The following is a 72,089-nucleotide window of genomic DNA, read 5'->3' on the forward strand; positions in this document are numbered from 1 at the left end:
TGCCACCATGATAAATTCTTGTCGATCAGAAACATGGGTTGAATTCTTTAACATTTCTTTTTTTCAGCTCGCCAAGTAGTGGTGAGAAGTCCACCAGGTGCCCCAGATGGCCTCTGTGCTGCTGAGAAAGGCTGCTCTTATCACAGTAGAGTATTTGTTAGTGCAGTTTGGCATGGTGCCACTGGTGACAGCTTAAAATGAACAGAACCAAGCAAGAAACCACTATTTCAAAAAGGTGCATCGGTGAGGATATATTTGATATACAAACTAGGGAATGACAGGCCATTTCCATGGGCTGTGGTTCTGAGCAAGTACTTTACTTGCATTCAAGTAGCTTGTTTTCTAGCTAAAGGCCATTCCATGCCAAAGGCATGACACTGTAAGTGTAAACCCACTAATGATACTTTTATGGCGAACATTCTACAGAGGACAATCTCTTAGTTACAGTTTTACTACAAAGGAAACGTTTCTATGAGAGAGCTAAATGTTGAAATATTAGATATATGCTGATTTCCATTGGGTTGTCCCCGGACAGATTTACTATTAACAACTGAGACCTAAGTACTTCAACAAGACGGAAGCAGAGCAAAGACGAACGTTCAAATGTCACAAAGATTCCATCTTAATCAGCACCTGATGAAATTAGCTAATTGCCATTTACACTTTTGGAGTGTATCAGTCTTTTTACACAGCTTAATGTCTAAGGACATCACCATGGCATAAACAATCAGGGTAATTACAGGAAAAGATATTTTGCAACCAACAACACAGTTGATTGGGTTATTTGCACAACGCAAAAAAAGCCATAAATTACAGGGCATGCTGTACCAGGACCAAATACTGCCCTTGGTTAGGCAACATACAACCATAATTGACATTAGGAAAATTCATGCACGTGTAAACTAGGGAAGCATTAAGCCCCATTTTAGCTGACTAATGCAATAGCCCCAGGCACTGGATAACAACTGATTGACAGAGCCAGCTCCCACCAAGCATTCTCCTGCTGGAGCCTTTATGAAGTGCTTTTGGTATCTCTCCAGCTGAGCCACCTCAGGTGTCTGACAGATGTGCTCTCCCCTCCCTTCCAGCATGCCAATGGCTCTGAACCAAGGAAACCCCAAGGTGATGTTCACTCAGCTTGGGATAAGCAGGAGCAGGGGATGATATTTCATTTCTTCCCATCATCTTTCTCCTCCATCACAAGCCTGGGATGCTTCTGGAGGGCAGATAAGATGAGTTAACACCAGGGCTGGGTGACAGGTTGGGCCAGGTGGTTCAGTGATTGCATCCCAGCAGGCAGAGATCACTTTGGATTCATCAGCAGCAGTTTCAACACTAGCTCAAGGTGCGGGGAAAAGAATCCATTTTTCTTCTTTTGGAGTGAAACAACACTTGGTGAGCATAGTGAGGCACCATAAGTTTGGGCTCGGAGCTAGCAGTCCTTTTCCAGGCACCTCGTGGTCATAGATGTTATGGAGCATCTGCAGTCCATACTTCCTAATCAGGCAGATCACCAGCCATGCATTCACAATTTCCAAAGAGACCTCAACAAAGTGGGCTCAAAGCATCTACTGAAGTCTTCAGGAGAGAAGACAACCAGTGGTGTTCATCAGGGCTTCATCTCAAGCACTGCTTGGGGAAGCAATAGAGGATGAGCTGGCAGCCAAGCCCTCCCTCCTAAGATATGTACACACAGAGGGCTGTGGTGGGTGTGAGTGCTGCATGTTTGCATGGTCACACTCATTTTGTTGGGGTCAGCCTGGGATGCAAAACACAGTGCTGTGGGGTTGAGCAGAAGCACGCTGGCTACCTTGGGTACCTATGAGGTTTGACTGATGAACCCTACTGACTTTAAAGGTTGTAATGTGTTTTCACACAGGAAGGAAGCATATTCATACAGAAGAAAATATAAAGGTAGGGAGTGGTTTATGAAAATCACTTGAGGGAGCACCTGTATTTTACAACAACAGTATTTGCTTTGCAGGAAAGAATGTCTTCTCTGGAGACACCAATTAGGAAAAAAGAGGAAAAAGATCAAAGCAGGTTAAAGCTGAAAGTAGATTAATTTCACTTTGGCTCATTTTGATCCCGAAGAAGTATTAAATAGTTTTGTAGGATGCCTTGTTCCTCGCTAGAGCGTGAACACTTAGTGCTTCCACATCAAATTTAGCATTATTGCAAAACTATAAGAAGATTACAGGGGAAACTGGACAGCAAAATTCCTTCAGAGTGCGCAAAGCATCTCAGACTGCAGGTAAAGATGAACATTATGGTCCTGGCAACTCTCCCAGGTGCAAATCCTGAAAGTGTTAAAACTTTTTCCCTGGACCAGATAGAATCATAGAATCACTCAGGTTGGAAAAGACATTAAAGATCATTGAGTCCAACCATGACTGAACCATATTACACTAACAACTCTGCAGAATCACGTCCGTGAGCAGAGGACATTGCTCAGAAATGGGCAGAGGATGGCCTCTGCAAGGTAGATTTCACAAATACTTGCTATAGGACAGGCATTACTTAGTCCTAGAGCTCTGAATGACAGCTGGGATAAGTGATGCTCTGTGAGATACGAGAAACAGTTGTCATTGGTTTTTAAATACTGACTTATATTTGATGAACACAAAGTTTTGCCTAAAATATACTGCTACAAGTGAACACCTCTCAAGATGGGCTGGGAAAAGAAGCTTTTCAACTTGAAGGGTGTGAGAAACCCTACTCTAGAGAGAGAAAGTATCTGAACTAGTTGTGCAGGTGCTCCTTGTACACACCTGGTGATGCTTTAAAAGGGAATGATTGAAAACAGCTGAAAAGTGACTGAAAGAGAAGAGAAATGCCACTATGGGCAGCCAGTCTGTGGCTTAAGGAGGTGTACTGGAAAGTGTTTTGTACTCTTCTGAGGATTATCTTATGGTAAGTAAGGTTGGTTTTGGAGATACGTGGTCTGGGATTGTGGATGTGTAATGGGTTGATGAGGAGGTGTTTGATGATTTTCTGGTTTTGGTTTTTTTTTTTTTTTTTTTTTTAATGAATTGTTATTTGAATTTATTTTACTAGAGCAAAAGGCTTCTGTTTAGAGTATGTTGTTGAACTGGAGGAGACTGAATGGGAGGTGGGAGTATTATATGTCCAGATATGTTAGTGGCATTCTGAAAAATGTATTTGGTGAGGATCCTGTTATTGATTTAAATTGCATGAATGTCAGACTTCTTCCTCCTTCTCTGGTCTTCAGTTAATTCCTGTGAAGGTGTGATACGCTGCACATCCATGTCTACAATCCTGTCTCATAACTGTGTGTTGGATGTGATAGGTAAAGTTCTGTCCCTTGGACAGGGTGGAGAAAAAATAAGTAGGATAGTAGATATCTATGTGTTCTTGTTGCTTATTGCTCCTATAATGTCTGTATGGATGGATGAGATTTTTGTGCTTTTGAACACAAAGGAGAAAGGTCATCTCTTTTAGAAAGCTTTTGTTGGGGCAATAAGGAGACTTAAAATGTGGCTGACAATTACCGGTTACCATCACCACGCTACACGGACACCTTATGCAAAGAATGTTGTGGTAACTGAGGTGCTGAGAGTTTTATATAGGAACGGATAGGAAAACCTCTGGCATGTGAAAGCACAAGGGGATGCAAGCTGCATGCAGTGCTTGATTGGTTGTAGAACTGTAGAATGCCTTGGGTTGGAAAGGATTTAAAAACCATCCAGTTCCAAACACTGCTATGGACAAGGCAGCCACTCACCAGCTCAGGCTGCGTAGAGCCCATCCAACCTGGCCTTGAATGCCTCCAGGGATGGGGCTCCCACGCCTTCTCTGGGCAGCATGTGCCAGGTGTCTCAGTTCTGAATTATTGCAATTGACTACCTGAGTGTTACCTCTTGTAACAGTTAGAAATATTAATTTTTAATAAGTTCAGATGTTCAGCTTCTGAATTGACCCTCTAGATCCTGACTACTTGTACTTGATATACTCTCCTCTTGTCAAGGACCTACAATATTTGATTGGGAAAAGTATTTGTGTTTAGTTAGATCTAACAGATTTTAATTCAGTCTCCTATTACGTGACACAAGTGCATTCGTGTTTCTGCAATCAGGGGAACTGCTGCAGACCACTGTTTTACTTACATAGTAAGATATGAAGTCTTCTTGCAATAATAACCTATTTATATCAGAAGCTGTTCTGAGTGTGTTGTTATATCTGGAAGTCAAATGTACAAGGGAAGCCCCAGCACATTATGTCTTTATTGGGATGACATGAGTCGTGAGGAGGTAACCTTTGGTTTGCTTGTAGCAAGCAGCAGTCTTAGAGGATGCTGCCAGAATGATGCAACACCCTTAATCTGATGGAGATAAAGTAATTTAATAAAGTGCACTATCTATATTGAAAACAATTTTGTTTTAACTGTGCCAGTAGACTTATGTAAGCATGATGGGAGCAGTGGGGGCTGAGGAAAGAGAACTGGGGTAAGGGCAGTGGTAGATAAAATTCCCAGGTTACAGGCTCTTGATCACAGTCCAATTGTATCCTTGTCCAAGTACAGACAGAAGTGTGTGCATGTTCAATCTTTGTGCCTCTTACCACCAAATATCAGAGACGGAGACAGTTTATTAACTGAAGTGGATCCAAGTATTACTATTGGCTGAACTTTGCCCAGTACAGTGGGCTGAAAACACATGGTAAACCTCACTTGATCATTGCTGCTGAGATAACCTGATGATAGCACCTGGGACAGTCCATGCAAAAAACTGCCCTAATGAATCCTCTCTGCTTTGTCAAGACTGATGCCACGTGAACTCTGTAAACAGGCAGAGTTATAAAATTACAGTAATGAGAGATTTTATTTTATGAACAAATCATTGCCAAGCTTTTAGTGCATCACAAGAGAATCCAAGGATTCCTGGTGTAACAGTACTGGGCCACAAGGTACAAATATTCATGACATTGGGAAGGGTTTTGTTACTGATAAGCTCAGTCTGTTTGATTTCTTTCATTTTTCCCACGTTAACTAAATTAGCATATAGGATGATAAAATATTCTTAGTGGTCTTTTCCCACTTCAATGATTCTGTGAAATTTTCAAGGCAGTTCTTAATGTATTGGGACTGTTAGAAGGCACAAAATGATTATCAGGTTGGTGAAATTGGGACTAACATTACAGTTGGTGCTGGAAGTAAAAGTGGTCCTACAGCCTGAACCAGAGGCCGTCAGCCTCAGTTCATCTGCACAATTAATCTAAACAGGGCATAAAGTATGTACTTAGACACTGGTTCATGGTCATCTGTGCTATCTGGCTCTGTGCTTCCCAGCCTCACCTACAGCTTGAAAAGCAGTAACCCTGTCGACAATGTCAGGACAAAGCTGAGGGGGTTTTATGGACCAGGACTGTTGAACAGGCAGAATTTGAGGCATCCACATTCTGAAGATGAGTTGAAATGTGGTCATGCTGTACCACTTTCTTTCACAGCCAGGTAGTGAGTGGAGTGGAATCTGCACTTTATTATAGTGCATTCATACAAATTTAGCCAAAGATTGTGCAAGTTTAGAAACAAATTAAAGATGCTTGCTGTATAAATCTGCAATGCTAGGCCACAATGTAATGAACAGATGGAAAAAAGCCATTGAGGTTTCTCAGTTTCTGCTTTGCCAACTGCCCATAAAATGGTGTGTGCTAAGCACTGCTGATGAAGTTGTGCTTTCTGCTGTCTGCCTGATGAAACTGATATGAACAAATAGCACTGCTGATGACTAGGAGCTATCTAGAGGTTTGGTGAGTGATCAAAAAGGCAGAGGTTGGCCTGGACAAACAAGGGGTGAACCAGGAACCATATGATGGGATCTGGGAGAGAATTAAGGTCATTGGGTACATTAGAGAAGGATAGAACATTGTTGAAGTTATAAAACAACCTACTGCAGCCAGCTTTCTTCTTAAGTATTATTAAGGTGTCAGAAGGCAGGTATCTGATACGTTTACCAAGAGGCTCAAGTACCTTAAGTCAAGGGGCACAAAAGCATAGGTGCAATTTGTTTAGAATATCAGCGCTTCAGAGTATCTAATCTGCAGCAAGATTTTGCAAACACACAATGTCTAATGCTTACAGTAAAGTAAGCATAATCTGTGTGTACTGTACTTAAACTTTTTGTTCCCACTTTGGTTACTCATTACTCCTTTTTTTAGATATGATTCTCACGTGCATCAATCTGTATGTAACTACAAAGGGATGCCTTATATTTAGGCATGGACTTGGTATTTTTTTCTTTTAACTGAAAATAAGTTGGGCCTTCTGGCATAGCAGTTGGTTTCTACACAGACTGAGCTTTTAAGGAAATGTTTCCAGCATTGTACATTTGTACACTGTCTGCTTTTTCTTCGTTTGCTTCGTTTTCTTTCAAGTGTTTCTATTCAGGTGTTGTATTTCTCACCTACATCTTATCACATGTGCATATATGCATATTTACGTACACGTATGTGTTAGTCCTGGTACTCTGTGGATGTATTGCAAGGATGTCTCCTACACGAATTATAGTATTTCTATTTGAGCTACTAGGAAAGCACAGACAATCTTTAAAAGCATATGGAAAGTTATCTGTGATCAGATTTGTTTTATGGCAGATTCTTGCCTGCATAATGTGTCCTCATTGACTGCAGGAATATGGTATTTAATGCCAGATGACTGCTGACCTTTCACTTCGAAGTGCAGGACAAAGGTACAGAGCAGGTTCATTAAGTTTTGACAGAAATTACTCCCCACACGCATTTCTCCTTCCAATAAACATATAAATTGAATTAAAATACAAAGATGTAGAAAGAGAATAAAAGGGAAAGAACAGCTGGAATTTTCAAAGACTGAGTCTAAGTGTAAGGAAGCTCAAGAATAATGAGGGGAGTCTAGACATAGAGCAGTTTCCCTTGCTATCATCTCCATAGGTTGCTCCGAAAATAATACCTCCTATCTATTTGCATGCAAGGAACAACAGATATAAAGAGCAAAATTATACTACTTGATAGAGTAAATCTTTGCTATAAAACACTACTTGTCAGCATAATCACACCATTAATTATACATCTTCACTAGTGATGAACAAGAGTCTGTGTGCTGCTCTTATAACAATCCGTAACAGTGGAAGCAATCCACTTTCACAGCTGCTATGACTGCATTGTTACTAGGACAGTGTTGCCTATACAGTCCACCTTCTATAGACTTGAACAGAAGGAAGTCAGAAGGTGCCAAATCCTTGCCATATGGTGGGCATGGTAGGACAGTCCAGCCAAGATTGGCAATGTGCTCCACTGTCTTCAAACTGGTGTGTGGCCTAGAGCTACCATGTTGCAAGCCAACCTTCTTCTCTGGCCTGACCCTGGAAGTTGAAGCCTTCAGCTTAGTCAGAATCAGGATGTAGCAGTCACAGTGGTTGGGTTCCCAGAAATCCAGAAGGATCACCACATTCTTATCTCAAGAGAGTGTGTGTCACTATACCTAGTGAGGGCTACATTTTGAACATTTCTTCTGATGGGGAATTCACACATTCCCAGCACTCCTAGCGTGGACTGCTGTTTTGACTCTGGTTTCTAGTGGTGATCACATCTTGTTACCAGAATGATGTGAACCAGGAAACTGTCACCTTCAGCCTTGTGCTGGTTCCATCAGTCCTGACAAACTTGCATATTGTATTTTTTTCTGCTCGTGTCAGCATTTATGGGATCAGCAGATGAGTGGATGTAGATGCTCTTCATTTCCTGGTGTGATAGCTGTCTGGAACATGGCTTTTCTTTCATGTTGCTGTTGCTGAAATGTAACACCTCGCTGCTTTGCTGTGCTTGCATCCAGTGCATTGTCTCCATAAATGTTCAGCAAGTGTTGAAGAAAGTCAATGGGTGCAACTTTTTCCACACAGAAGAATCCAATGAGACACTCTTTCTTCATATGTACTTCCATGACAGGCTCCAATTTGTAAGACTGCCCCTCTGCCATCTGTCACATGGCAACAGCATGTAATGAGATACTGGCAGTAAGGTTCAACTTCTATTGCCACACCAGCAACATACACCTCTGATGTTGGGTGCCAGCATAATAAAATAAGAGGCATTACTTTTGGAACAGACCTCATAAAAGTTCTTATGTAAACACTTCACAGTACCTAGCAGAAAGGAATATCAGACTATATATGCTAACAAAATCTGTTACATGACCTCCCTCTACAACCATAAAAACAACAACAATCTGTTTGCACTGTTCTTGTTCAAATAAGTGAAAAACCTAATAATAAGAGTATACTTCCTCACTATATATTTGGAGATAGAGAGGGGAAAAAACTTCAACATCTGAATTTTCTCCGTTCCTTATTGAGTAGAACCGCTGGCTCAATGCAGCAACTCGGAACATTGTTGAATTTTTATGTATATATTTTTTGCAGGAGAAACATACACTGATGTATGTGTGTGTGTATATATATATATTTCAATCTCTGAAGGTTTTTTTTTTTTTTCCTTTTAATTCATTCATAATGAAAACTCCTACTTGAATGACAAAAAACTTCCCAGGTCCACTCTGTGAGAATGCTGTGTTCTTCAAAGAAAGTAATGGTTGACTGTCCCACTTCAATCTAAGAAAACAGACACCTAGATAATATCCTTGAACATCTGCAATAGTAAGATAATATTATAGGAGAATCTCACCTGACAGGTGCTTTCAAAAAAAATCCTCACATTAAGGCTGAATTAGAAAAATATTTTTATTTACAAGCGTAAATAACGTAGTGCAAGGAGAGTGGATTTAACCCTCAGTAATGCATAGATTGATGCAGTTTATACTCTGTGATCTAAACACATTTGCAGAAGTGAATGTACATCTGCACTAGAAGTCAGACCTCTCCTACAGCCACTTACCCCACAGCTCTAAATCAGACAGAAGACACTTGCACCATGTTCTTATTATCCATATTTTCCATCTAGTGTTTAATCAAAATGTCATTTAAAGAGGTATCTTTTAAGAGGTACTGTAGAATCTGAAATAAATCCTTTTGAGTGTTACCTATGTAAACTCAAGAAAATGAATTGTTCACTCATTTCATGTCACCTGGCACACTTGAATATTCTCTTATTTATCCATTAAGGACTCTACTTTCTCCAATCAATATCTCTTAGGTGGAGGAAATATTAACTGTTGTGTTCCTAGGAAATTGCTGACACTCATGAAACTTTGACATTTCAAGGGTTAGCCAGTAGTACTACTACATTATGATTGCATTGCAAATCCCCCCAGTGTTTATTTTTCAAAAGAGAATGTTTTCTGCACCAAAGAATTGGGATGGAATATAAGGTGTCAAAAAAAAAAACCCACAAGAAACTGTTACGAGTACCAAATTCCTGGTTGGCATGGCACGGAACTTGAAAAGCAGTAGTGGCTGAGTTTCACTTATTTATCATTTCCATGCTTCCAACTCAGAAAACTTCAGTAATTATACCAGTAAAGTGACCTTTACTGCATTTGAGCTTATCTAGTAAGTCATTAGATATGCGAGCAAAATATTTGCTTCAGCAAAACCAAGGGGGAGTTTTTGCATCAGTTAGGTATTGACTTTGTCGTCTTCTAGTCCTTCAATAAAATACACAAAGATCATTTGTTGGGTATAGTAAGATAAGCTGTATTCCCTGTTTGGAGTGTTAAAGTTATTATAGGGGTGGTTTTCTACTAGAATAATTAGATCTGTGGATTTCCCTGTAATTTTGGATGTTGGGCTGTATTATTAATGTTACTAATAAGGTTGGTTGCCAGTACTTAGGTTGGTGGTTGTTCATATCCCGTATTCCTGTAGAGCCTTAAGAAGAATACACCTCAGCTGGTAACAAGAGGATTCAGAGGGTTTAACTCCTGCTGCGCTAAATCATTTGATAAAGTAGATTCATCTTGTTGCACTGGTCTTGTAGCATCCTCATTGCTGTTCCCTGAGGAAGGCTCAGCCAATGACAGTTGCGATCTTGTTCCAGGAGAATTACTGGCTTCAGGAAAAAAAGCAAAAGAAATGATTAAAAAGAAACTCCATTCCATGTAAGAAAATGTCAAATTAAAAACTCAATCTTTAAATATTAAGTGGCTATAAAATTGCAATATAAATATGATACTACACAAAGGTTAGGAAATATAAAATAATAAAAAAAAGAGTATCTGTAACTTTAACTATGCCGTTTGTACACATGCATTGCGACTCCCAAGTTGGATCAATTAAAGCTAGTAAGAAAGGACATGCAGATTACCGAGTTACTTCCATAATCAGCACATTATTTACAGTGATGTCCTAAATGCTGTCTAGTAATTAGAAAGTTCAAATAATCTTATATTATATTATCTCAGCATTAAATATATTTTAAAAACACTATTTTCTTTCGGTGTAGATTGGCAGCTGGGAAGATATTTATATTGCAGAAATGTTTTTCTTTTCTAAAGTAAATGCTTTTAGTGGAAGAAAACTCTAGTTCTGGACAGGAAGAATCTGCAATTGCTAATTCAGTGTATTTACTGATTCTGTTACTGGTCTGAAGAGGAACTGACTAGTCTCAAGTTATTCCTCTGTACTAGTTCTCTGAACTGCACTTTTACTCCCATGCTCTGACTGGATGCAGCTGTACAGAACATGGGATGCAGTCTCACACACTGGAGAAACAATGTATGAACTCTCACAGTCATATAATTAGTGACTGCATAATCTCCTGCAGTTAGTGTTTTTATTAAGAATCAAAGGTTTTATCAAGGGAAATTCTCAAGAAACTAACAGGTTTGAACCAGTTATCTGTGTCTGACTTCATGTGATTCTTTCAACAATCAAACAATGACTTGCATATCAAAGAACTTGCTGTGCGTAGGCCGTTCTACCATATCTAGAATTCCCACTGTTATTTTTAAAGTTCTTACTGAAACAAAAAGGTCACTCCTATTATTTATTCAGTTTTATTATGAAAAATACTTACCAGATAGAGCCTGAAAATAGTGTACTGAAAATGCAACCAGAATTGATAGAAGAAAGGTTCCCATGAAATATATCTGTGACAGGAAGATTAAAAATGTTAGACCAATGGAAAGCAAAGATAGTGCTCCAAATGAACTGGTGCATGCACCAAAGGAACAATACATACCAAAGTAGATTGTAAAATATTGTTCCACAAAACTCTTGTGTAGAAATAAAGCAATGCTAATGAGCATGGGCTAATAGATTCTTGGTTACTATGGTTCCAGCACCTACAAACAAAAGATTTTTAAAAAATTAGTCCTACTTTGTAATTTTGTGGCATCTGTAATCTGAGAATCTCCAGTGTGCTTGCAGTAGCCTATAACAACAATCAGATATGATTAGCAGTATCTCACATATGGTAAAGTAAAAATTCAAAGAAATCCCAGATTAACCTCATCATGCACAGAATACCTTACCCTAGGAGTATATCTATATTTTCTGATTTGTCAACAACTGGTCCAGGGCATCCAGGCTGCCCTTGCTGAGGACTACAGTACAATGTCATATCTGTGTGTCATACCCAGGATATTTTGTAACTCATGTGAGTCACCAGCAGTTGGACTTGTTTCAAGATTAGGTCTACAAAATTGGGCTGTCTGTGCAGGAAATTGGTGCTTAAAACTCCTTCAGAGACAACGGAGTACTATGTAGTGCTATCAGAGTTCAGAGTGCTTTACTGATTAACTGCGAGGGATCTGGTGTGAACTGAGTTGTGCTCTTGGTTTCATGAGTTAGGACTTTACCAGCTAGGAGAGTTTTAACTTCTAAATCATGGATACTTTGAGTTTGAATTGATTTTATTTACTTTTTTTTTTTTTTTTTTTTTTTTTTTTAACCAAGCTGAGGCTGTGTATGTCTATGTGCACATGCCATTCTGGACAAAAGTGTAGAATGATGGGAAATTACAGCAGTGCTGTCCACTCTGGTGTCTTTCTCCCTGCAAAGCAGATGCCTTCAGCTCAAGTGAAGGTTAAAATTCAGGTTCAGGTTTACAATCCTAGGAAGACCTACTTAGCTGACTGCTACTTTAATTTAATGGAAGCAATTTAAGGTACAAGTTCAGGCTAACTGCGACGAAGGATCGTTTTGGTGGACTGTTGACAAATTAACAAGTGAACCCTTAGTGTTGGTATCATCTCTTTTTTTTTTTTTTTTCCTTTTTGTTGCAGCACTCAATGACAAAGCAAAAAAAAAACCAAACACCAAAAACAAAAACAAAACAAACAAAAAAAAAAAAAAAAGAAAAACCAACCACTTGTACTTTCTTTGCAGCCTCATATTTAATCATTAGCTCCTCTTCCCTTAAATATATGGAAAGGCAGTTCCCCATATCCACCAAATAATGTGTAAGCTTTCAATTTGCACCATGTATTTCCAACACTGGGAAAAGAAACCTAAGATCTGTACTGGAAGTACTGGAAACAGAGTTCTGTAGGTGATTCCTGCATATATAGTACTCGCACAGCAGTTTAGGCAGTGGATCTGCAATGTTCTCCTATCTACCACTGTGCTACCCCAGTGCCAGGATGATCTGTGGCACAGTAGGAGCAGGAATACATTGGAATGTCTTTGCATAAACAGCAGAAAGAACTACTGTTTTTCCAGTTACATGCTTTTAAATTCTATATTCTATATATATTATATATATTATATATATTACAAAAAAAAAAAAGTTTTTGGACAGATGCAAATTGTCAATGACTAAGTTAGGAACTTAAAAACATAGAATTGTAAAAGTCTATCTGGATCATTAAATTTAGTCACTGCTAATTCAGGGAACCACATACAATCAGGTCTCACATAACAAGCACAAACTGAAGTGTATTTAGCAGTTAAAGCATTTAAAACATATTGACCTGCCTTAAATCATACAGGTGAATGAAGTTAATAATTACAAGAATTGCTGTTCTCCAAAGTAAATGCTACTTGTGGTAAAGCAGAAGGTTAAAAAAAAGCCCACAAAAAAACCCCCTCACCTGTAATAAAGTTCCTGAAGAAGTGAAGTATTACCAGAATGCAATGCCTGATCAATTTCCAAGTAATCCAGAATGTAGGAAGGTATGGAGTTGCCCTCTTCTATGAGAAGGGCCAAATTAAAGAAACCCTAGTAGTAAAAAAAAGTATATATGCATTTTAACCATTAATATTCCATATATGTATTTGGAGACTAGTATAAGTATCAAGTATCTGAACAATTATATTAGTGTAACATAATATTCACTGAATAATTACAAGAGACTTACATTCTAACTGAATACCCAGTTAAATACAGAAAATGCAAAAGAATTAGCAGTCATTTGCTGCGACAGCTTTCTCAGAAACTACTTGGTTTTCCAAGATCTGACCTTTCTTGTCTTTATTTGCTCTGAACACAGCCACCATATCAAACCATAATGTCTCATCTACTAGAGGAACACAGACTAAAAGTGGGAATAGATTCTTGTTATGTTACCATTTAATTCTGCTCTATGTAATTCTATAAGTCAATAAAAATCAGAACAGTGAAACAGAGAGGAGAAATTTGCTCCAAGCAATTTAAATCCTTAATGTTACACTTGGCCTACTTGGACTTGCTGTAGCCATCAATATGACCCCTTAGAGCCTTGAATATGAACGCATGGGAGATGTACTGGAGGACTCCCTATCAATCTGGCTTTCATACTTCAAAATAACTGTTCATGTTTACCTTCTTCCCTTTACTAGCTTATCAGTATTTTTTTGTCCTAATATCCTGAAACAGAGATCCCAAGTATGCCACCTCTAATAAATTAGCATACAATATATTATCTGTAGACACAGACATTGTCAGAGATATAGGGAGAATACTGGATATAGGACATGCCCGAACACCATGGAGGCAGAATGAAGAGTTGAAATATTGCATGTTTCTACTAATGTAACATCATATATTTCTTCATTATGAAACATTTTCAGATGGATCTTCTGTTGATGGAGAGAACAACATTTACTTTTGCATATTCTTGGTACTGTGAATGGAAATGGACCATTCTTCCTATTTTCAAAACAGCAAACAATTGAAATGGAAGAAAATTCAGGCAACTCTATTAACTCTTCTGCTTGCAGTGCAAAAAATGCCAAAGGTCAAAAACGAATCAAGTGTATCGAGGTATGGTAGTAGTGAATTAGGCTTTTCATCTTCAGCGACCTAACTCTAAGCATGTCCTTCTATTCTAGGTCTGCCTTCTATTATGAAATAGTAACTACTGATCTACAATAACCAGTCCCAGATGAACCATCAGATTGCTCTAAACTCTAGTGTTTCACTAACATGTTACAACAGCAGACCTACCTGTGAATCTCCCTCTAATGCAGCCTGTGCGTACATCCGCACCGACCGATCAAGGTCTTTAGACTGGTTCTGGTAACCATAGTAGTAGAAGTCTCCCATCTTCAAATAAACTGTGGAAGAAACCAGTACCACGTTATTTAAAGCACTTGTAGAGACAGAATAAAGTAACCAGCAATGTGATGGAGAATTTAATAATCTTCCTACTTTGAGTGTATAAAAAAATAGGGGTATTCTTCCTCAGCTGTCTCTGTGACTATTTTATATCTGACTGACAACTAAAAATATTTATCTCAACAGCAGTGGCAGAAAGAGAATATGCACTGGCTGGCAAAGATTCAGAGTAGTAGCGCAAAAACACTGTAGTGAATCACAGAGAGGAGATTCCCCTTGACTGTAACAGGCATGTCGTGCCAGCCCTGTCATGAGAACTCTCCAGGAATAAGCAGTGGCCTTGTGGTCACACTGCTGATGATAACGTAGCTCACAGAATCTCTACTGCCAGGATTGACTCTCCTACAAGGAGGGCTTGATCCTCCACTAATGCAGAAAGGAGCCTAAGATTAATGTCCCTTTATGCTATTCATGTGAAGAGAGGAAAAAGTAATAAAATCCTTAATTTGCTGAAGTCAACAAGTCATCTTTCCTTCAATGCAATGACAGTCTCACCTCATGAGTCTGAACTGCAGAAGCTCTTCTAATGTAAGATTTAAGCAGTGCATCTGGAGGAATGTCAAAACCGCACCCTGCTAAGCTATCAATAAACTCCTCACAAAGGCTAACAGCTTTTGCACTGTTTTGCAGCTTTAAGCACTATCAATGCAGTATTTAGTTCTAGTGCTTGAATTATTTTTAAACTGCATTCTTTCACATTCTTTTTATAGAAACTTTCTCATGAAAAAAAAAAAAGATGAGCACATTGAAATACTGAACTATCAAGGGTAACAAAATGATTTAGACATTAAAATCGCAGATGTATTAACACTTAAGACCAGAGGAATCTAACTGAAATGTGAATAAACCTTTTCTTTCAGAAAGGCATATATTTTGTTTTACAGAGAGAATCTTTCAGTTCCCCCATGGTAATCTGTGCCTACAATGATAAACTCTGTACCCTGACAGAAAAACTCACGATAAATTAGTTTAGCCTTCATTTGTTTCTCATGACTCAATTATGATGTGGAAGTATATTTGCTTTTGGATTTTCTCTCTGATAAACTAAACAGAGTGAGCTCTTAAAGTCTGCTGCTATTTTTTCCTTCAACGTTGAATCAATTGCTCAGGCTCCTAAATGTCTGGATGTCTGGTGCTTTCTAAGCATAGGTTTTTTTGTTTTTCTTTTAATTGTTCCTCAGAATTTTATCATAGAAAAGGGAAATTCTTAAAGTGTGCTGAAACACAACACGTAGCACACTTCTAATATTCCTGTTAAGACACTGAAAAGAAAGTCTAAGTATGGATTACTCTTTCCTTAACTTGCTCACTCGCACAGAAGTTGCAACAAACGTAACTTTTGAAAATTATATATATATTTATATAAAAATTCAGAAAGAATTCCTTATACATACCAAATGAGGGTGCATTGATTTGAGACACAGAGAAATTGTAGTATCTCCAAACACAATCAATTGCTAGGTATTTCCTTGCTAGATCCTTGAAAGAAAATGAATTCATCCATTTATATCACACACAAGACATTAGGATCACCTTTCTACTAAAAGGTGTTCCTTTTAGAGTAATGAGTTATGAATACATGTACTTACTGGTCTTTCTTCACAGATGTGTGCTAAATTTGACTGTGACACTTCAATCCCAGTTTCAGCTGCTAGAACATAATGCAGCAAAGCTTCATGCCTAAAGTTAAATAGAATAAATTTGTGAAAGTATTAACAAAAGTCACAAGCATTTTACTTACATTTAAAATTATTACATAAATCGATAAAATCACCTAGGAGTAAAACCTGTGTGCAAGGTTTAAAAGCAAAAGGCTGACGAGCCCATGCAACAGCTACATCTACTGGCAGTGCTTGGTGTAACAAGAATTGCTGGATCTCAAGAATTTTCAGTATTTCCTCTCTTCTACTGAGCTAGATTAGCTCCAGTGTGCATTTATTGCATTTATTCTTTTACAGTGCAATGCTGATGATATAGCTATATTGATATTAAGCCCAATAATTTATTTAAATGTTTAGGATATAACATTCTTAAAAGACTCTTACCCTGTGCTCTTAAAAAATATCCATTATTAATCTGTTTTTACCTGTCAAGCATTCATGTGGATACATCTTTGAAACACTTTACCTGTTCATTCATATGATTCTGTTCTATCTTTATAGACTATTGGTATTTTGGAATAGGAATTGTCTTTAACACTAGGATGTGTGAGTAACGGACGATGTTGGTCCCTCTATGGGCTGTAGGCATTTCATTTATTGTAAAGCAAGCAATAGAAGATAATTCTGCATTTGCAATATGGCATTTCAGTATAGTGATACAGTGTTACAGAATTGAGGACAGTCCCTGCTTCTCTTTACATCACTGGGTGTTTTGCCACTGATTTTGGTACTGCTGTTATTTCTTTTATTTGAGTTGGTGGCCTAATGTTAATTATTTTATTCTGCTATTAAGTAAATAAAAAATAGAACATGAACTTGAAGAGAACAGAACAAACATACCACGAAAGTTCCAGATAAGCATTGAGTGCTTTTCTAATGACATGACCTAAGTAACCATTCTTCTCTGCAACATGCTTTGCCCAGCTGTAGAAAAGAACAAACAAAATATTAACAGCTGTGCTCCAGTAATCCCAACCCACTTTGACATGAAGAACACAAAAGGATACAGGATCACCTTCTGAATTCCTTCATAATATGAACTATAAGATTTCACAGTAATTGCTGCAACAGTCATGCAGGTGTTGACTGAATGGGTCCTGGAGTGTATCCAGAAAAAGGCAACAAAACTGATGAGGGGTCTGGAGCACAAGTCTTATGAGGAGCAGCTGAGGGAACTGGGATTGTTTAGAACTGGGATTGTTTAGTCTGGAGACTGAGGAGGCTGAGGGGAGACCTTATAGCTCTCTACAACTACCTGAAAGGAGGGTGTGGTGAGGTGATAGTCAGCCTCCTCTCCTGCCTAACTGGCAGTGGGGGGGGAATGGTCTCAATTTGTGCTACTGGAGGTTCAAGTTGAATATTAGGAAAAATTTCTCCATTTCTCCTCCAAAAGTGGCCAGATGCCTGAATGGGCTGCCCAGGAGGTAGCTGAGTCACTATTCCTGGAAGTGTTCTAGAAAAGTTTAGATGTTGTACTAAGGGATATAGTTTTGTGGGGAAATATTGGTGATAAGTAGACTGTTGGACTAGATAATCTTGGAGGTCTTTTCCAAACTTGGTGAATCCATGATTCTATGAATAAGAACATATTTGCCAGTTTGCTTCCATAGGCATATCAGAGACATTCCGTGGTTTTTCTTAGCTTTCTTTTTTTGAAAAAGGAAACACCAAATGCCCAAACTTAGTGATAAGTGCTATAATTTCTCATCAGCCTCTTTGTACAATAAGTCTTACATCTCTTAACATGCTAATATGCACTGCTGTGTTACACGGTACCTGCATTTTCTTTTCCTGCCCTTGGATCAACTCAGAGAGCTAATGTACTTGGGTGCATCTGAAAGTCCATCAGAAGTACTCAGCATCTCTCAGAATCTACTGGTAATTTAAATAATGCTCATATTAACGGGGATCAAACTTTACTACAGATTTGTTTCTCAGAGAGGTAAACACCATGAAATAAAAGACATTTTGACTGTGGACTTAAAAATCACCAATAATCAGAATAACAAAAATAAATTCCCCTTTAGCAAATGATTTCATTCCTTACATTACAGCTTTTTCTGGATCTCTGGGGAATTCTTTCATATTTCCTGTGATGTAGTACAGAGAACATCGTAAAGTCCCTTCTATATGTCCTCCTTGAGCAGCTTTATAGAAATATTGTGCAGCTACTGTCTGTGAAGAAACAAAACACAGTTAAACAACTCTACATTGTTAATGCTTACTGAGTTTTGGTTCCTAGGTCTCATTTCATTAAATCAATTTAAAACTTACAGCTACTTTTACTGCATTTAGGTGAAATTAATTACTTTCTTTAACTTTTTGGAAGTTTAGGCTGGAAAAGATTTTTAAAAACTAAAATTCTGAATGAAAAATTCAAGATCAGAGTAACAGAACTTAAATGTGAATAAACCTTCTTTCCCAAAAGCCTGGAGAACAACACAATGCTCAGTATGTCTTGCTGTGTACAGCCACCATACTCAAGTCTCTGAAAGTGATTTGTAAAAGATAACTCAGGCTGTGTGGTGGGGCCAGAGCCCCAAAAGCAGGAAGGATGCTTTGCTTCAAGTGCTTTGTTTCTAAATTAAAGGAACACAAACACACACAGCTGGGATACTTGAATAACAGTCTAAGAAAAAGCATCAAAAAACAAGCGAGTGAACATAGCAGTCTCAAGAATAAAGCCCCAATCTTTAAATTGGGCACTAATGTAAACAATACCACCATGAAATACTGACTCACTTGATTTCTACTGGGTACTCCAGGGTAAATCCCATCTAAATAAAGGACACCAAGATTGTAGGATGCATCTGGATTTCCCAATTCTTCAGCAATTAACCAGTGCTTGGCTGCTTTTCTGTAGTCTCTTCTAAAATTGTGGTAATACCATCCCAGTCCATTCACTGCTTGGGGCAAGCCCTCAGGGAAGAAGAAGAGCAGTTTCAGGTCACACATTTAACTCTGCTTTGGGTCATGCTGCACTCCCAACCTGCTGCCTAATTTTAGGTGCTCTCATGGGCTTTCCTGTCTGGGCACGTGGGACACACATTCAATCAAAATTCCAATTGAAACTCAGGGATAGAAAAGTTTACTTTTTTTTGTCTTTTTACTTTTTTTTCTTTTTTTCCCTAGAGCTTTTCTTCCTCATGGCCTTGTGTTGACAGCAAGGAACAATAGTCAGTCCCCTCAGTATCTGTCAGGGTGTTCATTAAGAAATGATTCCACTCTGAAATCCAGCTCCTCTTTCTTCTTATTCTACAGAGTCTCAGTCGTGTCTGCGTTCAGATCTGTACTTGGTGACAAGACCAAACAGAGACCGTTTTTCACTCATTTTCTCTGCAGAGCCTAAAAGGAAGACCTATCTTTGTGCATCTGCAGTGGAAATAAGAGAAGACAATAAGAGAAGCCAGGGAGATAACCACACTTCCAGACAGGATTAGCAATCAAAGCTTTTGTTTTGGCTACAGTGAGTCACTGTCTCCTTGCATAAATGTGTGGGTCATATGGTGGCTATGAGTTTGGTAGCAATTCAAATTCCTCAGAACCAGTAAATAAGTTTGGACATGCTATTTTTTCTTATTTGATGATGCACATTTAATAGCACAGCCCTGCCGGAAACAACGACATAAGGTAACACAAAAACAAAAACAAGCAATTTGTTTGCTACTGACTGCTAACATCATCTACCCTGCATATCCTCTTTCTGTAATCTTTGTAGAAAGAGCTGTGTACTAATGGCACTGACGAAGACATTCTGGAATAGCATTTATTTTCCTTTCAAATGTGAGTAGTGTTGCTAGCTTATCTATCAAAATCCAAATGGTGTTCAATTTGTCATTAATTAAGGTGTTAATGTTCTTAAAGGTACACAGGATCACACAAATGTAAATATGTGAGCCTAGCAAGAGTAAGAAAGTTGTCTCTGGGCTGTTCCCTGGAATTTGCTGCTAAGATCCTGACTTAAAGGAATTTTTGTTATGTTGTGAAAGTCATTCTGCTTACTTAAGCCTTTCTCAGTTTGGGAAAATAAGGTTTTCACTATTTAAGGTAAAGGCAATGGGAAGCTATTATTTACACAAAATCATTATACACATTTTTATATTTTATGTAAAAGCTGGAGGCCATTATTATTGGCAGCTAGAATAGAAATTCTATGATAAGATATTAATTCTATTTTACCTTGGCTGCTGCTTTCTTCATCAGCTCTAAAGCAAGTTTTGTGTTCTTTTTCACACCTTGGCCCTAGGAAATATATAGTGAAACAATCACTGCTTACAATTACAGAATACATTCTCATGAAAATTCACATATATAATTCCAAATGCATTTTAATGTCAACACAAACACTTACTAGGTGTTATTCAGCTTTAAAAAGCTGTAATTTAAAGTACAGCTTTGGGCTTATCCTTCATTCACAGCTTTGCAAAACAGTAATGAATTTTGGAGGTACAAACAAGAAACATTGCTTACCTTAAACAACACAATGGCATAATCATATATTAACACTGGATCTTCTGTTTCTATTGCACCCTTTGCATACCATTCTATTGCTGCTTCAGGATTTTTTGCCACTCCTTGTTGGCCCCAAAACAGCATCTGAGCCAATCGTTGCTAAAAGAAAACAAGGTAAGCACCAACATTACAAATGTTAGCACTGAAACTGGGAATTTTCAGTGGAACCCACTTTTGCAGACTTAAATAATGACTTATTAAATACTTATTAAATACAGATTTATTATGAGTAAGAAAGAATATCGCTTTGAGATACAGTTATGTCTTTAACAGTCGGGATGTAATTAGCTATCAGGAATCTCCATAGAGCTTCCTGATGGTGAAATGTACTGATAAAATCTGTAGTAATTGTATGCAAATCATATGATTCAGTATCACAACATACGATGGTAATCTGAAGTTAGCAGCAATAACTGCACCATATCAAAGAAGAACCCAGGGAAAACGATCAGAGAAAGAGTTTGCCAAGTCACAACAACTCCTCCTGTGCACTGTTGTTATGGCTTTTTATGCCCACTGGATATTTTCAGACAGAAACACGGGAAACAGTACAAGCCTTTCTGTGTATGAGCAATTCTGTGTGTATAGAGAAAAAGTCTGTCTGCTATACTCCATAACTCTACTGATGCATACGTTATGTGTGTATAAAGCTAAGGAGGGCAAGTATTATTTTATACCTGTGCAGCTGCATTTCCTCTTGTTGCTTCATGTTTTAACCACATAAAGACATCGCCGTTTTCTTTTGTTTGAGCTTTAAGCAGCTCATCATCCATTAGCCTTATAGTTTCAACAAATGCCTGAAGAGTAGGAGAACAGAACAAAAAACACTGCACAATAAATTCATCCACCTGCCACCTAATGAAGCTGCCTGTTGCCTACTTATCCTTAAAAATCTGTGGCCAGTTCCGAGTTCTACAATTCTCATCACCTCTTTGCTGACCAGAACATTAAGGAATATCCTTACCTCAACTACTTACTGCTTCATTATAGTACACAGCTCGAAGTCCACTCTACAGTGGAAAAGTATGCCAATGTGTCCACAGCAAAAAAAAATTTCTTAGTTTTGAATGCAATTAATAATGACAAAGAAGTGCTTTTGAATACATTTGAAATAAAAGGAATAGAATTTTCAAGAGATTTTTAAGGTTTTTTAGTTCGTATAGAAAACTCTTCAAACAAAACCCAAAATCTGGCAGAAAGCCTAATAAAGACATGCCTATAGTCATTCTTTTTGGTGGGTCAAAATTCTAGTACTGGCCTACCTTGACTAGCCTTTCCAGAAAAGCTTTGCTACCTTCTGATCAGCAACTAATTCTGAGATCATTTTGCTGTAACTTTATGTCCTCAGGTAGGCCTTTAATAACCAAATTTTTTACATTTGATTTTAGAAAAGGTAGAAGTAAGGAAAGGATAATGAACATTTCACTGAATTTCATGATGTTCGGCTACTGAAACAGCAGACCAGATGCTTAATAATGATGGTTATCAATATTAATGATTAAAAATCTGAGTGAGAAATTAGGGCCTAGGAATAAAACTTAGACTTTACTGAAAGATAAACACATGGACAATCCTGGGGACTTTTGCCTAACATTGGGTTGGTTTCCCCCTTCCTATGAAATGAACTTATAATACTTATACATAATTTGTGGGATTTTCTAACAATCAGACGAGTTAATGCTTGTAAATCAAGATGTCCACACCTTTAGTATTAACATATGAAAAGTCACTTGCACAGAAAACAATCCGGTTACACTTAAAGTTCTTTTACCTGTTCCCCTTTTATAGTGTGTTGATCCAAGGAGGTCTTTATTGCAATATTACTGTAATAAGCATATGACAGCTCCAAATCAAGTGGATAGTTATTAATGCCTTGGTAATGCTTATAGCCAAGATTCATCACAGAAAGTCTCTCATTCCCCTGAGCCCCGACCAAACTGTACAGCAGTCCCTGGCAAAAATCAACAGAAAAGCTAGAGTGAATTCACAGTGTATATCACACATTTAGCATTTTCATGTAGAGGTACAAGCAACACAGGGTTGCCTGTAGTAACACTAGCTAATATAGCAGCTATATTAACGCAGAATCAACAATGGCCCCAAAGTAGTTAAAGTGTGCTTTATATGCATAGAAAGCTTTGTAAAAAAAGCTAGTCTCTCTAAATACATTTAAAATTACTGTACACTGTGTGCAGCGTTTTTGTAAGGCCACATTGTTATAGAACTAATAAGACTCTGATACTTTTTATAGTCAGCAGTGACCTCTAACTATTGTCACTGATATCATCTGTGTTTCAGCACCAAATTCCCTGGAAACACATAGTGGCAAACAAACAGCACTCGAAAATTTTACCCTCCGGATCCAACAGGACTAGGAGGGGACTTGTGTAGCTAAAGGGAGCTTTGTGTTAAAACCCTGTAAGTCATATTGTTTGGGGCTAGAAATAGCCTAGGTACTGTAAATTTGCCAACACAATTTTCAGCACTGTTGCATTATTACAATTTTTCATCTGCATAGTAATAAAAAAAGTGGTGTCCCATCTACAATGGACATTAAATCATCTATTACATTATTAGAAGCAGATCCAATGGAAATATTTTTCAGCCACCATAATTAGTACTAGGTACACTCCACAGTTAGGGTACTAAGAATATTCCTGTCTAAGATTTCCTGTGTTTCTGAAACTGAAGTGAACTTGGTCTCTTTGGAGTTCTTATGAATTGTAACTACATTAGGCAGAGCTGCTATTCTTTATTAGCATCTTACATTACGCTATTGTATCATCGCTAAATATCTTTTGGCAATTTCAATACAACCCTTTTCCAGTGATAGATACCTTCTTCACTGACCTTAGAATGGAATCCAGAAACACCTCGGTTATTTGCAATTTGCCTTAACAGTCTAGAGAACACATACTCCATGCAGCTACTCAGCCAAAGCATGGTCATTTTATTTTCTAAGAATATAAAGGTATTTCCTTTCTTTACCCAATTTTAGACATTGACAAGCAATTTAGGTAGTTTCAGAAATTTCTGAGTTGTGCAACTTTTGAGCTTTTGAAAACCCGAGATTTAATACTAAGACTCTGTATGTAGACCAGCAGCTCTCCCATGGCTAATTATCAGGTCTCCAGAAAGAACCATTAACTTTCTAAATTCTTCTACTGTGGTTACCTTTAATAACTTGATCATATACTCAGAACCATATTTTTGTAAACTGTACCGTGAGACTTCTTTTCTGACTCTACCATAAAACCTTTTTGCTTTAGGAGATCTGCCTTAAAGGAGATATTTTCATTGCCACCTACAAAGGTCTATGGGTAACTCAAGGGTTACTTCCTCATTCTGCTTCCTCAGCAACTGGGAAAAGAAGCATGTTTCCATCCTGCCATTAGTACCATTTTTAGATCTTATTAAATCATTTATTTTCATGCCATAAGGAATGAATAAAGATTTCACTGCCACAGAGTTATTTAGGACTAGCTGTATTAGAGAGCCCCTTCAACCACAGCCTGAAAAGGGATCTGGAGGCCACTTCACATTTTTTATTTCTGCTGATCCTAACTTTATCCCACTTCTAACTTGCCTTTAAAGATAATTATGTTCACAGAAATAACAAAATGTATTAAATGTACTACCTTTGCATGATCCACAGACACACCAAGCCCTGTTTCAAATATAACTGCAAGGAAATAAGAAGCCTTATGGTATCCACAGCAACTGGAGTCCACCAAGAAAGGGACGGAGGAGCCCACGTTGCTCAGGCCATCAGGACTTGATAAATTCTTTGCAATCTTCTCAAATATCCTCTGGCCTATTTCTAGAACTGTATCACTTTCCTCTTCTGACACTGAAAACACAACACAAGATACAATGTTACTGCAGTAGTTAAAATCAGGGACTGATTCCCCTCTCCAATTTAGTACAACCAACTCAGATTCTCCTATTATACTGAAAGGTATTCAGTTCAGACAACCAAAATTCCTAGGTATTACTGAACAGGACTGTAGGGGAACTGTTATGTCACAGCCTAAACTGATGATTGAGCACCTGGAGTGGCTGGTCTGGGAAGCACAGATGTAAGCAATTCTCCTGTGCTTCCTACCTGATTGGAAGGGGGCAGACCTTGGGCTCATTTAAAGACTAGCCTCTAAAGGGAGGACATCTCCTGGATGAGGCTGCTTTTTGAAAAGGAGAGGTCTGCAGCCAGAGATCCTATCACTAGTTGGTGAGTCAACTTCTTCCTACATATGATTATTGACATTCTTAATGGTACTTTTCCTAGCATCACAAAAGATTTATCAGAAGTGATTTTACTGCCTCCAAGGACTAAAAAGTACGTAAAAATTAAGACGACCTTCTCAAATTAGCTAACCACTAAAAACATATTTCTACTTTCTTCTACATGATAATCCATCTTTTGTTTGTGGTGCTATGTATCAGCTAACTTAGTAAAAACTTATATGAGAAAAAAAATATCTATGAAACATGAAGTTAGAATGTACTGACTTACATCAAATATGTTGTGGAGTTATTTCAAAACAGTAAAATTAATTATGATTATCACCTGGAGCACTGAAATCCATCTCTTGCAACAGTCTGAACAAGGTGTGGTACTTTTCCCTGAGCTCTTTTCTCCATGTGAAGGCGTCGCATGTAGACTTTCCTCTGTATTTGTGAAGCTGCTCTAAGTAATAGTTTTCAGAGTAACCTTGAGAAAACAACATATTTAAGTGAGATATGAAAGCTGACTTGGCTGCCCTGTAAACAAGACTCTGGTAGAACCGTTTCAAGAGTAAATTAAAAACTTGTGGACAAGATGGGTGCTTCTGTAACAAAGCAGTGTTAAAATTGGTACGGTTAGCACAGTCAGTTTACAAATGTATAAGGTTCATTCTATTCCATAATCTTGTCACAACGCGTACAGTCAAATTCGAACTGGAAACATTGCCTTCTGGTCAGCATGCACGTAGACTATGAATCTCTTCTTTAACTGATATGGTTGCTTTGGTATAAGCTTGTTAATTAGTTGATATTAGGCAACTGTGGAAAAGACACTTGCAAAAAATATATATTTTGGGAAAAGGCTTAAAAAGCATCTGCATCTAGAGCAATTTGCAAATGAAGCTGAAGAAAGGTAACTAAATAGCTTACATTTAAGCTTAGAAATGTTTCTTTGTCCCTTCATGTACCTGTCTTGTTAGAGAAGAATTATGAGAATGTAATTTAGGTTTGAATTCTACTGCATAAAAGCCTTTGCAGGAACAAAAACTGTTTTGGCAACCAGTAAGACTGAACTCTTCAAACTGACTTTTTTCTTGTTATGTATGGCTGGATTTAAGTATACTTCTGATAATCATTAGCCAGGATGGGATAAAAGGAAAGGCAACAGGTCTCCAAAAACAGTTGAAAACTCATATCCCACAGGTTAATACTTACAAGCTCTTTGTGCTAGTTGGGCTTTCCTTACAATATGACTGTACTCATAAACTATATCTTGAATGTCCATACATCTCTCGTAGTAGTGTTCAATTTGTTCCACTGTTTCTTTGTCATGCAGAGGGTTAGAAATCTAGAAAAATACACATAACATTTATATTACCTGTTGTTTTTCATCTACACTTTGTAATAAGCAAGCGTTCTAGGCAAATAATGAAAGGAAAGAGATTATTTACTACAACCAGCTTATTTGGCACATCATGTTAATGTGCCAAACAATATGATGCCAGCCATGACAAGACTATGATTTCAAATAGTCAGCATAATTCACAGATAAATTTGAAAAACTGATGAAACGCGAATGGTGTTTACCAGCAACTTCAACAAAATCACAGATTATCAAATGTGTCCTGTACCTTCAATTACTCTAGAAAACTGAGCAACACTTAAACTGTATTTAAATAAGGACTTAATTTGAGGAATATTGCTTTACGTACTTGTTTTGAGAAGTCTTATCCTCTAACATTTGAAATACTAACATTGCAAAATGTGACATGAAATGATCATATACTGCTTATATGTTCCCAAGTTCCATTACGTTTCATATTGCTGGCTGCTAATATTTAAATGTTTGCCCAAATACTGCTCCTATTTACCTGGTCTGTTTCCAAGACATTAAGACGATAGTACTTCACAGGTCCAAAGAATGCTTCAATACCATTTACATATCCACTGCCTCCAAGGACAAAATATCCAGCAGTGTCATCGCAGTAGAAATCTTCCCTGAAACTTGAAAACACAAGAGATGTGAGCTGGTTATCCAAGAGGTATTATGAAAGGGGGGAAAAAAAAAAATCTCAATTTCAGTGTCCAACATGATCCAGTTTTTTAGAATCAAGGATAAATAAGAATATTTTAGACATCAGGATTTCTACCAAAACAAAGCAGATAGTAATTGCCCAGGTGAAATTCTAGCTGCCTCATGCAACAACAAAACTTCCTTTGACTTCGTTAGCAAGGCTAAGACTTCATCTGACAACTGATTCCAATACTACTGATTTTTTTGTTTTTTTTTTTTTTTCATTCAGTTTCTAGCACAGAGATCAGACCACAGCACTACAATGTACAGCATGTTACCTCAAACTGGCTCATGGCAAAATTACCAAGTTACTCAGATCATTCTCAGTGTAAGTATAGTGATGCAAACTGGTTTAGAAAAAGATAACAAATTCTGAGCATCTGGCATCTTGGTTATGAACTTGTTGTCCTCCAGTTTTCCGTATCTGAATACATATATTACTTGGCAGAAGGGAAAAGACTGCTTACATAAAAGACTGGTGATGTTGTCTTTTCAAATTCTTCCCAATGCTGCTTACTTCTACCTAGAAGGAAACACAATATTAACTCCAATAGACTAAGTATTGCAAGGAATCTAAAACACTTCAATACACAGTTCACAAGATTACAACTGCAGATGTCTTGCATGTCCTCTGCATCATTGTCACGTATCTGATCTGTGTTGGGAAAGTTCAGTGGAAAGCACTGACAGTGGTCTGTGGTGGCCAATCACAAGAGGAAAAAAATAGCACAGATATTACCTACTTCAGCTATTTTATTTCTATCTTAACTATGACATGCCTATACTTCACTGAAGCATTTACTCTTCCAAAGTGTGAAAGTATGTTTTGCTTTTACACAGTAGAGAAATGAAGAGAATATTCATCTCCTCAAGAAGTTGTAGCTTACAGGTAAAGAATGGCCAAAAAGTTAATGAATCTAGGAATCAGATGCCTGAAAAAGAAGACAAGTTAAAGTTTTCATATATGTTGCTATTTTAAAAAGTTGTCTAAGGACACACAAAACAACCTTGCAAAATTTCATCAAGTGCTGAATGGATTCATCTTCCAGTGCTCTTAAAGTAAGACTCTCAATTTCTTGATGCCTCAATCTCCCATTCTTCTGTAACTTAAATATTTTGTCTATGATCCTGTTGTATTAAACACGTGAAAGTGAAGTAACTAAATAAGGAGATTTCTTGTGCACCTCTGGAGTATCAAAGCATTAAAAAAAACTCACTAAAGGAAGATGTGTAAATGGAATTGAACTGAACCATAGTTTTACCTGTCCCAAGAATGACTCTAAGTACTGAAATATTTTTAAGTTTGGTTATACTTTCTCTTCCTGCTGTAAGAGTACTCAGCTGAGTGATATGTTCAGGAATTTGTCAGAGGCATAATCAAATCGGAAGATTCTCAGTCTTGATCCTGTAATTTAGTCAGATGCATACCTGTCCACCCTTGAAAGAGAGATCCAGTCGAAACCATTGCTTCAGAGGAAGGCTGAAGCTTGTTTTTACTGCAAGGTCATCTCCTCTAATGAGGTGCATCTGAACATGCACATAACCTGACAGAACAACAAAGGAGGAAAAATACACTAAACATTACAAAAACATCAATATTAAGAGTGGATTTCCTTATATCCTTATATTTCATCTGTACTCTTTGTCAGCAACAGAAATCTGGAGACACGCTATGCCATGTGTGAGCTCTAACAGGGAAACATGCTCTCAAGTGCTAATGCACAGGCTGCTACATGAAACTACTGAATCAAAACCAACTTGTCTGGGGAATAAGGATATTAAATGTGTCAAACAGGAAGGACACGAAGTTGATCTCAAAATGCTATACATAATTTTGAACAGCACAGGGGGACATGAATATCTGTTCAGTGTTCAACTATTAGCACATGAGAATGTAATTACTGACCAGGTACACGATGACTCCAGACCCCATTACCTGGACCTGCAGAAGCTAAGCTCATAGTCTGAACTCATAAGAACAAAATAGTCTAAGATAACCTAATAAGTAGGCTATCTTAGATAAGATACCTAATAAGATAACCTAAAAGTAGGCCTTAGAACTCTCAAAGCAAGTCCCTTATTGAGGAAGTAGCTTCCAGTGGAGCTGTCACTTCTGTTTTCTCTTCAAAGGAAAGTATTCAGTTTGTAATGGAAATACAATGAATAATGGAAAATTTACCACAGTGCTATATCAACTATTCTAATGATTTATTATTTAAATTGGTAATGAGACAGAGAAAATAGAAATAGCAAAAATAGCTGGGAGGAAGACATTAGTTGTGAAACCTGCACCTGTTATGAGAAAGCCAATGGTGCACTCTTAACTTTTTCCTCTTTGAGACTGCCAGTGAGCCCTTATTTGCTGAATTTCTTTCTGTTTCTGAGATAGAAGAGCTGCCTTCTGGCAGGGAAGTTCTTTGATTGTAACTATTGCTAAGATAAGCATTACCTCTGAACCTTTTTTTGGATTAGGGAAATAGACCTACCTTGAACATCACAACATATGCAAGAACTTGAATTATTTCAACTTCTGAGGCTATTCCAAATTTTCAAAAAATTTTATGCAGTATGTATTTAATAATTGAGAGCAATATTAAAGTAATATGTCAATAACAATAATTAAGGTTGTTTACCAAAATAAGATTCTAATCACAATGCTTTTTCCTAATCTGCAAGGCCCAGTGCTTCCTCCTGGCAATGCAGATATGCAGACATTTTCCAAGTTATCCAAGACCAGATGCTATGCAACTGTTATTCAGTTTTGCTCTACTTATTTAGCAGCTACCTTTCTTTTCAGATGCAATAGTTTAAAAAAAAAAAAAAAAAAAAAAAAAAAAGCAAACATTTTTTCAAGATCAATTTCACAGAATAAGTTATTTGTTATTCCTGTGTATAGACACAGACCTACAGAAGCTGCATTAAATCCTTTCTGAAAATAATTAACGAAATCCCTTACCTTCCTCATTTAGAAATATAGCGGGAGTACTATACATCTCTTTTGGATCAATAAAATAGAGTATACCACACAGATCCTTTTCACAGTGATGCAATAAGTATAGCCAGATTGAAACAGTGAACCTGCACAAGGGAAAGCAAACAAGAAATCCACTCCTGATGAGAAATCTCTTTATGTAAATTCAAAAGTACAGACTTCACCTTCATTTAGCAAACTGTTTCACACTTGTAGTCTTTGGAATGCATCCTGTGTAGTAAAAACCTTCAAACTAACTCTGTTTAAGACTTTCTAGCTATGATCTGCTTATAATTATGCACTTCTGTGGCACTGATATGAGAGTAAAGTTAAAGAAGCATGATTTGAATCAGTTCCACAATGGTGGATCAGAACCCACATCACTAGGGAACTGAAAAAGCAGCTGAGACAACCTGGAGCCACCTTCCCACGTGCAGACTGTACAAAATCTCCCCATGCATGTTTTTGTAGTCTTGATTGTGGAAGCCAGTAAAAACTAAGTTGTGTCTTCTGTACTAAATACCAGCAGTGAAAATGTACTTGGGAAGAGCAGGTGAAATAGAATTTGTAACCTCTGGGTAGTACAAATAGGTATGAATACCTGTCATGGAGTTTATCAAAGGATAAATAAAGGTGGAGTGTGTTCAAACCATTGAGCAGCGGGAGAAAGAGGGGGGCAAAAAAAAAAAACCCTCAACTTTACGTATTAAGCAATTTTTGTACAAAGCCAGAATGGTTTGACCAGCTCTGATGACATTACAAAGGAGATTTGCTGAAGAACTAAAATCAGAATTTATGCCACTGCATGATGTGACTAAATTAAAAACTGCTCCTGTCCTATTGACAAGAACCTGGCACTTATTTCTGTAACAACAAAGTCAGATCAATGCTGAATGCCTTTGAAAATCAAACCTCTAATGTACAACCCAGCAAAGCATGAACAATTATAATCTTTGACAACATTTTCCTACTGGCTTGTAGAAGGAGGTATTAATTGCATTTTGTGTATTTAAGAAAAAATATTTGTTTGTTGGTCAGCTTGCCTTATATTTCTGGAGAGAAGTTGCTAAACATAGAGCACCTTGTATCTCTTCCTTAACTAAACCACTGTAGGTCTGAAAGTGTAATAGCTGCTCTGATGTTAAAAATAAAAAATGTAGAAGTGATGCAGTTTTCCCTAATACAGTCTACACCTTAAATAGCTAGCAAGGTCATATTCTCCACAGATGGAACACGGGTGAAATAGAGGTGTTTGTAATCCACAATCACTTGTAAATAAGTTATTATGATCTGCAGGCAAACACTGTGCTTCCAGAAATACTGTTTGTTTGTACATTGTTCTTTCCACCTTTCATCTCTGGCAATATAGCAAGCTTAAATTCTGCACTCTTTATTTGCTCCCTGACTGCCAGTCATACCCCATCTGGACAAATTTCCTGGGACACAGCTGGGAACAATGCTGACACATTTTGCTTTCTCTGTTCCTACGGAATGCCATGTAGAGTCAGTAGTCCCTCAGATTCCCAGCCTATCCCTACAGCAGGCTGTCTGCTGGTAGCTGCCCCGAATGACAGTTGCCTACTCTGCTAAAAGATAAAGGCAAATCTCTATTGGAAAGCTTTTTCATTCAATGAAATCCTTGATGAAACTGAGAAACCTGTTCGATTAATCTTTTCAGTTGTCTTTTGATGCGGTGGGGAGCCACCATTCACATACAAGCAGCTAAAGGAAAAATCTTTTCCACTTCTTAACAGAGCTACCCACAGATGTCATGCAACTGCAACACACAGGCAATACTTCATGCTAGTACTGAAAAGACAACCTGAAGGAAAGAGAAGGTGGAACAGTGTGAAGCAGGTACAGGTCTGCTTAAATTTATGCTGTGTTTTGTCAACCAGAGCTTCAGCACCTCTGTACCAGAAGCAGGTGCGTGTTTGAGTAAAGAGCAGCAGACAGTGCAAACTAGGCTGTCACACATCCTAAAAAGGCCAGGAGATAAAAACTGCACTGAACTAAGTTATGGTTTGTGGGCTGCTAATCTGTACAGAACCTGCACTCATCGGTTACTCTTCTTTGGCTCTCACTGCTCACAGACCAAACGCAAACAAGCAGGCAAGTTCAAGTTGCTGTGATCACGTCCTGTTTCTGTGGTAGTGTTTCTGGGGTAACAGCATCTGGTGGAAATGAGATATGTATGCACATGTACGTACGCACATTTTGTCTGAAGTAGCAAAATATGGCTGGAGAGTTGTGGGAAGGGGAAGAGGAGCACAGAAAGATGCTAGTGTGATTCCTCTGTAACTGAATAGTGTGTCTGACTTGGAGAGTTTACATAGGGATGGTGGAAGGGAATAGCATAAGTTCAAGCTGGATGACTCAACTAGGCAAGAGACTATCGTTAAGAGCTTGTCAGGCTGCAAACTAGTGTGAATTCGTATGGAAAAAAAGATGTTATACACTGTCTGCCCCGTAGGAAACAGTACTCTGCAAATGGTCTGCAAATGGTGTTTGAAATACAGATCGTTCTGTAGCATAGAAAACCTCAGGAGAGGCAGTCACAAGGCAGCTGTGTGATCACAACAGTATGCAACAGCTAACCTAACCTCCTAGTGGTACCAAACCAGCTTAGTTACATCTACAGTAGTATCTCTCATGGTATGTCTTATAGTAAGTATACCTCTTAGGCTCAGCTTAACTCCCCACAAAACTGCAATCAAAGAACAGAAGGAACTCTAACTAATTTAAACCTTTTCTCAAAGTATCAGGTGGTATTTCTTTAATTATGAACCAAGCTTAAGAACTGAAGTGTACATATAAGCATATTCTATAGCCTACAAGAATCAATTACAGCACATTTCAGCTATTTGCCTATACTTACATTGGATAATCAATCTGATGTTGTCTGACTGTTTCAAGTTCTCTGTTTTCAAATCGTTCAAATCTCTTCACAATTCCTGTCTTCTCCCCACTGGAAGCATATATGAAGTTGAGAATCTGAACACCATCTGCAAAAATACAGATTTCCTTAATCTGCCAGAAAACAACCATTGTTAACTGAGTAATTAATTAGCTCACACTTGTATAGTCAAATATTTGAAACACGTAATTGATTAAAAATTGCAAACTTCCAGTAAGTTCTGAAGCACAAGTTCATTTGCTGATATTAAATGCATCAGTCTTGGAGTGAATAACTCACAGGAAAGTGAAATGGAATCTATTTCCAGCTGCTGCTGGAAGCAGGGAAAACACTCTGAGGTGCTTAGATTTGAAGCATGAGTTAGCTTAAACAAAAGTTAGTACAGAGGAAAATCTTAATTTATGTTATGTGTTTAAAATCTCATTCTACCTTTGGTTATGCCAGTGTGAGATTAATCCACAGCTCCTCAGCTTACTCTCCAGTTATACTGCATGTATAGATAGATACCAGTTCTGTTCTTAACTGATACACACAATCTAGTAATAAATCTAACTGATAATGCTGCCTCGATAAGAAACAGAAGACATTAACAGTTCTTCCAAGGCATATTCTTTTCTAAAATTGAGCAATTTGTCACAAGTTCATTTTTAAAAATTAATGGCTTTTGTTATACTAAGTGTTCTCATCTATAATGTAATTAGATAATGCATTAAGATGTTTACACTGTTGTCAGAGATCACATGCTCAGACTCCAAGAAGTAGCTCAGAAAGTCTCTGGAGGCGAGAACTACTTTGCTTCCTGGTTCTTCTCAATGCATTCACATGTCAATGTAGCAAAAACAAATGATAAAAACGCTTTTACAGGTTTTGCTAGGAGAGAACTCTTTAGAAGCTAATAACCTTTTTGCTGTTAGGTTGTACTATGAATGTGTACTGAGGACAAAGGCAACTGGAAGTGGACATAAACCTAGAAATAGGCAGATGAGAAAAAATAAATAAAAAAATAATCAGGAGAACTCCAACAAAATCTAGAAGGTAAAGTTGTGAGTTTCAAGAATTCATGTAATTGAGTAGGACTTTTTATTTACATACATAAATACTTCCATCTATCAACTTAGCCCAAAATAAAATTCTTCTTGCTAAACACCAGGGTATACCAGATATAAAATTTATTTTTACACTATCTCTGAAGTTTAATATTCTGTTAGTAAATTGTAACCAATATAATTCTTATTTAGCAGATGATAGTTATTTTTTCTTTTTATTTGTGTGGATCTATGAGTACACTTGAAGAGAAATGAGAATTAAAATGTTCAAATATAACACATTTAGTTTATAAACACTAGAACAAATGTTGAAAAACTAGCACTGTTGAAAAACAAATTTATTTTAAAACTTTTGTTTTAAACCCATTCATTTTATCAACACTCCTTGACCATGAAGGAAAAAAAAAAAAGTACTGCAACATTTCTTGCACTATGAAGTCTTGTTTTTGAGCATATGGTCTTTACCTCAAGCAGAGGAGAAGTAGACTACCTGCATGAGAATTATGTATGCAAGATGTTAAAATAATACAATCACAGACTCTCTTTGAAAATAAAGTTTGAAGATGAGGGATTGATATCCAGTGACCTATGTGAGTTCTAAATACAATTTTGTGAATATGCTCAGAAAATAAAAGGCAGTGCCACTGTGCTGAAACAAGCCAACTTTGAAAGACATGATGATTTTTGTCATTTGAAGCTCTGATCTCGCACTTACTAATCTTACACTCAACAGTGTGGGTCAAATAAATTGTACTACCCAACTTTTACTACAGCTACATATTTTTTAACATCTTACAACATTTTCTGATGTTCTTTTGGTCCTATTAGTCCACTTGGAAACAAACAACAACAAAAATGGACATAACACATACCGCTTTCATGAGGGCACTGAGGTATCTTGTTTGCCTGAAGCATCCACAAATAGTCAGCACCCCACTGAAGACAGACTTTGTGGTCTTTATATGGGCGTTCAAAAGGTGGAACTGCTTCTAAAAAAGTGTAATTCTTGGCAACTGCCTCCTGGTAGCTTTCATTCTGCTCAACATCGTAGCTGCTAACTGATTGGTGACTAATCCATGCATATAATATCACACTGTGCACTATTATTGAGTTTCTGATGATGTAATCATCTCTGTAAACCATGATGCTTGGAAATTTCAAACGTATTTGTCGGGTTTGACGAACATCAATATTCTTCTCATCCTTCCACCTTCTTCTGTATACTGGTACACCAGTCCTGAACTCTGAGGAAGCTACTGCTTCCAAATTAATTATACAAGGCTTAGAACATAAATATTGAACATAAACCTCAGAACTGTTAAGGACTTTCTTATCCAAAACATTTAAATGAATGAAGTCCACAGAATCCATCTTTTTTCCAAACTGCGGTGTAACTGCTGTTATCCGTACTGTCTCCTTTCCAAAAGATGGCACAAAATTCTGTAAATAAAGAAACACAATAAAACAATTATGTTAACCAGAGAACCAAATTTACACAATTACTAATATACTTCAACCAATAGCAGATGGTTTATAGACAGTACTCGGACTCCAAACCACAGGATTCTTTCACACACCAAGTAGCTACGGATTACTGAAAATATACCACCAAGATTTTAATGGCAACAGTTCCCTTACCACTGACTTCTCAAAGCCACATATGCTTCTATAAAACAGTACTTAGAGGGTGTATCCTGCAAGTAGAATCTGGTCCACTAAGATACTGACTTACACGTCATGCTATTTACACATGTTCCTAGGATCAAGCTAAAAGAATATCTACAAAAAGGTGCTGGCATTTATTCATCGTATCACTGTTCATTTGCACTGCTGCAGCCTGATATTTTTATCTTCCTAAGAAGTTAGATCATTTTGTTTCCTGCATGAAATGTATCTGAAGAGCAGGAATGATCACCAAGGCAGACCACTGCTGTTTCCTGAAAATCAATTCATATTCATAAAGCACTTCATAACTTACTACTCAAATGTTCCTAAGTGAAAGATGGACTTGTAAATCTGAGCAACAAGTCTGGCAGACAGGACTTAGTTTCTGCTCCCTATAGCTATGTATAATATATTCTTCATGAGTTCTTGGACATGCACAAGTATTATCCTCCATGCTGAAGTTCTTGTCTCTGAAGCTTCTGACTGCTTTTTTTCTTTCTGCTCAGCAGCCAGCAACTGGCTTGATGTGCTGCCAGGGATACTGAGGATTACTGAGCCTGGGGAGCCACCACCATCACTGTGCTTCTGCCAGATTCCCTGATCTGCATAAAACGTTCCAAACTGTCACTCTGGACTACCAGGGAAGCTGGTCGTTAAGGTTATTCAAAATGAGAAGCTCTATTTTCAGTGACTTTTAATTTTGTGAAGCTTAAATAGAGTGAACTGAAATAGCTTGGATAGCTACTTCACGCTGATGACTTTTTCACTGCAATTCTCAAAATATTTAAAAACTTGAACCAAGTACTTTGTACATTTCTATATACCAGATGTATGTGCTGTTAACCTGAAGGAAAAGACCTCACTCCTGTGCCAAGATGGGGATCAGTAAATAAAATGAATAGTTCTCTTTTTTATATCTTAAGAATACATTAACAGTCCTTGAAAGCTACTCTGAGAACAAATATTTGCCCGCTCAACTGAAAAAGCTGTAACTATCAGGAAAAGCTTACCTGTACTCCCCTCCTCGTTCCTATTTTAGATTTAACTGTGTGACCAAACTTTTACCCTTTATTTAAAGCAGAAAGAAAAGCGAGGGAATTTTTGAATGAAGAAGGTATTGCTGCTAGCAGCTGGTAACTCCAGATAACCAGATTTATTCACAGGCTATAGATCTTTCTGTACTTGTTACTCAAACTGCTTTCTACAAGAACAGCCAACAGTTCCTTACTTCCTTGTATCCAGCATGAGAGGCAGGAAACCAAATGTTCAGTGATGCTGCACAAACACATGGAAACCCCAAGATACTTACACAAGGTATTTATTTTGGACAAATAAAAATGCAAACCACATCACCATGCCAGGATCTAGGCTTTTTACAACAGGCTGTGTCTTCACAGCAACAGCCTTCCTCTCCCTCTGTCTTGTTTCCCATTCTATAAAATGGATAAAATTATATTGAAACTAAATCACCATTTCAATCATTAGTGGCAAAGGACAGTAGAAATACCCATGAATCTAACAAATCTATCTGCAGGCAGTGCTTAAATTATGTGTATTAAGAAGGATTTACTGAAGGGGATAAAAGAGAATGACCAGTAGGAGGCTGGTGTCTATTGGAAAACTGACCACCGCATCCTGCAATAACATACGTGCAGAAATACTGATACAAAAGCTGACAAAAACTTTATTACTAATTCTAATATCTTTTAAATATACTATTATATGTTTCCTTATTTGGTTCTAGTTACCTCTACATAGCACACGCAATGGCATCCACAAATTATGCTACAAGTCCTCTACTTGATCAACACCACTCATATTTATCAAACAATTTTTGGACCTTGCAAGAAACAGTACTGGAAAACAGCTTAATCTGTATGATATATCAGAATCTTCCCTGTGATGTGGCCGCCAGATTATAGAAGTAAGACTGTATGTTTATCACAGTATGCTGAAGTACACCAGGTAGACAGTACGAAGCACCACATTACTGCTGCTTTTCATATATATCTATTTACAGCCCACATGCACACAGCCAGCCCTCACTTCGCAAGGGTTTATCCAACACAGAGACACAGGATTTGGCTCCCAGCAGGCACTGCCTGGGTCTGGCAGTTTTCATTAGCAAAGACACAGCAGTATGTGAACACAGCCATCTGGCTTCCAACAGAAGGCCAATTCTGGCAGAAACAATGCTACTTTTTGTGGTGCGTATGTGCCAAGGCAGCAAGCACTGCAACCCACAGCCAGCTCTTGCAGAATAAGCTCCATGATGCTCCTAGAGCACCAAGACACCTAGAGCACCATGACATAGTGTGACCGCTGATGTGCAGATCAACCTCAGCTGTGTATCTTCCCTCATCACCTGTTCTGCAAAACAGCTCCCACAGGTTTACTCCTGAACATTTTCTCATTGGTGTCTGATATACTGACTGAGACATGTTTGGGTCTGCTGCTGCATCACATCTGCTGAACTCCTCAGTATGCTCATCTAGGCTGGGGGGCAGCACAAAGCCATCCCCCACTGATGCAGCTATGACAGAGACCAGGGACAGTGCAGTCTCCCAAATCAAAGCCCAGTGTTTGTTCCCACCTGGCTGTCTCCCTGCATTGCTTTCCAGGCATTGTACGGTGCATCTGCTAAGTGAGTACCTCTGCTCTGTAGTAGGTCCCAGGTCTTTCCTCAGCATTACCTCAGACAGTGTGGAGTATATTGTGCATAATCTCTGCCTACAGGGAGCTGAGATGAAAGGATTACAAAACGAGTGCGATTATGAGATTTAAATACAACATTTTCCCTGTGCAGTAAACAGGACAGCTACAGCAGATCAAAAATGTACTGTAGGACAGGCAGAGTTCAATGAGGAAGGCACAGAGGCTTCACTGTGTGGGGCACCTTAATCACAAAGGCTGTACAGGTTCTGTTCTTGGATCTTCTCCTGAAACCCATTGAACCTGAGGGCACTAGCCCATGCCATCACACTAGATGTCAGGGAGGAATCACAGCCATTAGTAGGAAAGTGAATATTTCAGTGGTGAAATACTATAGAAAAGGCTCGGAATCGTGCTTTGCTTAGCTGGAATAAGATCTCAGCAGGAACAGGGCTCAACCCTGCAGAAATCCCCTGCATGATCGTATGGGACCGGGCCTGTTTGCTCAGAGCCTGGGGACAGCCACAGCCCTGTACCTGGCTGGAATCGCCACGTCATGCTGATTTTTAAGCTGTGCGGAAAGGAGACACACCAGAGCAAGCGCCGCTCTGCTCCCCGTCAGCATCAGCGTCCCATACAAGTACGGGGACTCTAACTGGAGTCTGTGTTCAGCACAGTAGAAGAGGAACAAACTGCACTTAGCAGATGCCTTTAGAAGGCAGTGTTTCCCTTCAGGCGTTATAGTGGCCACACAGGCATCTGACAGCGGAACCCCTATTCCCTGCAGCCCAAGAAGCCCATCTCAGTGCCACCTGCCACACGGAGCGCGTTACCGGCCCGGCCCGGCCCGCCCCGAGGGGCTGCATTCCCCGATCGCCGCGCACACGCTTCTCCGTGCCCGGGGTTTGGGCCGCGGCCGCCCGACGACCTCCCGGCTGGCCGGGCCGCCAGAGCTCGGGGAGCCGCGGCAGGTGCGGGGTCCGCCACTCACCATCAGGAAGAGGAGGAGGAGAGGAGGGACGCTGCGGGGCTCGGCCGGGGGCCGCATGCTGCCGCGGCGGCTCAGGAGGCGGCGACGCCCCGCGGCGTGGCGCTGCCCGCTGCTGCCCGGCCCGGCCGGCCCCACCGACACGGATGCGGCAGATCCGGCTTCCTGGAGGAGGGGCTCGCGCAGCGCAGCGCCGCGCCCCGAGCGGCCGCCGCAGGTGCGGAGAAGAGGGCGCGGCTGGGTCGGGGCGGCATCCGGCCGCGGAGGGGCCGAGCAGCTTCAGAGCGGACGGAGCGCCGGTGCTCGGCAGGAAGTGTCCGTCCCGGCGCCGCCGTTGCGCCTGCGGAGCTCGGCGGCGCCACGCTGCCCTCCCCGTTCCGTCTCGCCCGGAAGCGGCGACCGCGGAGCTTCCGTCCCGGACGCGGGGCGTCCCTCAGCCGCCATGGCCGGGCTGTCGCGTACGCTCGGCATCTTCGGCTGCTTCGTGGCCGTGGTGGGGGCCGCCTTCTACCCCATCTACTTCCGGCCGCTGCTGCTGCCCGAGGAGTACAGTGAGTGCCCGGGGCGGGGGAGCGGGCAGGGCAGCGGGCAGGGCCGCTGTAAAAACGACGCGAAACTCGGAAATGTTTGGTCTCAAGGTGACCCTGCGTCGTTGGCTGGGACGGGGCCGTGCGCAACTCACGCCCCCGTCGTTCTGTGAAGCGTCGTACCGGGAAGACCCGGGATGCCCCGGTAGCGGCGTGGCGCGGAATCGTGCCTCCGTGCCTCCGTGCCCCCGTGTCCCTGTGCCTGCCGAGCCGGGCGGCGGAGCGTTTGGGTGTGACGCATCTCAGCGTAAGAGCAGACGGGCCGCTGCCGCAAAGGTGCACGCGGTTACTCTGAAGAGATTTCTAGGAAGAAAAACAAAATGGCAACGAAGTTATTGATCGCCTCAGAGGGACTTTAGCCTCGCCTCGATGGAGGAGTAAAATTTAACTTGCAGGCATCCAAAATAATGGAAGGAAGCAACGTCTGTGAAGGTGGAAACTGCCCCGAGCACGATTTTGGTACACACGCAGCGGGCACTTAGCAAACACACATGCTATGCAATGCTTGATTCCAGGCTTCGTTTATCACATGTGCCTCCAGCTCTCCTTGGTCCACACCTTTGTTAATTTCCTGTGTGCTTTTCTTGGTGCTTATCAGCTGTATGAGAGCTGCACAAGTGTTCACCTGACTCTTAGATTCCATGGTTGTGGTACTTCACTGGGAATATTAATTTTAACCTTTAGGGTAGGGAGAATTTAATTTTTGGGGTAAGCTGTATAACAACAGAACTGCTGTAGAAGCTCTTGCCCCTCATTGACTTGAGCTGTGGTGAAACGCTCATTATTTCTGTGTATTAGGAAGCTGGGTCTGAAGTCCTAGTTTTTAAGGGGAAATAGCTTCAAACTAAAAGAAGGGAGACTTAGATTGGGTGTGAGGAAGTAGTTTTTTACAATAAGGGTAGTGAAGCACTGGAACAGTTGCCCAGAAAAGAGGTGGTTGTTCTGCTCCTGGAGGCACTCAGGGTCAGGCTGGATGGGGCTCAGAGCAACCTGATCCAGCTGCAGGCATCCCTCTTCATTGCAGGGAGATCTGGACTAGATGGCCTTTAAGGGTCTCTTCCAATTCAGACGATTCTATGATTCTAAGTCAGACATCTGGATCATCATCACTTAGTATTCTGCAATAGGGTTTTACTTCTCTGGAGTGATTCTTGACAATGTTTTTTAAAGGCTTAAAAAAATTCAGTGGGATGGTCAAGAGGCTGCTACAACCAAGTGCTTGGATGTTCTGCTTCAAAGTACTGTGGTAGTAAAGCATTTAATAGTAAGCAGGGGGAAAAATGGTGGTGGCAGCATTTATTAGGGTAAAATGATACAAATTTAACCATTTTTCTTCCTGAAAGTGGATGAATCTTCAAAAACATTTGTATATAATTATGCTGTAATTGATAGTTCGTTGTCTCATATAGAACAAACTCATATAGAACAAACCTGGAATAAGTCCACTGCATGGAAAATATGCCCCTAATATTTAGTTTCAAAAAATTTACAAGCAGTGGTTTTATAGATGCTGCCATGAAATCTCCCTGGAACAACAGTTTCCAGAACATGAAGATGGAGATCACCAATTCTGGAATGAATAAATCCTCTGAGTAGTTTTATGCTGAGCATGTGAGGATTATCTCCCTAAAGTAGTGCGCCTTCCTTAAGTTAAGGGATCACAACAGATGTTTTAGCATTGTTTGTAAAAAATAGTCATTACTTTAAGATGGTTATCTCATAGTTGGTTCTGCAAGGTTACAAACTAGCTCTTGGTTTCTCTGTGAAATGTGGATGTTACATTTGTGTTGTATACATGCATACTCATCAGGATTTTACTGTATGGGGTTCAGACCTCACTAGGTGAGGTCAAGATGTTTTCTTATTTTCTTTTTCTTAATATTGTTCTTTCTGTTCGTTTTTCAGAGAGAGAACAGTCAATAAACCGAGCTGGCATTGTTCAAGAGAATATCCAGCCTCCAGGTATACTTGATTCATGAGTATAACAGTACTGTACTGTTTTAAAGGTTTTCTTGAACACTTGAGTATTTCTATGGATTTAAGTAACGCAGTAAAGAATACATGTATTAAAAAAAAAAAAGTCTTACTACGAAAATATTTTCTCAGGCTAATTCTTAACTTACAATTGTGGACTTAATAAAATCTGTTTTAAATTGAACTATCCAACAAAGTTTTAGGGATTCTGTTATCTCTTAAATACTTTGCGCACAAGAAAATCACTTTTGCTTCAGTTCAGAGTAAACAAACCATGAGTGGTCTGAGCGCTAGCTGTAGAAAATAGTTTGCTGCACCTTTGTTTTATTGAATTTGTGAGGAATTTTGTCATTACCTTCCAGCCTCGTGGGAGGCAGAAATACGTGGCACTAAAGGAAATTTTGAATGCAGTGCTAATAGCTTTTTGATGCCTGCTGTTACAAGTAGAAGGAATAGGAAAGTGTGAGGGGAATAAAATCGTACTGCTCACTTATATACAATTATACCATAATTGATAATTCATTGTCTCATATAGCAAAACTGGCAAGGTTGAAATTTCTCACTTAGAATTAAGGAATGCATGTCTTGATGAAACAGTTTGTATTTGAATATGTTAAAGGGTAACTTAACTCTTATTTTTAGAAGAGCCTGACAGCAATAGCAGGAGAATATCCAATAGCATTAGTGCCACATAGTAAGCTATGCATATCAGTGAAATCATCAACGCAGGACTGACTTTCCAAGAAAGCAGTTAAATTTTGAAGAGGAGCAGGCAAGTTATACTGACATAAAAGTCTTGCAAACCTGCCTTTTATTAAACAGTAAAGAAGATTGGACAGTTTCATTTATCCAAGATGCAGGTACTTGATGACCAGTTCTCCTTAGCATAAGTTTTTCATGTAAATTTAGCTGTTGATGAAAATTCATGAGATCCAGTAGTTGAATGTGAAATCTAGACAAACTGAAGTGTAAAATAAGATGGGATTCTACATGATTTTTTTCCCAACAATACTGTAATACCTTACATGCTGGTGTGAGGGACTTTTCTGCTATCTGAAGCTTAAGATGAAGATGAGGTTGAATTCCTAAACACTTCTCAAGTTTAAGTAGATTTTTGAGCTCAGTGCAGAAAATGTTATTGAGATTCATTCATATTTTGTTTTTCCACGAGGCTGCAATAGCAGACAAGATTGTTTTGTTCCCAAAACTGTAGTTATGAACTGCTGGTATTTTTGTATTTGTTTTGTAGGGTTAAAAGTATGGTCTGATCCATTTGGAAGAAAGTAACGTTGTCAGCCTGGTGCACTTCAAGGCAGAACTGAAGATGAACTTCTTCAATTATTTCTTCTTAAATTGAAGTATGCCTTTGGGCGTCACTTGAGAAGAATTCTGATTATGCTGTGTGGGCACATGAGGAGCAACAAATGCTACTGGTTGGAAAGCCAAGAGGAAAAAACATCCCAGTTTTGGCAGGGTGCTGTGGTACAATGGACAGACTGCTAGGGAGGTGACTGTTTCTCGTGTTTAGAAGTAAAATATTTACTTCCTTGAGAAAAAGGAAGAACAATTATTTTTGTGGTTAACCTGTAAACATTTGGAGAACAAATTATGAATAGAATAAATTATGCAGACCACTGCAGTTTCCTCCCTAGTTTGAAAATTACTTTCTGTGGTGTAATTTTGAAAACATGATAGAAGTTTATACTGAGAAAGAGCAGTGAAGATTTGCTCTCTCTTGGGCAGAATATAACATGGTAAGTGAGAATTTGTGCATTAAAATTTCTTCCTTTCAAACCAATGTGTATTCTACTTTATTTGTTATATATTTTGTGAGCAGGTGTGATGGTTCAACTTGACTGGCTGCCAAGTGCTCACCTAGCCAATCTCTTGTTCCCGTTCCTCAGCAGGATGAGGGAGAAGAGAAGGTGTAGAAGCTCATGGATTTTGATAGCAACAGGAAGATTGTTTACTGTCTACTACTGTGGGCAAAACAGACATGTCTTTCATGGGTTGCCGTGTGGACATTGACTCTGGCGAGGTCCTCTCCACACACTGCAGGGAAATACCTTCTCCGGTGCCTGCAGCACCTCCTTGTTATCTTTTTTTCTGCATTTTTACTCCTATTCCTCTTTTTTTTTCTCCTAATTCTGCCTGTCTTGTCTTGTTGTTTCTTAAATATATTTTCACAAAGGTGCAGCCCATTTGGCTGGTGGGCTGATCTGTGTCCTCTGTGGGTGCATCAGAGACCAGCTGGGACTGTGTGTGTCATGATGTTGCAGCCTACCTCCCTCCCACAGAAACCTTGACAAGTATACCCAGTAAAGTAGGTTCAGACTGTTGGGGTAGAAAAGCAGGTATTTCAAAAGGTATTTTAAAAGCACCTTTATGATGAGTGTAATGATCATGAGAACAGCCTAGTAAAGGATTGCTCCTATTTAAAATCCTTACCCTAATTTGCCTTAATTTAATTGGTTAATTAGTGTTCTGAATAAATGGTATTTTCAGGGGAAAGAAATGATCTGTAACCTGCAGTTATGGGCTTTTTCCCAGGTGATATTATTGAATACAGGTGTAGCACATGCATTTAGATTGTATATGCTACCTTCTTTTCTACGTTATTCTTAGTATTTAATTGTGAGACAAACATTTTAAAGACTATTGCAAGAATGCATGTGCAGTGAGCATTACTTATTAAGTGAACAGGTGTTAGTCTTCTGCGTTGTTTTTTTCAGACATCATCTGGCTTTCTTAAGGACAGATAAAAGATTCATCTTCTTGGTATCCCTTTTCTGCCTTTTGTTGTTGATTCCCTCCCACACAGACACGTACTTCCTCTTCTGTATTTTTCTCATCTTTAAAATCTTATATTAATTAATGTCTTTTTCAAATCTTTGATATTTCTTTCTGGTAAGAAAATAATTATTATTCATGCAAATCAATACAAAATAAAACTCTTAAAGCAACAGGGAAGATACTGCAGTAATTCTCAGTTTACACTGAAATTTTCTGTTGTCTCTCTGCCATTTGCCAGTTGCCTGAAGATTTGCTCTGGACTCATTGTAATCCTGCAGTTGGCTTCCTGGGCATAGTGACAGTGCTTTGCTGTACTCCTGGGCACTGGACACATCTCCAGTTGCTTAGTTGCAGGGGAGGTTGGATAGATAGCCAGTTGTGTTCTCCAGAGCATTTTCCTTAGCTTGCTCTGAAGTTAAAAGGTTTCTGCTTTTGTGGACTGCAACTATCACTCATTTTCAACACAAGCATACGAAGCAGTTTGGTATGTTTACAATAATATGAATTCTGTATTACTTCTGGCACTTGGAAAATTTCAGTATGCCTAATCTGCCAGGGGTACCAATCTGATGCTTTTGTTCTATCTTTTCTGATTATTGTGATAAAATGTTTTCTAAGAATGTTTTTGAAAGTGTTGTTCTTTAATATGAACTCTAACATTTTACTTGTTTTAGCTGGAATATAAACAAAAAATTTGACTTTATCCTCTGATAGAGTCTGATAGACATTCCAAAAAGTGTGCTTTGACAATCTGACAGAAGAAATTGCTTGTACTAAGTTTGGGTCTGCTATTTTAAGCTGATAAATTTTGACATTATTAGAACTTGTAGTATGGAGAGGGAGTTGGATGTTTTGATCTAAACCTAGACATGACTCTGAAATGTTGTAGATTGTTAATGATACAATGAAACTCTCAAACACAAACACGATAGGATGGGTGAATACAGCGAAATATATGGCAAAAAAGAAAATAGAGATTTTACAGTATGTGCTGAAGACTGCACTTGAATTGTTGAGATTGTTTTCATTGGGAAGGTGATAAGGGTTTTTTTTTTTTTTTTCCCTTTGATACTTAAACACATTGAGTAGCGTTAACTGATCTTCAAGTATTACTGCGTAGATGGTCCTCTTTAAAAAAAGAAAAAAACAAGTCCAGAAAAAGAAGCAGTTGTTATTTTTTGTGGTTTTCTACACCAGAATAAATCATGCGTTTTCCCTTCTTGCAGTCTAATAATAATTAACTACTTATTTTCTCAGAACTGTGTACACTCCTACTGACCTTCTCCACGTTAATGTGCAGACACAGCAGTAAATGGAAAGCTGCATTGACTTTTTCTGTGATGCCACACAACCCAAATAGTATGTTTGTTAGTGGAAGGAAATTATTTTCTAGCTTCTCAGAAAGTGCTGCAAACGATACAGTTTTTATGTGGACAATGTATGACTGGAGGGCAAAAACCAAAGTGCAGGGTAAAGCATATGATTATGAAAAACTGGACTGGGAACTAGATATTTTGGTCCTGAGTATTTCAATGTTTTAAAGAATCTTTTTCAAAAAGAAACAAGTGAAATTTCTTGGGGCTTCATATGTTAAAATATGCTCTGGGTACAGAATTTTGGCTGTTTGGAATCAAAAAGGAAACTCACCTTCTCTTCACGGTACTGATGTTTATTTCAAAATCTCCAAATTTGAGCATGAACTTTCACATGTAAGTTGAAGTACAGCCCAATGTGAATATTACTACTGTTGCAGGAAAAAAAAAAATTAGGAAAATGGACAGGTCTTACTGTGGGCTCAGGTGTCTGTTCTAAGCATACACCTGACCATTTTGCATGTTCTTTGACTTGCCACTTTTGATGTCTTCTGTAACAGTGTGTCCTACCTTCTGTCCTTTGCACAACAAAAAAAAAGTAGCTAGAAGTCTTGCAATATAGCTGAAAGTATTGAGCAGGTGACACTGAGTACAACTTAAAAGAAGTGAGGGAGAGCTGGAATGTTCTGTAGGAATACCTTTGAGGTAGGATGGCAGGCATGAATGGGAGACAGGGCATTCTGATCAACGGAATGAACAGGAGCATGAGGGCCATACATCCATGGGAAACCATCCTTTCTTAGCTCCACTGCTCACAAAATAGGACACCCCTTTCTCTCTTCTCTGTGTACTCCCCAGCAATTCAGAGGTAAATGTTTCTGAAGAAAGTTCCTAGTAAAGACAGTGAGGTTATCATGAGAAGAGAGCATATAAGGAGATCGAATATAAGTATCCTTCACTCCTGCCTACCTTGGGAGGTCAGAAATCATAGAACAATTCAGGCTGAGAGAGACTTCGTGCTGAAAAGTATCTTTCAGGTCACAGGGATAGGTGCCTCCTTCTCTGTCTGCTTTTTCCTGTAACTGTACAGTACAGTATCAAAAATACCAATCAGGGTAGAGGAGGAAGGTACTCCCATTGCTTCAGCAAAAAATCGTGTAGGAGGAGTCCTTCTCAGCCACCCATTCACTCCCAGAACTGGATGGCTCTGGAAAAGTTTAGGATTGTATCAATTCTTTCAGCTTGGAAGAAGAGAAACCACTGTGGATACTAACCATTTGCTCCATGGCTGCTCCTGTGACTTTTGGGGTGTCAGTGATTGTAGCAGACCACCTCTAGATCCAGATTTCCTCCCCATCTACTGATAAGAGGGACGTTCATACAAGAGCTCTAACTTGTGCCATAACTGACTGCACCATTAGGAGACTTCTGAAGTCTGGAAAGCAGGTAATCTTAGTAACAGAATCTTCATTATCTGCATGTAGCTTCCCCTGAAAAAAGCTCTCCATTCCACTGGTCCTTCTTATAGTTGTCCTGTGAGTGGCTGGCATAGGCTTGCAAGATGTTCCAACAAAGAATTTCTCATGGCTCAGTCCAAAATCCCATGTCCCACATTAAGAACTTGTGATGTATTATGTTCCCCTGCATTTTCTGTGTGCTTTTAATATGGTTTATGTGATTTTATGGCCTTTACTGCCTTCTGCCTTCCTACCCCTCTCTGCCTCTGGGTCAAAGCAATGATGCCAGCAGAACCATTAGCTGAAGGATCCTCTAAGCAGCTTGGAGGGTGATCCAAGGAATGTATTCCCATGCATTAAGTCTGCCATTTCTACTAGCCTGTTGCAGACTTCCTCATTTTTTTTTTAGCTGACAAGCCTTTGGTTCAGAGCAAAAACTCTTGTTACTATTCTGTATCACACCTAGTACAGTTAGTTTTTGTCCCATAGTTATCACTCTAGCCTTTTAAAGTCTTTTTTACCTCTCAAATCATTTAATCAGAACACTCCATTAGCACACTGTTATTTTTTGTGCCAAACAGCTACGTTTGTCCTGAGACAGGTCTTTAAGAAATACCACCATTAAAATTTCTCCAGGCCAATGACTTCCCTTCTGTCTTATCTGCTTTAGCTAGTTCCATGCTTGGTTTACGAATCTTGTAACTAATTGCTTTCCATGTTGCATCATTTAAATGCTTTGCTAATGTCCAGACAGAATATACTCCCTGAATTTTTGTCATGCCAACAAGTTTATGAAGTAGCAAGACATGCTGACATGTTGACTTTTAGAATTTTGATTTGCATCCCCATTTTTCAGAGTTTACCATGATCTTGTATGATCTTGTATGTTTTTTTTGTTTTGTTTTGTTTTGTTTTTTTTCTTTTTTTCTTAAAATACTAACAGCTAGGTAGAAATTCTCCAAAAGAAGTCACAGATGTACTTGGACATTGCCCTATTTTCTTGTCTGGATGTACCGTAATGCACATGAAATGAAATACTGAAACTGTTAGAACTAGCTAAACATTGTGAGCATGAACTGTCTTACCAGGCTGAGATGTTTGCTGCTATTGGCTGTTTTCAAAAACTATTTGCAACTTCTGAGTTTTGTATCCAGTATCCACGCTGTTGATTATTGGTCTAACAGAAAGTTGCTGTAAATGTAGTTCAAGAACACAAGGCTGGTTTTATTTAGTCACTAAAGCTATAACACATCAAGCTTACAGAAGAGATTATTGACAAAATGTGATTTTTTAATGTGAAGTGTTATCTCTGCATCATTAGCAAAATTATTCAGGATGATGTGAAAGCATTTACATCTGGTTCTGGTTTTCACAGGTCACTGAGTGCACATCACCTAGTAAGGCTCTTGACAAAGCAGGTATGACATTCAGATAATGACTGCCTAGAAGAAAATAGGAAGTCTCTCTTGGTTTCAAAGGAGAGGTGCAGATTAAGGTAAAGATATAATCTTTCAGTTGTGCCAATGGTTTTAGTGGAAAGATACTTTGTGATTAATTTGTGAACTGTTGCATTCTTTGTTACTTACTTGGAATATGGTATGTAATTCTAAAGATGCCTCACTCTATCTGATTTCGTGTTCTGTTTCCAACCAGTCATCTCACCTCACCCTTTGCCAGGAATCTTCTCATGATGATGTGTTCCATCTAAACTTCTGGTCATCTTTAAGTCTTAGAAGTGCAAAAGGTATTTCATTTCTGTTGATTTTGGCTTTCCAAGGTAAAGAGGGTTTGTATGCTACTCTGTTTAGATGAACACGAATCTTAAAGACTGAGCTGGCAGTTTCAGGCTGTATTTACAGCCTTAAATCTAGGGGAGCTTTATAATCTTCTAGACTATTTTTCCTACCTAAGTTTGTAGGTAGATAGCTCTGCTTCTAGAGTGAACATGCTGTGTGTTCAACCAGTTACGTAGAAAGGCTTAGTCATGAACACAGTACTGTTCTGAAGAAGGATTCACTATTGCATTACTTAGGAAACTGTTTCCTGTGGCAATTGACTACAGCAGGTATAAGGGTCCTTACTACCTAATTCCTTCAGGATTCAATGATTTTGTCTCTTGCAGGTTTTGAGTTAAGTCAAGGGAAACTATTGCATACTTATAGTATAGGGACTCTTCTTTAGATACGGATCTTCAGATTCCAACTATCTGAAAATCTTGTCATTTTCAATAAAATGTTCTCAATGCGTAGCCTTCTTTGTGTGTGAGGCACCTTATGAAATGTTAGCTCTGCAGCATAGGGGAATATTTATGTTTGCTTTATTGATACTATCTCAACGAAAACAGAAGTTATACTCTTCAGACTCACGTGGTCCTGGTAACAAATTTCTCACTCGAAAGCATGGCAGGAGATTTCCCTTAAAACAACCCACATGTTCCAAGTATAATTGTATGATCTGATTCATATGGACGTTTCTGAATTAAATGCTAGCTCTTACTTTGGAAGTCTTTGTAATTCTGATGGATGTTGTATCATCACTGAAAACATAACATTATATAAAAAGTAATGAAGGTGAAGCTGCATCCAATTAAATCTGAAGAGGGGGGATATTTGGTTGTTCCATAGATGTATTGGAACAAATTTTTGCTGAGAAGTTATGTGCACACAGGGGAGGACACAAGACTAATACCAGAACTTCTGTGCTCTCTTGAGAGCACCAACACTGAGATCTTTGGGTCGTTGACTGGATTAATGTATCTTGCCAGGAGGCTCCATGCAGTCTGCAGTATGTTTAAGGAAACATAGGATCATGGTGAAGTCCCAGACTTTACTTGAGTACAGGCCAGTGTGATGAATGCACACATTATGTGTCCACTGTGCAAATTAAAACTATGGAGCTGTGTTTGCTTTTCCCACTAAGGTTGGTGGGAAAGCAGTACTGCTCAATGACAGTATGGATGGAATGGGATTTTGAAGACTTGCACTGCCAGGAGAGGTGAGCTGGTATCTGGATGAGCTAGCCATGCTCCCTATCAAAGTATCTTTGATAGGAGGGCTTTGGCAGCTGGAAGGCTGCCATGTAGTGGAGCATGCATGATAATTCCAACTCTCTCCACCCAGCAGAGCAAGAGCTGCAGTCACATTTTTGCGAACTCCAGCAAGTGCTAGCAATAGATCCAGGACTGCTCAGGTCAGTCAAGACAAGAACAGAGCTATCCCTCCACACACCTCAAACCGTCCAAACCATCTACTGATATCCAGTTTAGGCAGTATTCTTATTTCTGTAAAGGAGTGGTACTAACAATTGGAAGCCCTCTGTGCAGGCTCTTTCCAAATGCTCGTCTCTCGTTTCCCTTGGTCTGGAAGTCATTTTAGATTTGCCAGCTGGGACTCAGCCCCTGGGCTGATTCCAGCACCTGAGCCTAGGTTTATGTCAGAGTGAGCTGGCTGCTCCCGTGGGACATTACGGCGTGCCCTGACTCAGGAGGTGCTCAGAAAGGTGCTGCTGGACCTCTGGAAGGAGACGGAAAGTGGCAGAGTCAAAGCTGAGTGGTTGGAGAGCAGTGATTTCCAGCTCCTTCAGATGTTTATTTCCTGGTGAGTGGTATGCTTAAGAATATTGTTAATGTTTGGGGTGGTAGCAAGAAATGATAGACTATTTACTTTTCCTATTTCTTCTGTTGTGAATTTTAGAATATCTGTGACTAAACATAGTCGCTAGAAGAACCCCCTATGCAGAGACTAACAAAGTGGATGATTATCTAGTCCTGAATGTCTGAATGTGGAGTGAAGCTTCTGGTTAGTGTTTTCCTAGTGAAAACAACTTGTTTTTTTTATATAAAATACACGATCTCTGTATTTGTATCTCATACATTATTACTTAAAAAACAAAAGCAGTAGTCTATATGATTACAGCTGAAGAATGCAGATTTTGTCCTTAGGCAAAAGGTAAAGGAGAAGAAAAATGGCATTCATTTCTGTTATGTAACCGAGAACGTAAAATCTTAGAGAACAGTGTTAGATTTTTCCATTCAGAAATACAGTGTATAATTAACACAATTAGTTATTGACTTATTCACAACCAGGAAGAAAGACGTTCATTTCATCTTGTTTTACAAAAAAAAAAATGGGTCCTCAATGTGTCAAGTGCCATGTTAATAGCAATTGCAGACAGTTTTTAAACAAGGATGGCAGAAAGTTAAGAGTTGAGGAGAATTATCTCACTTGTACTGATGGTAAAAGAAAAAAACTGAATGCTTTATCTGCAGTTCTGAACACAGCTTTCAGCTGAAGGCTGTTTTATATTCAAAACTCACTCCAAACATTCACCTTTGCCGGTTCCTTGATTAAGTATCAATTTAGATTGACATAAAATTTGGGCTCATTATGTAAGTTAGACATCTAAATCTGCCCTTGTGTAGGAAAAAAAGGGATTTTCCCAGCCTAATAACCCAGAATTTGACCCATCAAAGGTGTCTGTCAAGAGGTACTAGGCTAGTTAGGGAAGTTCAATACTAGTATGTGAAAGCCACCTTCAATAGCAACACTAATTAAAGGCTATTAAGCCTGGACTAGTGTCCTTTCAGCATCATGGTATGAATGTCCTTTCTTCATCGTGGCATCTTCTCTCAGAACTATCTGCTATGGCTCCTTTCAAGCATCTTTCACCTCATCAGCTCCTCACAGAAGGTCCCCCCAGCACAGTCCAAGTCTTGACTCTAGAAATTTCAGAGACATTTGACTATATTTTTCAGACCAAAATATACTCCTGGGAGGCAGCTAGGCAATCCTTTCATGATAATCTTCAAAGCAGTACATGTGCTTATGACCTCTTATGCGCAACCCAGCACTTAGAGGTCTTGATCTACAGCCGGTAAATTCCTTCCCTGCCTACTATATTTTGAAAGTAGTCATAATTACTTCTAAAGTTTATTACTCAAAGTGAATGAGCCTCGGTGGGGATGTTCCTCCTTCTTCTTTGCTGTCACTCCCCTTCTGTGGCCTGTTTACTCTCATGCAGTCTTCTGTGTAATTAGAGTAATTGCTTCTGGTAATAGACGGTGGTACTTGGGCTTTGTCACCTGTGTTTCCTGAAGACAATGGCTCCTCATGTTGCAGTTGTGACAATAAGTTCTCTGTGAACTTTCATGCCAGGGCCTGAGATATGCTGCTAGTTAAGTCCTGTCTCTTAGACTTTTCAAGACACAGCAGTCCTCTGGGCTGGAGAGATATGTGCCATGCAGGAGATGTAGTTACTTGCATGCTGACCTACTTAACTAAGCTGTTGTAGTTTTGCTGGGATGGATCATCTTGAGAAAATGCCTGGGAGTGAGATCTCACGGTGAATCAGCTTGCAGGTGGGTTACCTGCTAGGCAGCTCACTGCCAGGCTTTTTGGTGGTCTTTCTGTTGGCTGCAGCTTCTCTCTAGGCACATCTGATTGGGTCTGCAACTAGGATGGATGTTAATGGAGAAGAGGGATTTTAAGAAGTGAGTGCAAATGGTATCCTGAAATAACATGGGTGAAAGTTAGGCATATGCTCTAAGTGAGTCATCTGATAGGACTTCCTACCTGCAGAAGTGTAAAAAGGCTCTTGAAGACAACCCAAACTTCACGTTTTCACTCTACAATCCAGCTTGTCCTCTAAAGGAACAGACCTGCTTCCGTAGGATGGATGCATAGAGTGCAGTAATGGAAAATATAAGGTCAGTTTGCCTTTAGGGAATTTGACTTGCTATTCAGTAAATACATATTTTAGATTTCCTTGAAAAGCTGTGTTCACCTTGTGGTGACCATACTGAGCTGCAGTGCATGTGGCTGCTTTGTGAAAAGGGTTCTATGGGCTGCTGTTTTACACTGTTATATGATTTAGGCAAAGTTCAGAACAAAATAAGACATACTTATTTAATTTCTCCTAGTAAAGAAGTCAGTGGTACTGCTCAGGCTGTCCTATTATTTTCTTTAAGTAGAATGCACTTTTCTCTTTGGTCACAGATAAGTAATTACTGCATTTCTGCCATGATGAACAGCCAGTCTGAAGCTCAGGGTAAAAAACGTATACGTCTTCCGAAAACCTACTGTCACTGGCATTTAATCATCTCTTTAAAGTTAGAGATAGGAACTGGAGAATGAGACTGAATCGTTAGTGGTGCGTTTCTTTGTTGCATAAATCCAGCCTTCCCATTGACCAGTAGATGGGGCAAGTGAACCTCCTTAGAGTTACAATCAAGATTTCTCAGAATGCAAGGTTAAAATGTAGCCCTCGTTGGCTCTTAGTTCAAAAGTCTAGTTCGAACTCTCTTTACCTTTGTACTGTAAGGGTAAATTACGTACTTTGACGCAACTGGACTATTTTCTTTACAAACATGTGTCGTAAACAATTGTTCCATTCCTTGAAATTCTGAGATTTAAAATGATATTCCTTTTCACACAGGGTTGGAAACAAATCTTTTGAAAGTTTGTTTGTGAGGAGATATGGGAATGAGTGTTCCCTTCCCCAAACTAGCTAATAGTTAGGTGTTTACAACACTCATGAGGATGCAAAAGATCAAAGTTTTAGTCTCTGGTAGTCTTCCAAGTGACTGTAGAGTGTAATAATTACAAGATCACCTTCCATTCTTACTTTAGGTTACCCTCTCCAATTCTTCACCAAAAACTGTTCCCATTTTTATAGATTTACCACTGTACCAGGTTTGCATGGCCTACGTGAATGACCACAGTAGTTCATCTTAGACAACCTTTCTGCCCACATTTCTAGCTTCCCACTTGTACTTTGTGTGATGAGAGAAGCTGACCCACAAAATAAGTTCCTGAATGCTGCCTGTTACAGGGTGAATAACCTTTTTCTTAAACATGAGGGAATATATAGCCCTTAGTTTCTCTTTAGCATCTGCTTTTTCTTCTATGCTTTATCTTCATAGGCATGCTATGCTCTGGCCCCACTTCTTCATGCTCAGCTTGGTAGTATAGATCCTGAAACTGATTGTATTCTTGCAGTCAGTGTGGTGCAGGTGCAAGGACCATTTGCTGCCTCTCACAGAAGCAAATAATTTCAGTGAAATTGGCCTTGTGGGGGGTAGGAGGATCTCCAGGTGCAGACTAGTTACAGCGGGAAGCTTCTGCTTGTTGCATAGACAAGACAGTATTGTTCAGCTAGTTGGGTATATCCTGCCATTGAGGAAGCAGATCCCACTGTTTAGCCTTGGAAAAAAAGTAAGTCTGCATTTCATTTATTTAAAGTGAAGTAGAGCATACTTCCTGAGATTTTTGGTTGGAAGTTCAAAGAACCCTGTGTCTATACTGAACTGGATAGGTCAGAAAAATATAGTATGTTCATATAAAACAGAACAGCTGGGCTAAAGATCATTATTTTTTTAAAAATAAAAGTCATTATTTTTTTTAAAAGCCCGTCCCCAAAATTTCAAATGCTGAAACGGGTAATAAGTGTAAGCCTACCTTCTCACACATGCTGGGGAAAACTTTGCTGTGCACTGACAAGTAGAGCACATGTGTGTCTATATGCTACCATGTGTTATTATCCATTTATGATATACAAAATTTGTTTCTGGATGGGAGAAAGTTTCTAGCTGAGGAATTCCTAGCTGGATTAGCCATGACTTTTTGCTCTTGTTCAAAGCTGCAATGGAGATGGGTAGTAGTGAGTATGGGAGGAGACAATGCTGAAGTTGGTATGAGCTGAGAGCAGCACCTTTGCAAACAGTGAAAGTAACCAAACTCTACAGAGGTCTAAAGTGGTAAGATTTTGGCTCTCCTTCAGTTCACAGTACTGAATCTGGGCATTGTCCTAACCTTCTCTGTGTTTCTAAAGAACAATTTCTGTTAACTTTTCCACATGTGACTTAAAGAGTGCTTTACTTGCTCCTTCTTTTCTATCTCATGATGTCCTGAGACTCCAGCACTGATTCCACCATGGTGTGCAGCCTGGCTCAGAGAAAGACTCTCACAACCAAATTTCTATAGCTTGCTGCAGTCCTTCTTTACTTTCCATTTGGTCCTACAGGAAAAATTCTTCTGACTTCTGTCATATCTACCTTTGCCTTTGAATGTTTTCATTGGATTGCTGTGTTTCGGATGAAATTTAAATTGCTCTGTGTAGTTTCAGCTGGCATTTGCATTTTGTACACTGAGTGCATCTTGACCATCTGCTGTCCTCTGATTTCACCACTGTCCTCATTGTCTTCTAATTATTTCTTTCATGTCCTTCCCTGCTTCTGTTCTCCCGCTAAGATGAGCAGTGCTACTATTGCTGAACATGCTCACTTTCACATTTCATTTTTCATATTCCCTTTAGATTTAGTACTTTTTCTCTTCATTTTCTGCCTTCATGATGGAAAGAGCTGTTTTATAAGAAACACACTGCTCCCATGGTAGGTATAAAAGCCTGGATCAGACTGCATGGGTTCCTCAGGAACTTGGTCTGTGGCACAAATTGGCACGAGGCAGCTGGGAACACCTACAGCATGCAGTGGTTTATAGCAAGCCAACTGCTCAGTGACATGCTGGCCTCTGAGGAAAGCTATGCAAGCTGCTAGCCAGAGGTCTCTCAGGAGGATTGAGAGTTTGTCTGCTATTTGGCTCTTCACAGACAGCAGATGTTCCCTGAGAAGGTGAAACATGCAATAAATGACCATATTTACTTGAGGCAAATCAAGACAAGGCAGCTGTCCAGCCAAGTGTGTTTACTGCTGCAGGAATGCTTTTGTGCTGATACAGCATTTTTTCACCCAAAATCTTGGAACATTTTTAAAGTGTTAACAAATGTAAGCCAACACCAGTGTTTGCAGATCTATTTAAGACAGACTTTTATTACCTGCCTCGAATACCTCCACCCACATAGCCCACACTGATTTTGGTATTTGACCATTTCCTTGGCTACATATGGCATCTACAGGTGGTGCTGAGCTCATGTTGATACAACTACATGATGTGTGGGACCTGAGCAGGTTACTATGCAGCTGGCTCAGGTAGGAGCATGAGAGGGGTTGTGATTTCAGCAGAGGCACAATTATCCTACTTTTTAAGAGGAAAAAAATCTAAAACCTGAGCAGAAGAAGGTCACAAAGATGCGTCTCTCTTTTCTACTGCTTCTTCTGAGGGTGTGTGTGGGGTGGGTGGAATATTAAAATAAAAGTGAAACACTGAGTAGATTATTGCAATTAGAGATAAGTTCAGGCTACCTTGTGTCATATCTGTGTTCTGACTGAATGTTCAGCTAATGTCTAATCCAGTAATTCAGAAGGAAGAGAAGTAGTGTCTTCAAGTGCTTACAGTTTTAGGCTTAATCTTGTACATTCCTTGTGGACCAACAGATATGCTTGGATGCTTATTTGAGGTTGTCAACCTTCAGGGGCATGCACAAGAGGACTATATCTTCAGCCAGCAGCAGAGTATTAATGCAGGGACTTCAAATTGTTTTTCTAGTGCAGAATGTGCTGCCAAATAAATATCACCTGGTTCTGGTTGAGTGCCAAGGGGTTAGCAGTGAGGTGGGAGCCAGCTGGGCTGCTCTTTCCTCAGCAGTTTTCTCCACTGCCTTGAAGACTGACAGCTGTGAGGTGAAGGGGGATGGCTCTTCTTCCCTGATGTTCTGCCTTATTTCTGGTGGATGGCTCCTCTGTGATGGTCTGGTAGCCCTCTAGTAACCCTTTCCCACAACACACAAAAGGGGCAGTCTCTGAAGGTTCCATGGGATGGACAAACAACTCCCTCCTTCCAACTTTCCTACTTGTTTTACTGAGAAGCTCACACTGTTTCCTTCTCCTCTGCTCAGCTCACTAGTGGCAGTTTTCTGTGGCCATTTCCCCCAAATGACCTTGCTGGAACCCAAGAGAGACAAAAAGCCCTGCCCACTTTCTGCTCAAAGTCCCCTAACTACAAGATGTATTTGGTCTGCAGAGAGGGTTTTTCCTCTCTTTCGTTCTCTCTGCTCTCTCTGGTTGCCCACAATGACAGCCATGTCAGTTTGGTTTGAGGGAAGCCTTGCATGCATTGTGACTGGCTCCTTCTGCTAATAATTTGTTCTCTGGAGCCTGTTGCCACATAGTATAAATAAATTTCACTGCTTAGTACTTTCCCTTTTTGCTGCTCAGCTGCTGGCAGGGAGCTGACACACCCTGTTTTGTTTTTCAAATTTATATTTTTGCCCTTTTTGTACGAGACAAAATCACAAGATTACATTAACAGAGATGCATTACTGGCACATACTTTTTTAGTTGTCTTCTATTGCATTATGCAGTATTTAAATACTGCATAAAACAGGAATTGAAATGCATCTGCCATCCTGGAACAATATTCAGTTTGGTACTGGGACAGATTATAGACTTCATCCTGCTTCAAAAATCTAATTGGTATATATTGACTTGATAGCATCTTTATGAAATTTTTTTTTCAGTTGTTCTATCATGTAAACTCACTCTTATTTTAAACAGTCTTAATGTGGTTCATTCCATACATGTAGGTTGGTAGAATTACCAGGTTATATAGCACATCAGACGTAGCTGTACAGTGGACTGGAAGTTCTCTGTTTGTGGTAGCATGCATACCGCTGCAACCTCGAGCTCAGTGAAGGGTAAATATTTAGAGTGACTAAGCCCAAACTGGGCTCTGTGCTGTTTTAACTAGATTGCTTCTGCCTAATTTAAAGCTGGCTTAGGCTCTCCTCCACCACACCAGAATCGCTGCTGAGTACATGTACATCTCATTTGGTACGGTGAAAGCCACAGTCATGTTTTTCGTGGTTCTAAGCCTGATGGTTAGAGCACTTGAGGTTGTTTTTACTGCATGGATGTGACTGCATGTGCATTTTATATAGGAAAAAACGGGCCATGATAAACTAATGAAGTCAGTAGAGTGGTTACATTTGACTACTTTCTTGGAAATCTCCATCATCCCCATCTTCCTTGGAATGAGTACAAGGAATCTATCAATGTAGGCAAAATTCTTTCTGCATGTTTTTGAGTCTTCCTATAGAGAGAGTAGGTTTTAAGAAATGCAATATATCCAATGGTTTTTGCTTTCTCTTCCACTGATTCTCTCTAAGCAATGAAGCACATCTCCATCAGTATTGGAGAAAAAATTAGAAAGTAGCCCTGTGCCATATGCATTTTATAAACCAAATCTTGAAAAAAATGACTTGAAGGAGGGGAGATTTGTCACCTCAACATTGCAAATGATGTGAAACCAGAATGTCCTCCCACCACAGCATATGTTGGTGGTGGGTGGGTGGGGGAGATGCAGGGAAGAGGTGGTGGTATAAAAATACCTTGTAAAAACAAGTGTTTGGCAGGGTGAGTGGGTTTGTCACTTCAGCCAGACTGGAAGGGGGAAACCAGACAGACAGGGGGCGGATGGGGAAGGAGGGAAGAACATATGTCACTTCAGCAAGGTAAATAACTTGACACAGTACCTCAGAAATCACACTCGGATAATTAGCAGGAGAAGATCAGATATTAAGTGTCCAAGTGGAATAGAAAGTTAAGAGGAAAAAGTAAAAGCTGCTTAAATATAACAACAAAGGTGATGAGAAATGGTTAATGTGGCAAATCTGAAGAGAAAGCATAGAGGTGGAAATCTCCAGACAAAGCACACATGCTTGCTAGTGGGCGCTTTTCCTGCTTTTTCATGAACAGAGCAGCACGTTTTTCTCATTTATCCTTGTAATAATTCAAAAGTTCTAAATCAAATGCAGATTAGGGGCTCTGTATGATAACATTACTGCTAAATGAAGCTTTATCACAGATTGCTAGCATGGCCTCTGCATAGGACATCTATCTCTGCATGTGCTATGCAGCACTTGGTACACACCCAGTATTGCACAAAGGAGAGCAGACACTGGCATGAGCACCCATGCTGGCAGCAAAGGTGGAATATGGCAGTTTGCCTCATAATGCTTGGGAGCATGCATGTGCTGTGGTGGGAGACTGGTGATTCCTGTAAGAATGCTGGGCTCTGTTCTGGGGCTGTGAGGTAGCCAGCAGGATGGGAGGACAGCCCTGGCCCTTTGCAGGTCATGTTGGCGGTGACAGCTGTGAACACTGGGAGAGCTTTTTCCTTCCTATGTGTGATATTTATATCTTTTCTTTAATTTTAATTGGCTTGCCTCGGCACCCATGAAGCAGCTCAGCCCCAGTAAGAGTGCATGTGTATGTGAGGAAAAAGACAGAGAAAAGATGGGGATAGAGCAGGCTGGTGAGCTGCCCTTTGTCCAGTAATCTGCTAGCTAGAAATATTTTATGGATGGCTTCAGATGCTTTCATCTGACTTCGAATCTGAAAGAGGGTTTAAAGGAGCTCTCCATGAAGAAGAGGTGCATTGCTCAGTAGGACAAAACTTGTTTTGTAGGAAGTATGTCATTCTTCCACTCCAGTGGTGATTTTGCTGATTGTTATCATTCCTTATAGCAATCCATCCCCTGTGCTGGTGGGTTTCAAGGGTGGCATAAACTGTGGAGGTTGGCCGGTCACCAGTTTGCAATCTAGGATGGAAGATTCAGCTCTCATCTCCCACTCTGGCTGAAAGCATATTGCTGAGGTCTATTGTACAGCGGGGGACTTTCCACTAGTAGGTGTTCATACAAATTTTGCTGTATATGGGGATCTTCATACGCTGACAAGCCATCATTTCATACTTGCATTCCCCTGAAAAGCAATGGGTATTTTCCCCCTTCAAAAAATTTCAAAGAAAACACACTAGCACATTTTTGGAGAAATTTTGCATGCTCCAGCCAGCAAGCAGAAGCCTCGAATACCTTCGGAGACCCTATCTGTGCAGCTGCGCCGTTGCTTTGTCCTCGAGGGCTAGCTTGGGGTAGCTGAAGGGATTAGTAGTCTGAGTTTCCTGACTCGCATGCATGTAATATTAATGAAATATTTTGGTGAAAATCTAGCTTTTACATATCAGATTTGTTTCGTTGCACCAGTTGGTGGACTGAAACTGCCATCACAGCAGCTGTCTCAATATCAAGTAACGCAACATGCCTTGATGCCTTGTCATATTTCTGTGTTTGCTCACAGCTTGAACAGTCCCAAGCATTGTGTTGCTATTTTTTTTATGAAGCTCCAGAGTTAGTGAAATAGAGAGGATATTTTTTCCCTCCACTTTCTCACAAATCCACTCAGAATCTCATGCCACACAAATCTCATGCCTTTTTACTATGCCTTCCACTGATTTAATGATTCAGCCTTTGTGGTAGAAGTGCTTTGGGGCACTTACACGATGAGAAGAATTACACTACTACTCTTTGATGCTTCTGCATTCATGTCTTATTGAATACATTGTGCCATAGTATCTGAAGAGTGGATGTTATAATAGTGAAAGATAAGATACATTGTTTTTTGTTGTTGTTGTTGTTTTTTGTTTTTTTTTTCCTGGAAGATGTTATAACTAAGACTTAAAACTTCATGAACATTTAGTACATGTGATGAAAGCCTGGCAGTTTCTTCTGCTTAGCATGTAACTTCTGATGAAAAAAGAGAGAAAGAGTTTAATTGCAGAGTATCTAATAACTCAGTAATTAGGATGATCTTCGAGACATGCAAGGCCCAAATCCAAGTTCTCAGGGTGAACTAGAAGGAACAGGAATACAAATCAATCTCTGTAGTGTTGTAACAAGTGTCATAACTGTTGGGCTTTTGAGTGCTTAGGGAGGATACGTGAGTCTGTTTTTTGTAATTTCTTTGTGTAAAAACTATTAGGGTCTTCCTTTAATTCTTAGAGTCTATGAATTTTTAAATTTTTTCATCTGGGATCGAAACATCATTATTTTGCAAAATGGAAATCTTGTTTCTGAGGCACTTAGAATAATAGAAGTTGTAGATGTGTTGTCAACATGGGGCAAAGAAAAAAATGTGTTGCTTTACCGGCTTTGTGCAAGAGGAAAATCTGGGCTTAATCTACAAGTCAAAAGTAAATATATTTTTGGCTTACAACAGATCAACATTTAAAATATTCTCCTTTTTCCTTGGGAGCTGCAAATGATTCAGTCCCACTTGATCAAAATCTGCTATCTCATTTGGCAGATGGCACCTGGACTTTGTGGGTGTGATGGCTACCTTGGGGCAGACAACCTGCAAACGGCAACAGCATTTTAAAGAAAAGATGTCAGAGTGTTGGAGAGCAGCTTGGTTTTCTCACTTGTCATCGTTATTTGTTTCTCTCCTGGCCGAACCACCAGCAGCAGGTTAAGGATGACACAAACTAGCAACAAATCACGGGGTGGAGGACAGAGCATGTGACAATGCCCTGGCTATGGTGCAAACATTTGAGCTACATTTCGAAAGCCTGCGTTTGTGTTCAGCAGGGTTCACGAGTGGAAAATAAAAGTCTTTGAGGATAACAATCAGCAAGCTTGGTCTCATCAGTGTCTGCCCTTCAGAGAGGAGGCTGGAGCAGATCCCACCAAGCTGCAATTTGGTTCAGCGCACTAGGGAAGGTTCCTAGAAGCATTCCCCCAGCTTCTTCACACTGTGCACTGAAGGGAAAAAAACAACATTTGGCAATTTGTTGTCAATATTTGTATAACTCCTGATGCCACTAAAACTGCATATGCAGGCTTTAAACTAACAAAAACAAAGCCATGGCCAAGCTGGAAAGCTGGATTTGTTTCCACGCACAATTAGGTTTATTTGTTTAGGTCTCATTTTATTTGCTTTCAGATGACTCAGATAGGAGTATTGCAATCCTTTCAAAGTGAAGTAGTGTTCTGTGTATTTTGGGCATTGCGCTTAGCCAAATGTGGAAAAAATTGGCTGCTCAATAGTATTTTCCTATCCAGAGGTTTTTCAAACTTTTGAGAGGAACTGAAGGAATGTCCTTTCCATGCCAGACTTTTTTTTTTTCCCCCCTTCATAGCGTCTCTCCACATCATTGTTAAAGAGCACAGGAATTTTAAAACACTCCTCCGTTGTGCAACTGTTAGCAACTGCCCTTATTAATTGCTTTAACATTATGTTGCATGCTTAAAGTCTCGCTGGTGTCATCCATAACGTGCTGCTGTGAGCACCTTTTAACCCATTCCAATAAGAATATATGCACAGTGTACTTCTCAGAACCTCCCAGCTTGCTTGACCAGCTCAGGTTTTGCTGAAAATGATTTCCTGCATATACAAATGGATATTTACATGTTGGCCTGTCGCCAAGCTTTCTGCTGGGAGTTAGCCACTGAGGGCAGATTATTTTCCAATGGACGCGCTTGCATGCTATTGGTGTTAAGAGAATTGTCTCAAGTCTCAGTACAGTAGTGTGGTGTGGATTTTTTACTTTATTTCTCCCCTCTAAACCCTGTAACAAACAAATGAAGGTAAAAATGCAGGACTTCTTAATCTCTTCTCCTGTCCTAAATGGGCAGGAGGTGGTGGTTTGCAGCTAGTGCTTAAGGCATCTCTATTTTAGGGGAGGTTTTTTGCTTTATTTTCCTTTTGTTTTCTTCTCCTGATCATTTTCCTTCTGGAAATTCCACCTCTGGTGGTGTTTCAGAAAATGTAGACAATATGAACAAATCCACATTTATTTCTATTTATATGAAACATAAAGGTTAAATGATTTCCTGCACTCACCAGAAATATGCGTCTGATTTACGGCTTTTTTTTAATGCTCTTCCCACTCAGGCTCATAAAAGAAATATATTACAAAAGCTAATAGACAATCTATTTTAAAGTTTGCCTTGATAAAACCAACTGGAAATTTATTCAGTCTTAAATGTCAGTTTAAAAAAATCTGAATGTTTTTCTAATCAAGAACAATAAACGTGGAAAGTGTCTCCATGGAACAGAGCCGCGGCTCAGCACGCTGCTGGCCCAGTGCTGCACACCAGGGCAGATGGAGTCGGCACATCACGTAGCCCGCTCTGCAATAGCTTGCTATGTAAGACTGTTTTGACCCCAGGAGGGACTGAACAATGCTTAGGATGTGCAATTTGTTCTTCTTTTTTTTTTTTTTTTTGAGGATAGGAGCACAAAATACCAAAATATACCTATGACAAAGTGCCAAATTGAGAAGGGATGTAAATTTTCAAATACAATATAGAAAGGAGAAATAACATAGATTTCCAAGCCTGTCTTAAATACTGAAAGTAGTCATAAGGTGAGCAAATAGATCGGAAGGTGCTTAGAGATTCATTCCAGGCCTATGATCCTTTGCTTCCCTCCCTCTTGCTTTGGAACTAAGGCTGTCAAAATGAAACCCATTTTGTGGTATCAATTTATAACACTTTTAGGCTGATTTTTACCATGGATTGGCTCCTAAGTTGCCATGTACAGCTAAGCAATAAGACAGAGGTTTCTTGGCATGCTATATATACTTAGGCCTTCTTACTTGTAACACATAGTGAGCTGGGCTGGTGTTGATTTCAATCTAAGATGGGTTTTACCCCTTCCTTCCTGCAGATGTGTAGTTGTGTGTAGGCAGATGCCTGGCAAGTAATTCAGATATTGAGACTTGTGGGCTGATCACCACTTCCTGATGTGCATTACAGGTGAGCCTGCAAGGGGAAGGAGACCCTGAGGAGGAAAGCTAGGAGAAAAGGACCTTAAGGTTTAAAAGCATCAACCTTAAAGCTAAAAGGCAGAGGCAGAACATGAAGGGAATTCAGATAGTACTCTTTTCCCAGATGATGAGTGACCTCTAAAAGGTCAGTTCAGCAGCAGTTAAATCCTACAGCAGTGCCAAGTGTAAGTAAGGTGGTGCACACATTAGTCTTCTGTTATTCTATCCTTCCACAGAATCACAGAATGGCCAGGGTTGGAAGGGACCTCAAGGATCATGAATTTCCAACTCCCCTGCCACATGCAGGGCCACCAACCTCCCCATTTAATACTAGACGAGGCTGCACAGGACCCCATCCAATATCGCCTTTAACACCTCTAGGGATGAGGCATCCACAACCTCTCTGGGCAGCCTGTTCCAGCACCTCACACTCTCATGGTGAAGAACCTCACCACACTCATTAAGTGAAGAACTTAAACTTAACTTCCACTGTTCTTTCTTTTACTTAAGACAGAATAAAATATTTTAAAAAATCTAATGGCATGCTTTTTTCCTACTTTACGGCAAACTAAAGTTGCCTACCTTGAAGCACCTCTTTAGGAATGGTGAATTGGAGGATCTTGAGTAGTTTGGGTGACGTGTGCACACTTTTCATTTCTTGGAATGTTGCATCTTAGGATGAGGAGAAGAGGTTACCACCTGAACAGCAAACATAATCAGTAATGGCAGTGCCAAATGCTGGGAAACATGAGAGGGAAGAGAGGTGGAGGAAGATGAACAACTCTGAGGGCATGATAGCATGGCAGTAGCAAGGAAGGCTCTGAGAGCTTTGAAATACCTTGGCCTGGTGTCCTTTGACACTGGATTTTTCTCTGTATCTGAGACTTATTGTACATAATATGACTCAGACCCATAATGCAGAGGATAAACATCAGTCTGTTTTGACCTACAGCTGCTACTGTCCATAAAACCACTTTTTTCCCCACTAATGCAAATTAGTTTTTCATCCAAAAATCAAGTATATTGGTAATTCCTCTGGTTGCTTCTTTGAGATGTTTCATTTTCCACAGACGGTCTTTATTACCTTTTTCTGTTCATTTGAAGCAGGACCTTTGATTCAGCTATGATTAACTACTTTATTACAGTGATGCATGTTTACTTCCTCATTGCTGGATTTCATAAGGTTGTCATCTTCGAACTTTGTAGTCTTCAACAAAGTAAAGTTTGTCAGATGTCTTCCAGCAAATTTTGGTATGTGGGTTTTCTTATTATTATTATTCACTTCCTATGCGTATAGCTATGTGGTTGTTCACCAGCAGATATTAGTTTCCACTGCTTGCGCTCTGAGCTGTGACTGCACTTAGCAGGGTGCAGAGCCCAGCTAATAAACATGCAGCTGTGGCTTAACACTTCTCTAACATGGCTACACAGCTTCCATTCAGCCTGCATCACTGAAACATCTGTCTGCAATGTACCTTGTGAAAAACCCTGCATGAGTCTGTGTAATGGCTTCCTAGGTAGAGAACTATTAGTATGTAATTAAGAAGCATATGGAAGAAACCTGTCTATGTCATGGATAATGCAAACTTGAGTTAGATGCTCATTAGAGATAAATGACCTATAACCCAGTAAGTCACATGTGCAGGCAAAGTGAAAAAGATCATGTTGGAAATAAGGAACATGTTACAAGTAAAGGTAAACTTGCAAGCTGAAATCATAGGGTTGCAACTTGAGACAAACCTTCAGATATAGACGAGGAGAAAATGGTATAGTGCAGGAGAGGAAATCCTGTCCTGATCTTCTGAACTGACGTATGCAACAGAACTGCTGTATAATAGTTTGATCTGTGGTATTATCCTTTTCTTCTCCTCATGACTCTGTATCAGAAAGGTAGAGTTGGGGGCTGAAATACTATGAAAGTAAGTGGCACCCATGGCATCATGTTATCTGCCACTCACGCAAAGAAAAGACAATGTTCTAGAGAGCAGGACAGATTTGTGGTACAAAACATTGTATGAGGAGGTGAGTCTGAGAGATATGAAACTCTAGGCTGATTTCTTGCAGTGCATGGGAGAGCTCTCACTTCCAGGTGGAAGGAGGGAAATCCCTGTGATCTGACATCAAGACAAAAGTCCATGCTTTTTGTCCTGCTTTCATTTACCCCTTGCTAACTGTGTGACTAAGGGTTTCTCTTTATTTTGTCTGTCTCCTGCTTCTTCTGCTTCACATGTAATTTCTTGTTCCCAAACAGTCCCACTGAGGAGCTGTGCAGTATCTCTAAATGTTGTGGGTGAGGCTGGGATAGTGTTGAAACCAGCAGTCCTAGGCTGGTTCTCACTTTTGTCTCTCTCTGTCCTGTCCGCTTTAAGAACAGCCATGTCTAAACACCACTGAATACAGCTCCTGGATCTGACTTTAACATTTGGAAAGGGCTTTTTTTTTTTTTTTTTTTTTTTTCCTTTTTCCCCTAGAGGAGCATGTCTGACAGTTTTGCATTGGTCTTTGGAGTTAGCTGTGCTCTCACTACCTCACATGTCATAGAGTCAGCCATAGCAAGAGGTGTTGCTTCCAAACTAGACCTTTACTCTGGATCAGATGATACCTGCTGATCTCATGCTGGCCCATGTGCAGTGGACCATGGCCTCTGATACAGCCACTTCTGACAAAGCAACTGCTCTAAAAACACTCTTCCCATCCAGCCAGTTTCCATGTAAAGACTAAAGCTCAGCTGGCTACAATGAAATGTACCACTTGCATAGTAATTGCTTCACATAAGGTCATTCACAGAAATAAATGAAAGCTGTGCTGGTAGCTGTCAATGCTTTAAAGCAGCTCCAAGAGCTGTTCTGCTCAGCTAAAGTGGTGCCAGGATGCTTTTGTTGTCTGACAGGCTGTTGGCAAGAGTTCCCCTTCTGGGTATTTTTGATGGTGGTGCTGCTTAATACTTATGGGATGCAGTGATGGCTGGCAGGTCCCTGGGGCTGGTGCAAAGGGGCTCCCCATGAGGCAGCAGGGCAGGGCCTGGCAGCCAGAGACAGGATGGGGAATCTCCAAGGTGGTGTCAGAGACAGGGCTGGCAGGACTCTCGGGTCCTCATCAGCAGTAGCATGCATAGGCCACAGACCTCCAGCTGAACACACCTGCTTGCTTCACACAGATCCTGCTCCAAATGGAGACCTTCCCTGACTGCCTTCTCCAGTTCATAAACCTGAAATTTAATAGAATACCAGATCTTAATGCTTCTTCCAGAAGAGAGTGACTGCTGCAGTCTGGTCTTTTTCCTGGATAGCTAGAGATGCTTTACAAATGGTGATGTCCCTTGAGTGCAGCCAGACAAAATCATAATCTGGCCAGACAGTAAACAAAACCATTTGTTAAAGGTGAGCACAAAACCTAAGCATCAGCTTGGACCTTGGACTATAATAAAAATATTTTGCCCATTTAAATAAAATTCTTCCCATAAGCCAGAGTAATTTTAAAAATCAGCAGAGTACCCTTAAAAGGATCTTTTTTTTTCTGAAGAGTATGTAAGGCAAAACCAGTTAGAGTGGCTCTTGACAAAAAGGCATGTAATGGAGCTGCAGGACTCTGTGGTGGCCACTCTGTTTTCCTGCAGCTGGGTTATAGCTGTTATGCCTCCAGGTGAAATCAAGGAGAACTGCAAGTACTCAGCTGAAAAGTCACTCCCTGAGTGACATTACTCACTCCACAGCAAAGCCAACATCTACGAACAAGTGAAATGATCTCAAAGGGAAGTCAGTTTCTGGAAGACAAACAGGACCTGAGGGTAACCTATTGCTTAACAGCCACTGGGGAAAAGATAACATGATAAGGAATGGCTTCAGTTAATTTCAGAGGCACAATTCTTCCTCTGTGCTCATAGCATTATTCTTCATTTGAGCAGTGTTTTCCACCCAAGCACCAATGCTGCTATAGAAAAGACTGTATGGTTGGTGAGATATTTTACATTAGTTTTCCAGTCAGAAGAGTGAAAGGGTATGCATCTGTCATACTTCAATGATGTCACTTTGGGAAGGGATTAATGCTTTTTGGACTGCAAGATAATTAATATCTGTTAACCCTGATGGTTTGATTAAACAATCAAGTACCAAGTGACGTCTTTGCCACGTGACACTTCTTTGGAAACCATAAGCACCAGAACAGCATTTCATGGTATACTTTTGCTAATTTGGAGCCACCACTCCTCCTCAGGGCTGAATTTGTCATGACTCCTGGATGCTGAGGAATCCTGGGTCTCTTGAAATAGGTTGTTTCCTTTTTCGGAGTGGAATAAGAAGTTGCAAGCAAGGGATTTTTAGGTAGAATTCCTGCATCAAGGAATTGAAATGGATAAGAAAAAGTGATAGTGCTCAGACAATGGGCTGTGTGGACAAGAAGGAATATTTGCATTTCACAATAAGCACAGAATGAGAAATTATTTGTTTTTTTTTTTTTGTAGGTGTTTAAAATGTATTAACTATTGCTGACACCAATGAATCTCCTTACACTGAAGAAAAGGCACTAATAAGGAACAAGCTTGTACCCATCTGAGAGTAAAGGTTTATGAATTATGATGAAAGGCAAATCAAAGGAAGCAAGAAGTGGAAGGAGGTACAGGTGACAAGACAAGAGTGACAAAAATATGGGAGAAAAGCAGACAGGGCAACTGCTAGAAAGTTAATTGGGGTATTATTCCGACATACTGAAAATTTGTCAGTCTGCCATGTGAGTAGGTCCTACTCTGTCAATAAGCCTATCTCAGCTTCCACTTTTGAAAGGTCATGTCTGTACTGATCCTCAGATATCTTCTGCAATTGTATTCAAGGGCTGTGATTATCAGTTAAGTCCCAGGCATAAAAACTCTGTAGACTAATAAATACAGCAGGTGAGAAAATGGAGACCTCTTTAAGTATAAGAATTTGAATGCTGTCACATTCCATGTTCTGCCATGGAGCTTAAAGTGGAATTCATTTGCTTTTAAAAGTAGGAGGGGGGAATAGTTGTTATTATATCCTATTTTTTTACTACTTTACGAAAGAGTACCACAAAATTTTATTATTGTATTCTGCTTTTTTATTGTATTCTGCTTTCTCTATGTACAAAGATGAGTTTTTGTCCTGCTCTGTTACCTCAGGACTATTAGTGACACCACGGTCATGATGCTTTTTTGCTCCTGAAGAGTTCCAATTGGAGGGAAGTTTTTTGAGTAAATGAAACAATAGCTATGAAAATAGTAAAGGCAGGAACATTCCCTAAACTCTACTGAACTTCTTATGTTCCAAAGCAGGACAAAGAGAGGAGGATATGTGAAATTTAATTTGATTTTTTTTTCTATTAGTTTTTTTTTGGAAATTTCCATGAAAAGATTTAGTATTTTAGTGGTTTTTTTTTTCAATTCCTAAATTTCTTTTGGATGGAACTAAACTTTTAGGACACAGATCTTCTACTAGCTATAATTTTTGGTTGGTGTTAGAAAAATTCTGGCTTTGATTTCTCAAACTCTCATTCACCTATGTCAGACAAAATGCCAGATAAACAGTTTGGGTATGAGAGGTAGTTTCCATAAAAGGGGTATTTATAATGTTGTCCCATCATTCAGAATGCATTTCCTTCTTTTTCACACACTGCAGCAGAAACTGTGTCCAATTTCAGTGAAATTGAACAAAAATTGTTGTGTTGGCATGATGTGGAAAGCCGAAATTTTGTTCAATCAAAAGCCATAGTTAACTGACCAAATATATGATGAAATTGTTCCAGACAGACTCAGCTTTCATTTAAATGTTTTACTAATAATCATGTGATCTGGCATAGTTTGTTCTGAGTGTTTGTGTGTTTCTTAGTTTTCTAGCCTAGAGCATGGGATTGGAGAATCCCAAGAAATCTATCATGCTTCAAGGAAAGCAGCGATTTATTTTTTTTCCAGAATCAATCCGGAAATTCTGTGCTTTACGGAAGAAATATATATTCTCTTCCTAAGTGAATTTACTTGTGCTGAAAAAGAAATAAATTAACTGTTATGGTTTGGACTAGAGAAATAAGCTCGTAATACTAGTACAAGAAGCAACAGCGAATAGCAGGCTTCATTCTTCAGCTGTCCCTGCATTTTAGATCCCTGCACAAGTCGCTTTCCCATTATGCTGCATTGTTCTCTAGAAATCTGCTTTGTAGTTCTTGGAACATCCTCCTGTTGCAGCAGTTTATGGCATCTTCGGCATGACTTCAGGAAGTAGAATGAAGTTCAAAGTCCCACCATTTTCTGGAGGTAGACAGCGTATAACAACATTTCCTGATTAAAGGCTAAAATCAATGTTCAGTGTTCACAGAAGTCATTCTTGCAAGAGCTTTCCGTTGAAGTATCCAATTGAAGCTCTTGCAAGATAGCTATGGTTGAAAGGAATTTTTTTTTCTTGTGTGGAGACAGAGTAATACATAGGAGGAAGTAATGCTGCTGCTTTGTTGGTAATGATGTCTTACACTGTTCAAACAACTAAGACACATGTGGCACCTGTGGTAGGAGCATATAAAAGCTCACCTGAAGAAGCACAGCCTTTTTTGCTTCCTCTTATGATAGCTGTCAGCCCTGCTGTGGGCATTTGAAAGAATAACCTGGATGTGAGAAATCAAAAAGAACAGGCAGGTGTTTATGTACTTGCATGGGGACCTAGTCTTATTGTTGCTGTGCCAGAATGAGTTGTCATATCATGGCTTTTTGTACAGAAAAGAAAGTGATTATTTGTTTTTTGGGAGTCTGATTTCTGGTCAGGAAAGGAACGAGGGAGTGAAAATTTCTACCTTTGGGTCACAAGTAGAAACAATGTGCCAATATGCAAAGCTTTGACTTAGAGATGATCTCTGTGATCGTGTCTAGGTAGCACACTAGAAATCAATGAATCATTTAAAATTATTAGAATTCTTGTATATGAAGGAATCTTTTGGAGTACTGATATTTCACTTCTGTGCTTTCCCAATAAAATGTACAATTACCTTAGTAAAATATAAGTTCAATAAACGTTGCCAGAATATTTAGGAATGCTGAACTTTATGGAGTCAACCAGGTACTGGTTCTACACATATGGCAGATCTGAGGTGTGTCTGCTTTTTCACTACTAAACACATTCCCAGATTTCACAAACAGAGAGAGTCACCCGGTCAGTAATATTCTCAGTGGAGGGCAGACAGTGGGATCTGATGGTATACAGCCTTGTCACTATTAAGTGTTACTGCTGGCAACGGTGAATGTGGGATTTATAGGTGAATGGCCTACCCATAGCTTTGGGAATTCATTCTTCTCATGCTTTATTAATAATCTGTCTTCCTTTTGCTGAAAGAATTTATAGCAGTATGGATTGTTACTGTGGGTACACTGAAGAGCACGGAGACTTTTGAAAAGGACCTCATCTTTTATTAAGTGAGAGAGAAGAGAGTGTATGGAGAGCTGGGGTGAAAATTAAAGTATTGGAGCATACCACATCTGGCTTTTCTGGTGAGGTGTCTTGCACCCTTAGCTGGAACATTTCCTGCCCAGTGCTTAGAAGAAGGCATTCTGGTCTAAACCGACCTTGTGTCTGAGCAAACCTGGCCATTCCTATGTCAAATGTTAAATCATTTTTAGAATATATAAATAAAAGAGCAGATAACAGATTGCTATTAAAGCAGCGTTCATTTCCTTTCATACTCCTTTAAAACTGTGGACCTCGGATACAGATATTCAGTGAATACATAGTTTATTTCATTCTGATTTGTTATTATATGTCAAAGGCATGTTTCTGAGTCAGTGTTCTAGTCATTTTTTCCTTAGCTGTTGATTATTCCTTGATCGGTTGATTTTGGAAGCTTTTATTATTTACTTTACTCTCACAATCTGGAAGTAGCTCTTGGTTTCCAAACTGGTCTCAGAATGTCTTGCTTCTGTAAACCGGTACCTTGTTTTGATTTGTTCTTCAGATTGATATGTTATGTCAAAGTTCCTCTTGCACAGCATTTCACCACTACCCTGGTGTGCCCATCTTCTAGAAGCACACTGGAATGTAAGAAATGGACAAATCGTACCTGAATGACTTCCTCTTTGCCTACTGAGATACTAAAGAGTATGTTACAGAAAATATTTCAACTTCTTTTTTAAAGATCTGGGGTTCTAGCCAGCCTTATTCTATTAGGACTAGGATCATGAGCTATTGTAAGACCAGATTTTTCAGGTTGACTTTAAATGGCTTATGTTGGTGCTTTGTTTTTAAATAGTTTAGTATGTTTTATTTTATTAATGTGTTGC

General features: G+C 39.4%; 2 protein-coding genes across 2 annotated transcripts; one reads left to right on the plus strand and one right to left on the minus strand.

Moving 5' to 3' along the window:
- Nucleotides 1-8,714: 8,714 nt before the first annotated feature.
- Nucleotides 8,715-39,283, minus strand: SEL1L3 (SEL1L family member 3). The gene is made up of 24 exons (XM_042812060.1): nt 39,201-39,283; nt 34,765-35,332; nt 32,808-32,934; nt 29,915-30,036; nt 28,387-28,502; nt 27,426-27,481; nt 26,756-26,888; nt 26,100-26,232; nt 25,228-25,371; nt 24,299-24,510; nt 22,432-22,611; nt 21,338-21,457; nt 20,619-20,759; nt 20,328-20,390; nt 18,891-19,067; nt 18,196-18,323; nt 16,989-17,072; nt 16,077-16,167; nt 15,882-15,966; nt 14,317-14,426; nt 12,983-13,110; nt 11,131-11,233; nt 10,966-11,038; nt 8,715-9,999 (listed from the first exon to the last, which is right to left on the minus strand). The coding sequence occupies exons 1-24, from the start codon at nt 39,255-39,257 to the stop codon at nt 9,836-9,838; spliced, it is 3,315 nt and encodes a 1,104-aa protein (XP_042667994.1). The 5' UTR covers nt 39,258-39,283; the 3' UTR covers nt 8,715-9,835.
- A 310-nt stretch (nt 39,284-39,593) lies between these two features.
- Nucleotides 39,594-43,552, plus strand: SMIM20 (small integral membrane protein 20). The gene is made up of 3 exons (XM_042812830.1): nt 39,594-39,748; nt 41,690-41,746; nt 43,008-43,552. The coding sequence occupies exons 1-3, from the start codon at nt 39,640-39,642 to the stop codon at nt 43,043-43,045; spliced, it is 204 nt and encodes a 67-aa protein (XP_042668764.1). The 5' UTR covers nt 39,594-39,639; the 3' UTR covers nt 43,046-43,552.
- Nucleotides 43,553-72,089: the final 28,537 nt, after the last annotated feature.

This window comes from Centrocercus urophasianus, unplaced genomic scaffold, assembly GCF_019232065.1.
Source record: "Centrocercus urophasianus isolate 14NV4802_14NV808 unplaced genomic scaffold, USGS_Curo_1.0 seq_13, whole genome shotgun sequence".
NCBI lineage: Eukaryota > Metazoa > Chordata > Aves > Galliformes > Phasianidae > Centrocercus > Centrocercus urophasianus.

Bases quoted from the DNA above. Each gene is read 5' to 3' on its own strand.
- SEL1L3 (XM_042812060.1), bottom strand. From the start codon at position 39,257: ATGCGGCCCCCGGCCGAGCCCCGCAGCGTCCCTCCTCTCCTCCTCCTC. The intron at 24,511-25,227 runs GTGATAATCATA...TTGTGTTTTCAG, and splicing joins GATGGATTTCAGTGCTCCAG to TGTCAGAAGAGGAAAGTGAT. The intron at 11,039-11,130 runs GTATGTATTGTT...TTCCTGTCACAG, and splicing joins ATATTTTACAATCTACTTTG to ATATATTTCATGGGAACCTT.
- SMIM20 (XM_042812830.1), top strand. From the start codon at position 39,640: ATGGCCGGGCTGTCGCGTACGCTCGGCATCTTCGGCTGCTTCGTGGCC. The intron at 39,749-41,689 runs GTGAGTGCCCGG...TTCGTTTTTCAG, and splicing joins GCTGCTGCCCGAGGAGTACA to AGAGAGAACAGTCAATAAAC. The intron at 41,747-43,007 runs GTATACTTGATT...TTTGTTTTGTAG, and splicing joins AGAGAATATCCAGCCTCCAG to GGTTAAAAGTATGGTCTGAT.